Below are 72,089 nucleotides of genomic sequence, written 5' to 3'. Positions count from 1 at the left end.
TTATCTTGGTATCAAAGTAAAAATAAGTATATGCATTTTTTACATCTATAATGATTCAACACATACATGGGGAGTTTATATATATATAAAATTAATGTTACAATGGAAATTTTGTCCAAGTCTCATTTTATTGCATAGACAAAGACAAGTTGGTTTTTATGGCATGTATGATCAATAGTTCAAGAAGAATATAACACCCATTATTAGTCACAAGCAAAATAGTCAATTTACACAATTACACCTTTTTTGAACTTGTTTTGCATTTTCTACTTCTAGTTCCTAAGAAGACCATGGACACAGAAAAATACTCAATAAATAGCCAAAACTGATTTGGTTCAGTGGATAGAGCATAGACCTACGGACTGAAAGGTCCTGGGTTCGATTCCAGTCAAGGGCATGTACCTTGGTTGCAGGCACATCCCCAGTAGGGTGTGTGTAAGAGGCAGCTGATCGATGATTCTCTCTCATTGATGTTTCTAACTCTCTATCCCTCTCTCTTCTTCTCTCTAAGAAATCAATAAAAATATATTAAAAAAAGAAAAATACTCAATAAATAAATATGTCCTTCCTATCCAATTAAGACCAGATGCCTCACCAAAAGCGATTTCTCCCCAATAGTGTGATTGCTTCATGGAGGACACTGTCAGGGATTAAAGTTATGGGCACAGATGTAGGAAATTGTCAAAGGGATAAGACTGATTTCATTCATAGCTGGAGGTGGCTGAAATTTGTTTCCTCTACAATAATAGTAAGGTCATAAGTCTGATTAATATATTCTTCTGACACTAGACTAGATGTTCCACATACATTGCTTTATTAAATCCTTGCAGAAGCAATGTGAAATTTCAGTATCCCCATTGCACTGATGAGGAGACTGAGGTTCAGAAAAGTTGAAGGATTTGCTAATGGCCACCCTTCTTGGAAGTACTGGCTTTGCTATTAGAATTCAGGTGTGCCTTAGTCTTGTTCAGCTCTGATAAATAAAGCTTTGCAAGACAGTGGGAGGTTGGAAAAAATGGGCTAGTCAGTTTGGCACCGGAATGAACAATGGTAGCTAAAGGATAGGAAACTATTGACAGTTAACCCCCCCCATTAACCATTAATTTATTAATAAAATTATAGTGGACTACTTGATGATCTCTAGAACGGGCATGCTCATTTCCCCAATATGCTATTCTCATAACCAGTTACCTCAAATAATTTCCACAATTTCTAATAATATGTATGCCATTTGATATATTCATCTCCCTGTTGTTGTTTGACCTTAAATATCTATAAAGAGTTAGTAGCATCACTCTCTCAAATATGTTAGGCTCATTTATAGCAGCTTGTTCTATAAATTTTATAATCCAGAAGGAAAGAATAAAGAACTAAAAATATGTGGTATCATACACATTGCAAGCCATCTGTTATTGCAGATGCTGGGACATACAGCCACCAACCCAGGTATCCTCTTTAGAACAGTAATCATCCGGGAGTTAAATCCTGGAGGCAGAACAGCAACTTCATGTTAAAATATTTCAATTCAATGAAGCTCACACCACGTATGAGTGAGTGGGAGAATTTCTTGAATAATTCAAATGTCATTGCTTTTCTTTGTGTTCTCCATTACTACAGTGCCAGCTGCCTGCCGCCTTTTAATTTTTATAATATTTGTAAGACATATTTGCAAAAATCTGCTTTAACATTTTACCTTTAACAGAAGCAGTATGGTTATATATGGTAGGGTCCAAATTGTCTCCATTATGGAAGAAATATGTGGACTTCAAAATAATTATTTTCTTTAGGATAAACCATGAAGGACTTTTCAAGGATGCAGAATTTCTCCTGTAAACAGTTTCAGCTTTCATTTATCTGACTGTCAGGAACTAGGCTACTTCAGTGAATTGAATGGAAGTTTACTTTTCAAAATTAACTCTTTGGGACTATAGCTTATTACCTTATTGCCATGATAGGATCAATATTCAACAAATATAAATTTGTTGACTAGCCTTACATCATGTATTACTTAGAATCAAAGATTTTCAGAGGGCAGTTCTTCTAAAGAATTATCATATCTGATCATTTCAATCTGTGAATGCAGGATTCAAATCCCATAAAACAAAAGAAAAGAAAATAAAACAAATAAAAACTGCAGTGTGTTTTGTCCTAAAATTGCAAAGCAGGGAAGTGGCAGGACAAGGACTTGAACCAGCATCCTTTGTACTGAGTCCATTTTTCCAGGCGATTTCTTTAGGGTTACGACTGGTTTACAGAGGAAGAGCTGAGACTTGAAAATACAAACATGCAAAATGTTTACAGGTAAACTATAACATCAAATGAGGCTTCTGTTCCCATTTTCTACTCTTCAGAAAAAGCCAAATGACATTGGTCCTTTTTAATTCATTTAAGAATTTAAGTTTATTATGAGAACATAAGGTTCAGTCTATGATTTTTTCACTAAAGGCCCCTTATCTAAAATGGCATTTTCATAACTTACTTGTAGGTTACTTTTGAATGTGTCCTAAGAACAAGCAAAATATGCATGTTATCGTAAATGTATTCTATGATCAGATGCCAGGAAAAGAAAACTCTTGTACATTTAGCCCTTATGTCTTACACTTGAGTCTATCACTTGTTTTGTTTTGCTTTTTTTTTTTTCTCGGGAGTTAGATAAAGCTAGGGGGCTACTCAGTTCTGACATGAGAGTCACATTCCATGGTGAGAAATGAAGTGGTGAGAGGGGAGCCTGGTTCTCACTGCTTGCTCAGCTCTTTTCCTCCTCCTCCTCCTCCTCCTCCTCCTCCTCCTCCTCCTCCTCCTCCTCCTCCTTCTTCTATTGATCTCAGAGAGGAAGTAAGAGGAAGAGAGAGATAGAAACATCAATGATGAGAGAGTATCATTGATTGGCTGCCTCCTGCATGCCACACACTGGGGATCCAGCCCACAGCCTGGACATGTGGCTAACCAGGAATCAAACCATGACTCTTGGTTCATAGGTGAATGCTCAACCACTGAGCAATGCCAGCAGGGCCTCAGCTCTTCTTGAGTGTCCACGATCTGCTTGTTCCCCAATCTTCTTGGTTTTCTTACACTTTCCCAGGGGCCTTCCTAATTATTTCAGTCCATGAAATGGACCTATCTTGTCTCTGAATTCCTGCAAATTGACAAGGACATTAAAATTTCATTACAGTAAGCTAGTTTTATATTGATGCTAAAACATATTTTTATGTATTAGAACATATTTATATATAAAGAATTATATATTTCAGAAATTTTTTAAAGTGATAAAAATATACTATGTCCTCCATCATGAAATGCTTGGTCAACCATTCAATGGAATTTATACAACTGTTTAAAAAGTATGTGAGGATTGCAATAAATAAAAAAGTTTGTGTTATATGAAGTAAAAGAAGCAGGACACGTAATTTTATATCAGTATGATAATTATAGAATGAAAAACCTTTGCATAAAAATGCTGGAAGCATTTACACAAATATGTTTATAGTATTTTCACATGGGTAGTGGTATTTTGGGTGACTTAAAAGAGCTTCCTACTTTTAGATATTTCTCAGATTTGATTTAATTTATTTGTTTAACAAATATTTATAGAACCCAAAATATGTATCAGGTTTCCTGCTAAGTGTTTCAGGCAAAATTGTGATTAGACAGGCAAGGGAAGTTAGCTCACTTTGTGCAACGACTAATTAAAAAAGCAAGCAATTCAAAAGCAACTAGAGCAAAATGGATTAGATTCAATGAGGGGGGATGCCAAATTGTGTGAACATAAGGAAGACCACCCTGAATTTGGAAGGTAAGGAGGGTGTATAGACTAGTATTCAGTAGACAATAATAGAAGTTACAATGTAAAGTTGTTGTTTTTTCTCTCTCAAAAAATAAGAATCTGATGGTTCATATGTGTTGGATTGCGTCCCTGAAGAATATACTTTGAAGTCCTAACCCCTATATATGAACCTTACATGAAAATGGTTTTGTGACAGATGTAATTAAGTTAAAACGAGGTCATTCTGGATTAGGGTGAGCCTTAAATTCAATGAAGGAAGAGCTTTGCAGACAGAGAGGCAGAGGAGACACACGCGGAGGGAGGAAAGTCATGTGAAAATGGAGGCAGACTTTAGAATGGTGCAGCTACCAGCTAAGGAACACCAATGATTGTTAGGTATTCTCTGTTAGGACCTTTAAAAGGAACCAATCCAGCCATCACCTTGATTTTGGACTTCTGGCCACCTGAACTATGAAAGGATGCATTTCTGTTGTTTTGAACCATGCAGTTTAGGATACTTCTTTACAGCAGCCCTGGGGAATCTCATACAGAGCATGAACTTGGAAGTCCAAAATGTGGATGGAATTCAGAGTTAGTGTCACTCAGTGGCTGCTATTCCATTTCTTATCTCAGGAACAACCGTCTATAGCAGAATATAAAGAAGATAAAAAAGGTGCCTATTTTAGTGTCAATTTCTTTAGAATGAAGAAACAATTTCCCAGAGACTCTCAAAAATTTTTTTTCATAGTGTTTCATTAGCCCAAATTAAATAATACGCCTGTCTCCAAACCAATACTTTTGGCTAGGGGAATGCTGTGAATAACTGGTATAAGCCTGCCTTTCCTTATCATATGCTGGAAAGACTGACATCATGGCTGCTTTAAAATCAGGGCATCCCGAAGCATGTCAGGGTCCTCTACTGAGGTACCTGGACTCTGGGGGCAAAGTGGACCCTTGAAGAAAAAGCAGTGCTTGGCTGGGAAGGGGTACTGGGTGGAGGTGAAAAGAATGTGTGCTTGGGAGGAAGCAAATAATGTCACTTTCCAGCTGTGATCAAGGCCCAGCTGAGATGGGAAGATGGACAGGATTAAATGGCGAAATAGGGAACAGCAAGTGAGAAAGCTTACGAAGGTCTAGGGGCATCTAGGAAAACCCACTGGGTGCTGTGTGAAAAAACTGGAATGACACAGGGTGGATGCTGGGTGATGAGCAGGGCCTTACAGACTCCCAAAGTCATTTAGACATAATCTTAAGAGCCATGAGAAAGTTTTGAAGAGAATTATGTAGGCAGGCGATAATATCAGATACGTGTTTTCAATAGAGCTTCTAGTTTCAATATGAGTATATTTTATATTTTAAATCTATAAATAATCCTATTGAGGGGGGAAGTTATTGCTAAGTAAGAGGCAATTATGGCCTAGAGCGCTCCCCTTCAAGATGGAAAGAAAGGGATGAATTTGGATCCATTCGACATGAGCTGTGTGCTTATTATTAAATATTACAACATGGACATGTGATGTAATCAAACAGGTGTTTTGTTTTATTTGTTCATTTATTTGTTTTATTTGTTCATTTTCTCCAAAACATATAAAAGATAAACATTTATAGATATTAGTTTGAGACATTCAGTGACGTTATCCCAGATTCAAGAATGTCACTTCTGTGTTGTTTACTATGTTGGTGTCACTCTCTTGCATATGACAACATTGTTACAACCTCAGACATTATGTTCCTATTCAAAGTAAATATAAAAGGTGAGGTAGGTACTAGTTATGCCTTAACATTTTCATTAGAAAAGGAAAATATTTTCCAGGAAGCTTCAATTCATCTCATTGAATGCCTAATGGTATCCCTAACTGTAAGAGAAATTGGGGCAGAGTAAATTGCTCTCATAAATAAAATCAGGACTATGCTAGTATTAGTGAGGAATCTGGGGGAATGGTTATGGGCTATGCAACTGACAGTGTTTCCAATTCACTAATTGAGAAATCAGAAGGGGAAAAAAAGTATTTCCTAATTGTTTCCTATTACTTGTCAACAATCTCCCTTGCTTACAAGCCCAGAGGTGACTTGAACACTGCTAAGACAGAACAATAAAATGAGTAACATAATATGACTGCACATTGATGATGGCTTTTACATCCATTACTTGATTGTTTTCCCTGCCATCTCTGTTTATCAAACACTGATTGGCATCAGAGCTTTAAGCCTCAAATTTACAATAAAAAAAAAATCAACCTTGGCTCTTCTGTTTATTTTCTATTTATACTCAGAATGAAAATAAACTTCAGCTATGGGTATAGCCATATCCTGTCAGGGTTGGTGAGTTTTGATAACACTGGACAAATTCTAAATTGAGAATGTACACTTGAGTGCTGATTGTGAAGCTCAAAGGCATAGCAGCTTAAATCTCTCTATAGTCATTCCCATATGTGAGGGGAGGGAGCAGTGATGGTGGGGATTGGGGACAGTCCTTTAGGTAACTTATTTAGCACCTGTCATTGATGATGTTGTGATTAGCCAAATAAAATCTATCATATCTTAGCCAAAATGTCTTAAAGAGTGCAAAGTACAGGTAGGTAGGAGGAAAGAGGGAAGAGATGGTGTGATTTGTACAGTTCCTCTTCCTAAACCACGTAAAAGCAGTGATGCATGTCAGCCCTCAAGTTAGAATTGAGAAAGCATTGAGTCTCTATATTTGACTTCTTTGGGATAAGGGCAGAAAAGGACAGTAAAATCTAAGTAATACTCTGATTTACTTTGGCATCTACCACCTACCGTGTTTCCCCGAAAATAAGACATCCTCCGAAAATAAGACCTACTTACAGGTTTCCTTCTGAGTGAAATATAAGGCATCCTCCCTGAAAATAAGCCCCCCCCCCCCCCCAGGCTAAACATGAGAGATTTGGTCCACTGATTCTGAAAGAAATGGAATCACAAGAAATTCACCAGGAAATTCAGGAATTGGATTGTTATGATGATATTCCAGAAGATGATGACATGATTATCATTGAATAAATGAGTAAATTCTTGATACTGTAGGATTCACAGTTTGTCTGGTTTGTGTTGCCAACTACCGTACTACCGTACCGTATACAGGTAATAAATTTTCTTTATTTTCATTTTACAATAAATGTGTACTGTATTCTTCTTCATGGAAAAATAAGACATCCCCTGAAAATAAGACCGAGCGCAACTTTGGGAGCAAAAATTAATATAAGACACTGTGTTATTTTTGGGGAAACAGGGTAGCTGAGGTCACATTTGTCTAATAAATACCAGGGCCTTTTGTGGAAGTGTAGACTATCTTATTATAAACAAAATATGCTATATCACTTATAATGTAGTGTTTATTGATTGGTTTGTTCAGATTTAATCCATCTAAAAAGATATTGTCATTTTAAGTTGTGTGTGCGTGTGTTTGCGTGTGTTGTTTGGTGTGGAATACTTAGTAATATACATTCATTCACCCGTTCTTTCATTCAATCATCAAATATTTGCATCCTCTGATTTTAAGAAAGTCACAAAAACCAGGCTACTTACTTCTGAGTCAGTCTTGCTGAGAGGCTTGCCTTGACGTAATCTAATTACCTTAATCTCACTGAATAGTCAGAGAGATTCAGCCCAAAATCCCCAGTTCTCCCTTCTACATGCTTGCCCTCCAGTCCTGTGTCCCTTTGCCTGAGTGACGGGCACCACTGAACTGTCCTTTATCACCTGAGGTTGAACTGGTATTTCTGCTTCTGACCATCAACCTTGAAAGCATCATGAGGATCCTGAGCCAGCCCTGGAAGAGTGTGCCCTTTCTGGTCCAGCACCTGCCTGTTGGCTCAGCCCCATACACTGTTACCCACACAGGGCAAGTACTGCAATGACTGAAGCTTTGCTGGCTGGCTTAGCTCACAGCAGTCCCTGCACAGAGGCGTTGGAAAGGAAGGGGCCAGCGAGGGGGAGAGCAAGTCAACAACTTTGGAGCTACCAGCATCGCAGTGCAGAAAGACTGATTAAATTGCTTTTGTCTTTTCAATCAGAGCTTTCACATAAACAGCGAAGAGCATCTCTACTCGCTGCAAATCTGGTGTCTTGACAGCCCGATTTCATTTGGCCTCGCTTTCTGCCTGATGCGGGGTGACAAGCAATCCGGGCTGGACTGGCATATCAGATGAATGGAATCGCAGGTGGGCTTTTCTCAGCTCCACCGCCTCCCTTTTTTCTGATCTCAGACAAGAGTGGAGGTGCAAGGTGCTGCATCCGGGTGCCAGGGATGGCGATGGCACCTTCTCTTGAGAGGCAACTTCTAAAAGCAGAGAGTGGAATTGCATTGACAGGTGACATTACTTTTCTGCTTTATTCTGCAGCTCAGCGTAGTGGTGAAAAGCCCAGCTGTGAATTGGATTCTGCCACTTCCCAGGGGTTCCCCCTTACTAATGTTATTTCATACCTGTTAGCCTCAGTTTTCTCATATCTAGTGGGGAAAATTAGTTCGTACTTCACAGGGTTGCAGTGAGAATAATTCCTAGTATGTTCTTAGAAAAATATCGCACACAGACTATGGACCATTAATTAGTGTTAGCAATCAGCACATCGTGTTGTAATTTAATGTTAGTAATATCGCCAATAGGGTGCACTAGTCCAATGTTCATAGATTAAAACGATTTAGGCATTTGGGCGATGCCATCCTATAGTTTAAGTCTGCTGAGTGGAAACTGTGACTTTGACTTCTAAGAAGCCTTCAGATCATCATGCTTTATTCAACATCAATGAGATTCATATTTTGCGGCAGCCTCTGTGGAATCTCTGACTACTAGCCTATAAAGAATTGGAAATCTCAGGGAACCTGGCATGTTGGGTGCTGCTGTGAGGGCCCAATTGGCAATCTGGTCAAGGGTAGAACCTATGAGCGTTCACTGATTCTGCCCTTCAGGAAACAGATAGGAGGGGGAATGATAGGCCTGATCACCTGGGTGATCCCTCTCATAGTGCCACTTGCTCTTCAAATGTCACATCATGCAGATTTAGAGATAGGTTTGCATAGTAGCAAAGGAGAGTAATATAAAGTCTAGGAATCGGTGTGAATTTCTAGCCATTGTGTTTCTTTAAATGCAAAGGGAACAAGCAACTTTGGGAAACATGTACATTTTCTGCCACTGAATGTTTCTGCTTATTTAAATTGGAGTAGCAGAGGCTTTATAAATTGTGCAAACTAGGAAAAATAGACATAAAAGATACATTTGTATATAAATAGCTACATGTATGATATGCTTGTTTCAATGTGTGTGAGGTTCTGCACACGCAAGCATGTGCACCTTACATGTGTGTAACCCAATGTCTCCACCTCCTCTGTCCTCTGATGTCATTATTTCCTGTAATTTCTGCATCCCTGTACACTGGACAGTCGGGTTTGCTCAGATGGGTGTACATGCTTGTGGCTGCTGCCCCATGAATTTCTGTCCTTGGGTGTTAAGATGCCTCCAGTGCCACTGCCTTCCTTCCCCAAACCCCAATGCTTACCCCACAGGCATTTTTGCATAAAACATCACTCACCCATGATCAATTCATGAAACAGACTTTTACTGAGACTTACAAACAATCCTAAAAAGGCAACAGTCTCAAAACTCAGTGCCCTAAAATATCTCAGTCTTTCCTAATATGGTAACTTTTACTAAGCCTTGTTTTATTTAACCTCCTACCTCCCAACAAGTTATTATACTAGAAATTTTCTCCAGCTGTCTAATTGAACAACTTTCTTACATTTCTCTTATTTCCTCCTCCACCACGACCACCCATCTCCTCTTTCATGTTTAAACATTTTCTTTTTAAAAATACCTTTTTATTAATTTCAGAGAACAAGTCTAGAATCTTGGATTCTCTTTGCAGACTTTACTTTCTGGAATAAATTTCAAAGCAGACTCATTGTCAAACATCTGCCAGAGTCACTTTGAGTGTGCCATGGATATTAGCATTAAATCAACATTGAAAAATCAAAGATATATGCCCCCTTTTTACTTGAAAAAGAAATGGATTTTAATTTTTATAGCACTTAATTTTATTTATCTTAACCAATCAATGTGTCTATTTTTACTGTTTGGAAGCAGAGAGAAAACCCCCAAACTCAACCTCCATAATCAGAGCCATTTCAATAGTATTTCTATTAAATACACTGCCCCTTGTTTCTAGGGGTTGCATGTCCTGAGTATGTATCTTCTTTCTTGACCTGTGTGGGTACTTACCATTCCATATGCCTAATAAATAGAAGCACTATAGCACCAGTATTTTGGGGTGCCTAACATCGGTGTCACTTTTAGTAGCTGGAATTACAGAGTGGCTTAGAGAGAAGGTGGGAAGGATGACAAAGCACCTCTATCACTTAGTGACATGAAAGGCCTAACTTGTGCCCGAGAGCCAAAGAGCAGGACAATAAGGAAACAACCAAGGTTATCAGTTTAACAATACTTTGCCATCTCTGTACTTTGCCAGGTGCTGAGCAAAAAACTTCACTGAACAGAGCATCACACAAAGTGAATGTAATAAAACAATGAGTAAACGAATAAATGATTGATTAATATGAAGGGCAATTTGATCCTTAGTTTAACATTTCCCTCTCAAACTGCATCCTCCCATCCTTTAATTTCTTTTCTCTTTTGCTTCCCTTCCTGAAGAATTTTGTAGTTCACGTCAAGCAGGAAGAGATTGTACACACACACACACACACACACACACACACACTTTGGCTAATCAGGTGGACAAAATGCGTACTAAAGTTTGTCCAATAGCATTTATGCTCTTAAGAATGACCTTGGCTTTCCCCAACTTAATTCAGCAACTGCTTTCCCTGTTCAGTCTTACATAAAGCAACCCTGATTGAAGAGTAACTATTCGTATTTTCTCAGAAGGAAAATGTTCACTTGTCCCTGGCTAAAGGCAGGGGGTTGTCTTCAGCTAAAGCCTTCTTTACTAAAGACAATAATAGGGATAATGAAGATAAAAGTTTAAACACAGAGAACATGGCCTTGACTTCCCTGGCTTTCAGACATACTATCTTAAGTAAGAAGTGCATACACAGGTCATCCTCTCCATTACAATTTATTCTCAGCCAAAGGGCTATAAGAGAAGAAAATGTTCTTTAATGAGATTTTCTAGAAGTACTCAAAGACACAGAACCCTGAGTTGGTAACTTATTTCAGAAGATGGCAGAGTGGTTAGAAATGGCAAGTATCTGTAAACTTTTTTTGTGTGTTGTTTTTTCTTTTTTCTTCTTTGAAAATGCCTTAGGGATTTTAATTATAAGTATGTTATATTTAAGTGGGGAAAATATATATAAGAATATATAGAAGAATGCATGCATATTACATATAGTACTAGGGGCCCAGTGCATGAATTGGTGCACCTTGAAAGAAACTGTGGGCCACAAGGCTTCTATGGGCACAGGGGTGGGTCTTGGCTCATCCTCCGAGCCCCTGCCCAGCCTTTCCTGCCATGCCACAGCCCCCAGTCTCCTCTCAGCCAGCAGTCCCACTCCCACTAGCGCTGCTGACAGTGTGGAGCAATTGGAGCTGGTGTCAGCAGCATGTATGAGCAGCGGCTGCTGCCCTGATCACCCCTCAGGAGCAGGGGGAGGTGGAGAAGCCCTTAGGGGTGATCTGGGCTGGTAGCCACCACTTGCCCCTGTTGATGGCATCAAGCAATTGAGACCTGCAGAGGGTGTGAACAGGGCCAATGATAGTAATGGGTGTAAGTGGCGACTCTGATGCTGGCAACAGGTGTGAACAGGACTGTCGCTGGCAGGGGGTGTGAGAGGTCACTGCCAGTTTAGATGGTAGCTTTTTTCATTGGGAGGAGATGCTCTTAGAAGACAAAAGTACATAATCCCTATATCTGGGCTGATAGCCAGCCATATGCACGAAACTGCCAAACCAGTCATTAAAAAATAAAACCGCTTTCTTGTACCTTACACCAAATAGCTGTTGCCCTTAAAACTCATCCTCAGTCCCCACCTTAAGTTCTGCCTTCGCAGTTCATCCAGATTAGGTCCTGATTGGTCAGTTTCTATGCCAGTCAGTGTCAAAAGCTCCGCCTCCTAGATAGCCATTGTCTCCTTGCACTTTACCCAGATTTGGTTCTGATTGATCAGTTTCTATGCCAGATAGCATCAAAAGCAGCCATTGGCTCCTCACAGTTCAACCATTTTTGGTTCTGATTGGACGGTTTCTATGTCAGTCAGCATCTCTGGGCCTATCAACGGGCCTGATCAGAGAGGCTGGGCTGATCAGCAGCCCCAGCAGAGGCCAGAGGGAAAGAAAGGCACAGCTGCTTTCCAGGCCCCTAGAGAAAGAGACAGGCCAGGGCTGATCAACAGCTGCTACAGATGCTATGATCAAACCCTGCTTCTCTCTCCAGGCCTCTCTTCAGGCCTGATCTGCAGCCCTCTCAGCAGTAAGTGCTGGGTTGAGGAGGCCAGAGTGGCAGGCAATCAGTGCTGGGTCACTACGGCGACCCAACATTGACTTCTGGTCAGTCAAATCTTTGGTGATTTTGAATGATACAACGCTGGGTTTTTATATATTAGGATTATTGACACTATTACATATGTTCCCCATTTCACCCTTTCCCCTCCCTCCCCCTCCCCCTCCCCCAGCCTTCACCACACTGTTGTCTGTGTCCATTTGGCTATGAATAGATATCTTTTGGTTAATATCAACAATAGAAGACTAGCTTGGTAAGAGACCATTTGATCTAATAATTCTTATCACCCATTTCCCATTAGCTCTTCCATACTCTGTAACCCTCTTTTTCTCTCATTTGCTCATCCTGAATTGGATATTGAACTCCTCAGAACAATTGCCATGTCCACATAGACACTGAGCCCTCATAATTTATCATTTTAGTTAAAATCTACCTGCCCCAGGAGCTTTTCAGCTATCTCTTCCACTCTCTGTATTATCTGTCAGATGTTCTCTCTAACTTTATTATTCCTCTAGAGGTCTGGTGCACAGATTGTGCATGGGTGGGGTCCCTTAGCTTGGCTGGTGATCGGGGCTGATAGGAGCCATCTTGCCCAGTCCCATTTGGGGCCAATCAGGGCCAGCCAGCGAGGGTTGTTGGGGGAGAGGAGCTTGGTCTGTAGTGGGAGGTTGGCTGTGGGAGTTCACTGATCACCAGGAGGCAGCTCCTGATTTGATGAGCATCTACCTTTGGTGGTCAGTACACATCATAGCAGCTGGTTGAGCAGTTGTTTGGTCATAATAGTTGCTTAGGCTTTTATATATATAAATTTAATAATTATACCAGCTACTTAAATTGTCTCACCTGTCATTTCAGCTTTAGTTCACTCCAAACAGGTTTTTATCCCCCACCCTCCTACCACCACCAACTTCACTCAAAACTACTCTATATGATCTGTTTAGTTCTTGGTTCTTTTCTTACTCAATCTCTCCATGCCATTAGAAAAGGTTGAAAAACCTCAAATATATACTGAGAACTATTACTAGTGTTACTGCTCACACATATAATACTAGCTGTTGCCACAGGATTAAGGACCAAATGAGGCAGGAAATGTAAAGGTGCTTTGTAAAAAACTAAGCAATATGTACAAATAAATTTATTGAGAATGCTAGCTATGTAAAATATAGTCTACTATATTATTTTAAAATTAGCAGAACTGAAGAAACACAAATGACCCTTCTTCTTCATCATCTCTAATTTGTTGCATGAGATTTTATTTACATTTAAAAAGGAGCCTTAATTTTATACAGCTTATTATTGGTCCTTTGCCTCACTCTTTCTTTGGAAAGCAGTGCCATAATTAAAATCATAGAAGAATATGAAGATGAAAATAGGTGTGATCTAGTTCTAGAAAAGTCTGTGCTAAGTTGAGTGGGAATTTTATATTTGGATCTCCATTTCTATTTCAAGGGCCCCAACATTAATCATCTAACTCTTACAGATTGAAAAATAAAAGAGAATGTTCCAGTTGGAAGTCACTCAAGAACAATCAGTCTGTTTCTTGTTTTATAGATATAGAGACAAGGTCTCATAACAACCTGCGAGTGAGTTGGAACTACCATAACTCATGGATGTTGTTGCTTGAGCCTATCTTTCCTTTAAGTCAGGCTGCCCCTCTTTGTGCTTAGATTTCAGAAGTTGTAAAGTATAATAAGGAACTGTGGCAGTACATTGAATAAGAATAATTTTCAAAGTGGATTCTGTACTAGATTCCTCAGCCCCTTTTAATATGCTGTATTGCTTAAATGAAAGTGACCATTCCTTCTACCAAATTTTTCACGAAGATAAAATCTGTGAGTTTGGATGTTCTAAAATAAAGGAGCAGAAGTGGGAGGAAAGAATGCCTCTTATTCCACTTATACTTCCAAGTAGGCCACTCTCAAGAACCGTCCAGTTTCTTCTTCAGAATAGATGCAGCTGAGATTAAGTGTGATGCCAATGGACTCTGTAGGTTGGGACTTAGTTGCATATATACTTGGTTGCCTTCCTTGTTGTCATGTGAAAAAATTACTGTTAAGTCAGTTTCCAGTTATAAACTGGAGGCAGTCTTAACCCAATTTTCTACCTTCCCCCTGCTCCTGAATGTATCTGACTCATCCTAAAACTTTCTACTAAATCAGAGGGTTATTAAACATTGGCTTACTTGTCCCTAAGATCTAGTTGGGGAGGTATCTACAAATTGTTATTTACTCAACTTTGTTCTCTCACCTTGGAAAATAGTGTTTGATATTCAAACAACATGTTTTTCTAATCAGTTCATGGTAACCACTAAGTTAGTTATCTTTGATCAACATTAAATTTGAAAACAGATGTATACAATATCTAGCCTTAGCATAACTAAGGTTTCATTTCTATTTATTTTTTTAAAAGAGGAACAATAATAACAGTATTTGATAAGAAAATTCCCATTCACAGGCAGAATCCTACTTCTTCTTTGTACTAATCTGCAGATGAGACTTTTAAGAAACTGCCTCATTGTGACAGCTATGGTGGATATAGAGGTTATTGTTGTTAAAGGTTTTCCAACAAAAACAAAACCAAATACTATTGTAGTAAAGGTAGAAAGACGAATAGTGTTTAGTGAAAACCACTGCAATAGGGCCAAGAGTCCAGATTAAAATGAGCTCAATTTTGCCAAAACAATAGGCAGAAGACTTTTGGCATGCTTGGGTTTGCCCAAGGGAAGGAAGGCACTGAAGGGTATTAAGGGGAACTGGGTCCATGTGACTTAGCTTTCTGGGTTTATTATTGGTGCTTATCCAGAGGAGAAGCAGACTTCTCTTGTCTAACAGGAGGTAATTGTTCCAGTTAGAACAAGGCACCCACAGTAGGTAGGCCCTTACCTTCCCACAGGGATGCTGTGTGAGAGCTATTCCCTTGAATGCTTCAATTCCCTGGGAAGGTAAATGATTTATGTTTCAAAGAGGCAGAGAAATGGTATATAATTGCAAGCTTTCTAAACTAACTTCTCTAAGAGGGAGTTCAGAAGCTTGCCTATCACCACGTTTTGGCTGAAACAAACAATAAATTCTAGCTATGTTGAATTTTCTCAGGCAGGCATTTTAAGGGAGTCTGGGATAATTCTAGAATATAGCCCAAGCTTCAAAAGCCACACTAAAGTTTGATCATGTCTCTTAGTGTAGGAATTTGAACCATTTGGTGCCAAAGTTTTTTTTGTTTTGTTTTGTTTTTTGGGTTTTTTTTTTTTTTTTCTTCTGTCTTTAGACTACTCTTGGTCAGGTATAGACCTTGCTAGACCATTACATGTAATATTAAAAAATCAGCCCCAAACCATGAGAGATACTATTTTCTATCTCTTTCAACATCTAAGGTAATACAGGTTTATACGAAGATCACATGGTTATTAATTGATAGGCCTAGGATTTGAAGCCAGTTCTGTCTTCAAAGGCAGAACATTATTGATTCTCTAAAATATAAAATCTATAAAGTTGGTAACTTTTTCAGGTTCTTGTTTGAAGAAAAATTGTTTGATGTAGTCTTTTTCTAACTTATAGCTACTTTTTTGATAGTTGTTTAAATGTTACATCCTTGTACCATCTCTCTTTTATTTATTTACTTTTTCATCTCTTAAATTGAATTAGAATGATATTCTCAAGAGCAATCCAGGCTTTCACAAATGGCAGTATTTCATCTTTTCTTATGGCTGAATAGTATTCCATTCTCTATATGTACCACATATTCTTTATACAATAATATTGAAAAGCATCCACTGTTTTCTGCCTGTTTGAGTCGTTTTCATGTCTTGGCCACCATGAATAATGCTGCAATGAACACAAGGGTACATTTATATTTGCAATAAATGTTTTCCAATGTTGGAGGTAGAGACTCAGAAGAGAGGTTGCTCAGTCATGTGGTAACTCTATTCTTAATTTTTTGAAGAAGTTTCATACTGTTTTCAATAGTGGCTGTATAATTTATATTTCCACAAGCAGTGAATGAGGGTTCTTTTTCCTCTACACCCTCTCTGACACATGCCCTTACCTGTCTTTATAATAGCCATCTAATAGGTATGAGGTAGAACCATAAAATGTCATTCATATGTGGGATATAAAATTGAAAGCAACAAATCAACACACAAGACAAACAAACAAAAAATCATAGACACAGACAACGTATGGTGGTTGTCAGAGAAAATGCTGGGAAAAGGAGGTAGGGATTCAAAAAGATTCAAATGTATGGTGACAGGAGAAGACTTGATTTTGGGTAGTAAATACACAATGCAATATACAGATAATGTATTATAGAATTGTACACTTGAAACCTGCATAATTTTAATAACAAATTTAATTTAAAATGTTATCCAAATAAATTTAATTTAAATTTAAAAATAAAAGAATAAATAGAATTAAACCATTGAGTGAAGGAAAATGAAGAGAAAATGAAGTCATTCTTTAATATTTTAATTCTCTCTATGCTCCTTAGCTTAATTTTCTCTATGTATTCATGTTTTACTCTTTTCGTTGTTGTTGTTAGGAGGAAAATTGGTAAATAGAAGAGGCAAAGAAATATTAAAACATAATTGGATGAAAGCATTTTAAGCATTATTCAAGGTTTGGCAAAATTTAAGGATTCTCAGTCTTAGCACTGTTAACATTTTGTGCAGGATAATTTTTTGTTATGGGATAGTATCCTGTACATTATAAGATGTTTAGCAGCATCTTTGGCCTCAACCCACTAGATGCCAATATTAACTTCCCCTATATTGTGATAATTAAAACTATCTCTAGATATTGTCAAATGTCCCATTAGAGGAAAAAAAAAATTCAAGGTGAAAATCACTGGATAAAAGGTCAAAAATATTAAAATCACTGTACTAATGCCTGGCCAGTGTAGCTCAGTGGTTGATTGTCAACTTATGAACCAGGAGGTCACAGTTCAATTCCTGGTCAGGGAACATGCCTGTCTTGCAGGCTCAATCCCCAGTGTGGGACATGCAGGAGGTAGCCAATCAATGATTCTATCTCATCATTTATGTTTCTACATTTCTCTCCCTCTTCCTCTCTGAAATCAATAAAAATATATTTAAACAAAAAACACTCCATTTATAATCTGTGTCCCAACTGCTGCCCCCTTTTGATGAATCCTGTTCTAAATTCCACCTCAGTGCTTTGGATGCTGTCCCCTCCCTGTTTCAAGTTCTGGCCAATTAGCTCACAAACACATTAGCCTGGCCCTTCTGTGTACTCACTGCTCTGCCCAGGTGACAGCTCATTGCTCAGTCTTTGCTTTGTTGGGTTCTTTGTCTCTTAATTCCATTTCATGTCTTTTTAAAAATTCTTTTTAGCCCTAACAGGTCCCAGGTTCAATTCCAGTCAAGGGCATGTACCTTGGTTGCAGGCACATCCCAACTAGGAGGTGTGCAAGAGGCAGCTGATTGATGTTTTTCTTTCATAGATGTTTCTAACTCTCTCTCTCTATCCCTTTCTCTCTGTAAAAAAATCAATAAAATATATTTTTTAAAAATAAAATTATTTTTACATTGAAACACCACTATTTCCAGGCACCCAAATTCTGTCCTGCCTGCTTCTCTAGCCTCCTTGCCTGGGATCTTCATGTCCCCTTCTTGGCCCAGTATAGTGCTGGCTGCCCAGCTGCTAGGTCATCCTGTACCTTCTCTGCTGCCCCTCTTTCTGCCTAAGGCTCTCACTCTTGAAGAATGCCACTTAGAAAGAAAAGCCCCTCTCAGATATGCTTCAAAAATGAAAGTGTAAGAGTCAACACCTAAAAACAGCCAAAATTATGAGGACTGGAAAAAAAAAGAACTCCACAGAATGGATTTTCAGAAGGGAGTATGACAAATTAGCCTCACTGAGGATAACACACAATTTTGCAGGGAAAAAAAAATCCTCATATGATGCAGCAACCAAAGAAACAGAATTGAATTATCAAAAAATATTCCCCATTAGTTAATTTCTAGTTCAGTCACTTTTCTTCTTCCCTTTTCATGTTTTTACAGGCTCTTTATTATTAATTGCTTTCCTGGTTTTATTAGGTGCATTATACATGTTCTGTGGTGGTGAGGATGTGTTAAGTACTGGTAGGTCCTGAATTGTGTTTCATTTCCTTTGATAGGGTTGCATGGGCCACATTAATAAAGGGCAGCTGAATAGATCCCCAAGTTTTAGTTCTCTAGTGGATTATGGATAAACCAAAGACATCTCATTGTTTTCTGCCTGCTTTGGTTTTGAATGAGAAGAAAAGGATAATTCTGTTTTTAATTCAGAATGCAAAGTAAGAAGAAAACCCTAGGCATTGAATCAACAGCCACAGGAATTAAACCAATAAATAAGCAAATCTTTCACATGCAAGAACTTTGTTTTAAAGCTCTATTCCATTTATAGCCACGTTTACCTGGTAACCATTTATTTAACTAGCAAGCACTTAGGAAAATTTATGCCATTTAGTGGGAGTCTCATTCATTGCAAAGTCTCTCTTGATTTAAAGTTAGGCAGGAGTAATTTAATAGAGACTTCGTCTTCTAAGGGAAGACAAATGGTATATCATTTCTTTTGTACTTTTATCTGAAAAGTACATGGAGATACTTACCATTCCACATGCTTATTTCATCTTTATCAGAAGGTCCTGTTCTGTAACAAATTTAAAGCAGAATAACTTCTAGACACTTACTGCACTTGAAATAAAATATATTCACCAAGGACTCACAGCAGTTTGCAGCAATTGTGTATTTTCTAAAAGAAATATTTTTAACACTTAGGAAAAATCTGTTTTTTATTAGTGATAGAATTTTATTGCAAATAGGAGACATCTTGAACTGGTGGTGTATTTCTTTCTGACCTTTTCATTATTGATTACATTAGAGTATTAAATACATTTCTTGTTCAGAAAAGGCCATTGCTGTACTTAGTCTGGAATAGGTTTCTGGAGAACTAATTGGATCTAATTCTTCCTAAAATGATTAGAAATCATTTACTGATGTCACAAACCACTACTTAACACCCAATATACATATCATGTTAACTTATTAATTAGAATATGTAAACCTTTTCCTGATTTTTTTTTTTTTTTGTTAACTGGGAGTTTGGTGGTGTATGTAATTTTTGCTTGTTTATCCACATATATTGCTTATAAGACTATCATAAGAGAGGACAAATAATTTAAGAAGAGATTCTTGAACACATTTAGAAGGAGAGCAATATTTCCACTACTGGTTAAGCAAATAAGAGGTAGTAGCAAGATAGAATTTTTAATGCACAATTATATGTTTGAAATATAATCAGTGTTTTTAAGTGAAAGCCATCGATTTGGACTTTTAGAGTAAGTATGATAATCCCTTATTTAAGAAACTAAATAATAGCTAATTTAAAAATTCAACAATATCAACAATGAGGTCTATTCTGCAGAAAGTTGAAGATGTAGCTGTGAGGTTACCGTATAATCATAAAGAGAATGAAAAATCCATGACCAAGTCACAGGTTTAGAATGGAAAAATCATAAAGAGAATGAAAAATCCATGACCAAGTCACAGGTTTAGAATGGAAAAATCTCAACACCATAAATCAGTAATTGATTATCACTGTCACCCATTGTAATAATTTCTAGCCTCCTAATAGAGCAATAAGCCAAGGTATGGGATATAATCATCAAACATTTTTTTAAAAATCCCCCACTTCTTTTTATTTATTTTTTAAATAAAAAAAATAGAAACAGCACATCTTCACCAGTAGGAATTAGATGAATAAAGTATGGTATAGCCATGAAATAAAGTTCTGTTTAGAATGAAAAGATATCTGGACTATGAAAGATGTCTAGATTGTTATGTGAAAAAAAGGCCAATTACAGAACAGAGAATATTGTATAAGCCACTTGGTAGAAAGATCAATTCAGTATATAGAATAGATGAACCATAAAAGCTATGTATTAGATACTATATACCAAGATTATATTATTATATTATATGAGTAGTATAACATATAATAGATAATGTTATCACTTTCAGTACAGTTCTTTTATAGCTATTGTGGGTTGGGATTATAAGAGATGTTTATTTCTTTATTCAGTTTTGAATATGAATTGTTTACAGTAAGCATGCTAATATATAATATATTATAATACAATACATGCAATTTATAATACAAAATACAAAAAAAGCAGAGAATAAAGACTGGAAGGAAATACAATAACATGATTCCAATAGTTATTTATAGTTGATAGAACTATAATTTTAAAAAATCGTATGTGCTCTAATAAATTTTATTACATGTCCATATGCCACATATTTCATTTATTTTTTTAAATTCAATTTATTTAAACAGAACAAAAACAGTACATCCATTTATCCAACCCCTACTCTCTGACTCTGACAAGCACCAACTGTTTGCTGCAGCTATAGCCTTTTTAAAAATAGTAGTATTTTTAGGTATTAAATATAAGAAAATTATGTAGTATTTGTCTTTCTCTGTCTTATTTCCTTTAGCATAATGATCTTGAGGTCCATCTCAGTTCTTTGCAAATGGCAATATTTCATTTATCTTTATGGCTGAACACTATATACATATATCACAACATCTTTACCCATTCATTCCACATAGGCTGTTTCCATATCTTGGCTATCTATAATTATTAAAGCATAATATGCTAGTTAGATTGTATATCCTTCTGGATGAATCTGGGGCTGTCAGGGCTAAGGCAGCCAACATGGTAGGTGGGGGCTGAGGCAGAGAGGCGGCCTCAGTGGGGGCCTGAGTTCCTTGCATGAATTTCATACATCGGGCCTCTAGTTGCAAATATTGCTACAATGAACAAAGGGTTGCATATATCTTTTCAAATTAGTGACTTTGTTTTCTTCTGATAAATACCCAGAAGTGAAATTGCTGGATCATATGGTAGTTATGTCTTTTTTAATATTTTAAGGAACATCCATACTGTTTTCTCCCACTTCATTTAAATGCCTGCAGAGTACACATTTTTCCTGACCTTTGATAAAACTTGGGAATCCCTCCACTGCCCCCCTCCCCCCAAAAAAAACACCCATCAATGATAGGTTAAATTATGTCTTAGAACAGTTTCACAGTTTCAATCAAGTAATTAAAATATCTATTCTCATGAAATAATTAAGGTGTAAATTTTATTTAAAATTGAGTGAGGCTTTTTTACTTCCTAACCTGAATATATAAGGCTTCTTGAAATTGGCAAAGAGAGCAATATTTTATATTTCCTTTTTTTTGCCCATCCCTCTTTTTAAGCTCACTGACCTCTCCCATTTCCTTCTACATTACTCCTATTCCTTGCTATCAGCATCTGGAACAGAGGCAAGAACAAGAGTAAAGGAAAAGGGAACTTCTTTGTGAGCATTAAGGGGGATTCACTGGTGCTCTCTGGATGTGCAGGTACTCAACACTGACCCTTCCTAGGCTCTTCAGTGACCCTTCTCATCCATTTTGAGGAATCAATCACCTGCAGGAATTAAATATATCTCTCCTTCTGGTGAGATATTTAATTCCTGCAGGTGAATTCATCTTTTCTCATCACTGAGAATCCATGTTGCTTCTGGTTTTTCCTTCCTGAAGCCTATTTGTCTTTTTAGACTGACTTTTGGATAAGACTCGAGAATACCCATGGAAGTCACCTCTCCCAGGGAAGTTCCATCCTCATGATTGACCCACATATGATTCACTTTTATACTGACAGTATCTTGGGAGAACATATTATATGCAGCTGAATAATATCTCCTTTACTCTGACTTTAAAACAGCTAGATAGAAATCTTTTGCTGCCAGAAGCCAGTTCTAGCATAATTGCAAGAGTTTCATTGAAAGGTTAATGGAACTTGGGGACTCAACAAGGGCTGAGTCACATATGTTATTGCCTGTTGGGAATGGCTTAAAGGCATTTCCCCAAACCTGAAAAGGATGCATTAAATTGATTGTTTGTGGCCTGACAGCTATGGTCATCTTAATCTACATGTTATTGCCTCCTACTGGCCAAACACCTGAATAGCCATAGGCTATTTCCCAATCTGACAATGGAATTTGTAGAGGAAACCCTAACCATTGAAGTGTATATCTCCACCTTGCCTTAAGACAATTCCTGTTAATAAAAAGCAAGGGGTCTTGAGACAAGGAGAACGTGGCTTCTTCAGCCAGGCTCCTCTGATCTCCAATGCCTTTCAAAATTATCTTTCATCTCTGGATTCTTACTTCAAATACATGCAGCCTTTCTCCAGATTGCTGAACCCTTCTTAATGCTGGAACAAGAAGAACCCTGGCATCTTGCCCTTAGATCTTCCTAGTACTAGTCAGACCCCAGCCTTTGTGGTCCTCAAAATTTAATAATATACATTAATATTTAAAGAATCTTCTTGATGCCTCTTAATTTTGTTAAAGGGGAATTACCTCCAATTCAGCACTGCTTTTTGAATAGAGGATCCTCTTTGTACACTGCACATGGTCTCTATAGATAGTCTATAAATAATTTCCTGGAAGTCCTTCTAATTGATTTTGGAATTTGGAGGCAAAAGCCAATTCCCTTGCTGCTCCTTGGTGGAGCAGGACAGGGAGAGAGATTTACAGAATAGTCCATTACTAATAAATCTTGTAAAATCCTCGCTCAAGTTCAAAGTCCTATCATCTGTTATACCCTTGTCATATGAGAGAAGGGTTCAAAGGTTATCTAATGTATTTCAACAATTATTTTAAACCTTCTCATTGTTTATAGCAGGCTCGTTAGACTATACTTCACCCATTTTGATTTTTTTTCTCTCTCTGTACTCTCCTTGAATAAATTGTAGAAATTCTTGGTAGTTTGAGAATCATACCATAAAAACCCTCTTATTTATTTGTATGAATTATTACAGTAGCACAATTTCCTTCATTCATCTTTTATTATAATTGTCAGTCCTTTTAAATTTTCTAGATTTTTTTTCCATACATGGCCTCTAACTCTCTTAATCTTCATCAATATAATATCATGTCTCATTACCAAAATCAGTCATTTTCTTCTAAAGTCTTTTATTATTCTCTTTTATTCATTAAAATACCATCAATCTCATCCCTAATGCTAAATCATCATGAGTGAAGGAAAAGAACATCCAACTTCTGTAGGCAAGTTAAAAATTAATTACAACTTCATCGAAGGAAGATTGATATAAATTGGGATGAATATAAAAAATGAAAAAATATTGAAATGATAGATGCAAACTGTTGAGTAATATTTGAGCCTACTAATTTCCTGGGAACTCTTATTCTCTCAATATTTAAATTTAAAGCAATGACAATTTAGAAAAAAAGCATATTTTATCATTGTAGGTGCCTCATTGCATATTTGTCCTCTAATCAAAGGACACATATACTAACATTTTAGACTTTTCTAATATTTCAGGCCATTAAACTTAGCTGTTTTATTTGTATAAAACTTTGGACAGCTTTTGTGAATGTAAAGATGAGTAAGGAAGATTATCTCACTAAGTTCTGAAGTTCTGTGTGGGGGTGGAAAAGCATGTTCTCTTTCTTGTCATTTTTTCCCTCCCACTCTTCTTCATTCCTTACAGGAAATATTTGTTTAAAGAGGAAAATTGATTTATAAATCTATGTCTTCTAAATCATTTCCATTAGCCATGTACCCAAAGGTTTGTGCAAATCAAGTGTCCCCATTTACTATAGAAAGTTTAATTTTTAGAAACCAGAGAAGGCAGTGACACCTAATCCATGCCAAACCCCTCAATTTCCTTCCTTCCACATAGAGAAAAGACATAGGAAAGAGTTTGTTCCCAAGTGCTTCAAACTGCTTAGTGTTTAGCAAAACAAACAAACAAACAAACAAGTAAATAAATATAAAAAATAGGTAACTGGGAAGTGCTTTTAAGAGAAATTAGTTTCTCTTGTCATCTGTCATCAAGATAGATTACACTCAGCTGCATCCCAGAAGTAGAAATGAAATCTAACATATTTGCAGCTGAGACAGTAGTGTGGATATTTTTAAATTACATCAGGATCTATTATTTAGGATTTGTTGCTACTGTCATTGTCACAATATCCTGCATTATTCAAATCAAGCATCAATTCCATTAGTCAGACTTTCCTTTGCTGTCAAAGATGCAAATACAGGCTTGTGTTGTTTAGAGTAAATGCATCATCTGAACAGAAATGTGTCAGGAAATATTAAATGATACAAGGTATGATTCATAAAATAAAATAAAAATAGATCAGTCCCTATCTTAAAAAGAGAAAAATTCTTATAAAAATTGTAAGATTATGAGAAGTTCTCTATAGTCAAGAAGAGTAAAATAAGCATACCTGCATTCCTAGTTAAAAAGGAATAATCACTGCTCAATAGTCTCATACTTAATAGGTACTCAGTACATATTTTTAAAAATAAATTATTGAATGAAGGTAGGAAGGGAGAAAGAAGAAAAGGAGGAAAGAAGGAAGAAAGGAAAAACCAAAGAATAGAATTGTTTAGTGTATTAACAGTACACTTGTTTAGTGTATTAACAATACACTAAGAAAATAAATTGGCCTAATAACACTTTCCTGTATGTTTAGGAAATATGAAATAAATATACACCATTCCAAATTCTCAAGCATTCTATAATGACTCATATTTATGTCAACTAGTATGCTTGAGAATTGGCAAAACTTTGTCCTGTTAAACAAGAGTGAAGTGATGCCATAATTAACTATATTTGAATAGATTTTCTCACATGCCTTCTGTTTGCATGCTTTCAACACATATATCCAGGAATTGAAAACACTAGGGGCAATCACATTTTTTTTGTCACTGAGAAATATTAGTTCAAGATTCATTTTATGAGTTGAGAATGAAACTTAACAGTTTATCTAGAGCTAATCATGAGGCTAGGCATCAAAAATGCGTATTTGTCATCTGCTTTAAAAGATCTTTAACTCCACAGCCACAAAAGTGATTCCATTAAAACATCAAGACTTAGTAGTTAAATTTAATCAAATTAATAAAATAGACTACCTACTTTCTTTAACATTTAAAAATGAATGCTATAAATATTTTATTTATTTTGTGATAATAATTCTTTCACCAACTAATATCTAGGTAGTTGATAAACAATCTGCTTATTATACTTCAATATCATAATTTATTATGTATTTTATTTTGAAATTTGCATATATACTTCATGATAATTTGAACTAATTTGAAAAAACAATTTGTTTATAAGTAAAAAACTATTACTTATTAAGGAACTATTATGTTGTATGTTTTATTTTAACTTCATTTCAACTCAGTGATTTTGGTATTATGATTTTTATTTCAAAATTTAAGGGGCACAAAAAATTAGAGTGACTTTTGCATATCAAGACAACTAATAAGTTATATTCAAACCTTAGCGCATCTTTCACTATACCAAACCTCCATTTATAATAAAATGAATTGAAAATTCTCTTATTCATGGACATTACTGCCAGTCTAGTCCTGTATTGCATCTAAAGCTATCACCTTATCTTCTCATTAAGGTCTCTATTCAAGTGACACAAACAAAATACAAATTCATAAATAGATATGTAGAATGTTATGGGGAAAATATATTTTCCACTCCTAATATTTTCATCCATTTGAAAAAAGCTCAATAGCGTAGCATTCCTGGCCTTTCTGCCTTTATTTATTTATCCAGGGCTAGGAGAGGAGGAGTCACTTATCAAACCAATGCATTTGGAAGAATAGATTTAGAAAAATAAAGTTTGGCTCAGAAATATTCTTCTTTCTCTTAGGAGCAAGCTACCTACTAGGATCAGGAGTTCCTTTGTGTTTTTTTTTATGTCTTAAACTAGTGGCCCAGTGCCTGGATTGATGCACATTGAAAGGAAAGTAGTTAGAATAAATATTTCAATATTGCTATTTTCCTTTCTCTATAATAGAACTGTCAACCAAATTCATGATCAGCAATGACAGATCAAAACGCACACGTGTGTGCCATTGGCACCAGCTACACCTTTATATGTATCATGAATGCACAAGTCAACTTACCCTTTTATAGATATAGAATAAACTTGCTTAATTAGCCCTGCTTTCTGATTTAGCTAAACTTTTTCCAGCCTAATGAAGCACCCCAACTTCTCTTTAAGGTAATTGTCAGCAACACAGCAGTAAATATCATCTGTTATTTGTAGATCACACAAGGAGAACAAAGGATAAAATATTCGACTGCAGCAGTGTTTTACTATATTCTGCACAGTGAGAAAACCTGAAGTCATTTTCAAGGTCCACCATTTCTTACTTCTTTTTAGTCTGGCCAAGTTCCTAAACTTTCTAATTTCTTTTTTCCGGCTAACGAAAACAGGATTCTACTGAGTCTCCTATCTACCTGCTTCAGGACTTCTGTGAGCATCAAATGAGATGTGGCACAGGAAAATGCTTCACAGACATTTGGTTAAAGTGTAAAATGTTTACACCTGGTTATAAAGCAAGGTGTGTTTCTGGGCTGAAGAAACTCCAAGGAGGCTAGTGATTAGGGAGAGGAGGCTGAGCGTTGCTACGTGACATCATTACCTGGCTCCCACAGCAACTGTTTGGGGGCTGGGCTGTGGGCCACATTTTATGAGACGGAGTCTTGCCAGCATTGGCTGCAATTTGCTGGGCTGTTGCTCCAGGATGGTGGCAGAGCCTGTGTCCCACTTGGGGGAAGCTGAGTATTGCTTTGTTGGTGCCAGGTGCAAGGTGCCATTTCTTTGTAAATGGCCAATGCGCGTCATGGCAGCTCCTGCATTGAGTGTCTTCCCCTGGTGGTCAGTGCACATCATTGCAGTTGGTTGGATGGTTGGAGGGACACTTAGCATATTAGACTTTTGTATATATAGAAACTACCTGGGCAAGCCTCTCCTATGGAAAAGCCTGTCCTACTGTGGTGTTCCCACAGACATAAATATTAGGTCCATTTATTTCCCATATTAAGCTACATATTTCTTAGCTTTTGTCAGAAATAACACTGAAGTTTGGCCAGCATTTAATATCCCATTTGTCTTATTTCTGAATTTCCATACAATTAGATAAAATAAAACCTACTTATTAGGTCCCCTTAGGTCCTCAGAGACCTCAGTAAATAATAAGAGAACATGAAGATTTCCATATACGCATGCATATACCAGCGTACAAAGTAGGAAATCAGAAAAAAAATACGTTAACACTTTACTGATAGTTGTTTTTAGATAGTACTTTGCTATAAGTGGTCAATGATAGGTCTAATTTTACTGGTCTAGTCTTATTCTCAAGCGAAGAGTAAGTATGAGTGAATGTATGAGTAATATGAGAAGTACTTTTCTTTCTATTTTTTATCAATAACACACATGTACTGTTTTTATTAAAATCAAACTAAATGTTTTTTCTTATACCACTTTCATGTTTTACGTAAGCAGCCACCTGCTTTGCTATAAATTTGTGAAGGAAAAATTGATGCATGCTATTTTTTTCTTTTGGAACATATGGAAAACATATATTTAACTACAAATAACATAAATATTGACATACAAGTGCCTATGTCTGGGCATGCAATGTTTACTTTTGATATCCAAAATGTTTTCCATTAGTATCTAAATTTACAAGCATATGCTTATAAGTTACTCTGGCATTTTGAATAGATTATCTTCCTAAAAAGCAGAGGTTACATAATTCACGTCATCCAAATAAATAAGTATTGTGTTTATTTTAGAGATGTCACATATTTTTCTCAGTATTTCCATAGAGCTACTATAATTTGTTAACTTTGTAGTAACAATACGAGTATAACACCTTTAGAATATACATGTCTGTATAGCTAGAATTTTAACACTAGAATAATTATGCCAACAAATTACTCCAGACTACTCTGGAATTTGCAGATAATCTGATAAAGGGCGCCTTTACAAATAACTGCAGTTAATAACAGGTGAAAAATTGAACATTACCTCTAGTATTTAAAACAGAGCTGGTATGTGTTAAAATGCTTTATTGAGCTATTGTGGGGGGGAAAAGAAAAAAAGAGGAGGACATGAAGTTTAGAAGGAGAAAAAGAGGATAAAATGAAGTCATAGCATCAGGTGGTTATACCACTCAGTCGATTTGCATATTATAGAGGATTCTATTCTTATAATTATGCTAATTATGATTAATTGATTATCTAATATGAACAGGTTTTGATGGTAAACACTTTATTTTACTTTATTCCTCAGAAAGCCCTTTAAACTAGGCATTGTTCAAGTTTAACTAATAGACAAAATTAGGTTTAGAGAGCTCAATCAACATTACTTTCAGGAGCTGAGATTGAAACTCAAATTTGCCTGATTTTAAAATCATTCTTTCTTTTGTTAAGATTAATAATTTATCATATATTTCCTCTTTTGACCCTCTAATCCCATAAATTCCTGGATAGGAAATAAAAAGTTACTGGTAAATCTTTGAAAATGAGCAAGTAAACTGGAAGTAGTGTGTGGTTTTTTTCTTGCTCCTTTGTCTACACTATATAAAATTCTGCCAATATATTAGTAATAGTTTAATTAGCAGTAGTTGGTGTCTCAATTATGGTTAGGTAAGTCACTTTTTTAGAAAAATAGAAAAGCTACACTAAACACAATATTGATTTTTTTGGTTAAAAGAAAGTTGTTTATTTAAAAACATTGAAAGGATATCAGTATTTGAAAACAAAATAAAGTAAAACTAAATTACTCATACTTTGCTGAGACATCTAATACAAAAGCCAAGTTCACACATGTTTTACCTCATAGCTCCCTCTTTGCACACATCCCTCTGCTGATAATTCAAAGATGAAGGCTGACCTTTCCACTTATCCTCCCTTGGAAGTTCCTATTTTCCATTCATAATTAGTATAATTAAATCATAAAAATGAATAAAGCACCTATATTCCAAGATTTCACACCAAACCATAGATGAGTTACAGCTCTGCTTAAACTCAAGAAGTCCTGACATTTTAAAAAATTGAGCTTTTTAAGACATATGCATAAATCTCTAATGTTGGAATTTTGGAGGAAATATTTTTGAGCTAAAGTTTCCTCCTGGAGCCAATAAAAGTGTTGCATTTGGGTGAGAACAGTCATGATTCTTTTTAAAGATAACCTGGAGTTTCAGTGGACAGTTTCTCACATGCAGTTCTTCGCTTAATGACACCATTACTTGCCATTGAACATCATCAGCCTAGCTTTTGCCAGGTCTTTCTTGCAGTGCCATCTTTTAGCAGAACAATAGAAACTCTCTTTATTGTTTTTTTTTTTTTTTCTATTTGTTCAAAATTCCGTTCTTCAAAAATATATGCAGCGTCTTCTTCACAAAGGCTATGAGTGGGTACCGTTACCTCTCCCTGAAATGCTTCTTTTCTCCAATCTTCCTACAGCCTGGCTAACCCTGGGAGGGCCTGGCGCAAAAGCATTTCCCAAATGCTAGATACTGGGGTGCCTTATGTTTTCCTAAACTTTAGCTGTAGAAGTGCTTTCTTCTTATCATTATAAAATGTATTGCCTTTTATTAATGCACGTTAATTCTTATTATTTTGAATTACAATTTCCTTGTATAAATGTAAAGGCAGAAAAAACCCCTTCAGTCTTATTTCAGGAATAAAATTACAAAATCAGAGATGAAGAATAATCATCAGCTTAGAAAAGTGAATTTATTTCCATATAAAGGGAAAAAATGTTAAACGGTATCCATCTTTACCATAGCCAGCGATTTTTTCCCCCTAAATATAATAAAAGTCTTAGTCCTGGAGATGAAAAGTCATTGCTTTTCTTGTGTTCCTGTAAAATATGTGCTAAGACTCATTCATTTATTTAACAAAACAATTGTTTTGAACAAGCAGAGAGACCAGGGTTAGCAGCCGGGGTTTTATTCCAGCTTCTTAGTTTAAGGAGAGCTCAAAAAAAAAAAAAAAAAAAAAAAAAAAAAAAAAAAAAAAGTTAAAGATCTCAGTTCACCAAACGGAGTCTACCTGACTCAGTATAGCTCCAATCCTGGCCAGAGCAAAAGAAGTTAAGAGCAGCAGGCTGAGAGCTCAGAGAAGCACCACCTCCTCCTAATCAATGTCACTATTACACTCAGTTAAAAGGGTGAGGAATTTGAGTCACAGGCAAAAGCGAAAAGGAGATAGGAGTTATTTTGTGAACCTCTGTCAGTGCTGAGCTGTGGCCTCAGCCATGTAACAAGCGGAGAAGATAAATGGAACCCCGCGGCTCACCGTTTAGATTTCCGTCCTGGAACATTAGTTCAGGTCTGGCATTGATCTGAGGGATGCCTGGAAACAGGAAGCCTCCAGGAAGTGCGGGTAATGACAGAGCTTTGTCTCCCCCACCCACGTAGGCAGTGTGAGCAGGGCTGCTGACAAAGGAGGATCTGGATCCGTTGGGTTTCTCCTGATGGACACATGTGGTTAATTGTGTGTCACATTGTGTTCATGTTAGCTGTGTTCTGAAGTACACAACAAGAGATCGCCCCTGACAAGTGATATCTCAGAGCCAGCATAAGTACAGCATCTCATTGATCTGGTGATGGCTGTAGGTAGAACTCACAGCCTGTCTGCCTGCCAGCCATTGCACATCCTAAGAGCATTGTAATTTCTTTCCTTCTCCCTTCCTTTTCCAATAGGATTTAAGGGCATGGACATGTAGATTGATTTAGTGGCCACTTTTTCTACAGCAGGATTATAAGGCTCACCTCTCTAGTACCACCCACCGTAACCCTGCTTGTGCCTCTCCTTTATTAAAACATTGCTTTTCAGCCTAAACTCCTTTGGCTCAGTGGATAGAGCTTTGGCCTGCGAACTGAAAGGTCCCAGGTTTGATTCCTGTCAAGGACATGTACCTTGGTTGTGGGCACATCCCCAGCGGGGGGCTGTAGGAGGCAGCTGATTGATATTTCTCTCTCATTGATGTTTCTAACTCTCTATCCCTCTCTCTTCCTCTCTGTAAAAAATCAATAAAAACAAACAAAAAGTTGCTTTTCAGAAATACATGCAATAAGTACATCCCCAAAGCTATTGGATGGAGTCACACACAAGTGAGCAGTAGTCCTTTTAAGGGCATCCAATTCTAAGCAGGTTGGAAAGTGAGGAGGAGAGGGTGGTAGGGGGAAAGGAAGGAGCAGAGGTATCCTTTGAGGCATAATCATTTGTAAGCTTGGAGTTTGCAGAAATTGAGAAGGCAAGTGGAAGAGATAATTGTGAAATACACTCAGTGTATATGGGGATGGAAGAAGATTTGACATTGGGTGGTGGGCACACAATGCAATATACAGATGGTGTATCATGGAACTATACAATTGAAATGTGTATAATTTCATTGACCAATGTCACTCTGATAAATTTAATTAAAAAGAATAAAAAAGAGGTAGCAGTGATGGTAGACTATTCTGGAACCAGAGGATAAAGTTTTAATAATGACATTGTGTGCCAATAAAATAACAATATTAAAAATAATGAGCTAGATATGTAACATTAATGCTGAGGGACAATTGATAAATTATAAAAGTTTGCAAAAGTGGGTTTTCACAATTATCTCTTCCACTTGCCTTCTCAATTTCTGCAAACTCCAAGCTTACAAGTGATTATGCCTCAAAGCAATACCCAGCCATCCTCAACACCCTCATTCAATGACTTCTTTTCACCTCCCCTTTTTGCCCATGGACTGGCACTTACAGAATCTTGTCTTTCCAGCCAATCCTGGCTGAGCCAAAATTTTCAGAAAAATAAAAATGGTCCTTTTATCAAGAGTTGGGAAATATAGAAAGATCCAGTGCTTATTTCGAAGACTAAATATTTTATATATATATATATATATATGTATATATATATATATATATATGTGTGTGTGTGTGTGTGTGTGTGTGTGTGTGTATACATATATATACATATATATACATATATATATATATATAATTTTTTTTTTACCTGGAAGCCTACAGATTGCAGCTGTCAATCTTGGCTCTCTGATACTTTCTCAATCTAGTTCCAATTAAATAAGAATGTGATTGCCAATACTCTTAATAGCAGAATCACATGGCCTCCTACAGCTAAGTAATACTTAAAAAGGAAAGAGAAAATCAGAAATCCCCTCCCAAGGACACAGGAGCTAAACCTATCAAATTGACTTTCAATAATTAAGGCCTTTGATGCCTGAAATCATTTCGATAATAAGATTGCTTTGAAGTCAATAAATATCAAATTAGGGTTTGTGGCAGTCACAGGTGTTTGGCAGGGCTGGCCTATCATCACAGAGAAAACGAATACATTTTATTCAGCATAATTAGGAAAAGAAATGAAGTTCACATGCAAATTGTACAACACGTTAGTCAAAGATAACCAGTCAGACTGCTTTTGGTGATTTAAACTTTCATTTAGATGAGAATTTGCAACATCTCAGTACACATGTATTGAATAGGTTCCATTTATTTTTCAAAAGGTGATGCTTTTTCTTACAACAGGAATACAGTGGATCTTACTTATTGTCTTCCTTTATTCAATTCATCCTCACTCTAAAGGAAGCACACCCTTCAACTGCTGGAAGCACAGTTGTTATCAGAAGTTGCCACTCTGGCCCCTCTAGTAATCAGGGCTATTGTTTCTTATTGGGATTTCATCATTGTAAGATAAATCCCTTTCCATATTTAATTGGCCAATGATAGTCAATTGGCTTCAACAAAAATCAGGCTGTTAAAGAAAATATGGCAGCTGCCATGTTGCTGAGAGATACTGGTAATTATAATAAAAAGAAATTAAATAAATTATGTGACACAAGAAACACCAAGATAGCACTTTTCTTTCTTTCTTTTTCTCCCTTCCTTCCTTCCTTCCTTCCTTCCTTCCTTCCCTCTTTCTTTCTTTCTTTCTTTCTTTCTTTCTTTCTTTCTTTCTTTCTTTCTTTCTTTCTTTCTTTCTTTCTTTCTTTCTTTCTTTCTTTCGTGTTACTTTGGTTCACAATCTGAAGGCTGATATTCAACCTTAGAATGATTCTCTTATTTTAATATTTTCCTTCACACATGTTCACTTTGTCCTTTTTCTACAAAATCAGCTACTAGACAGTCTTTAACTTAAGATGAATGGGTTTCTAAGCTGCAGGATATTTGAGCTGGAAAGTCCGAGTTAGTCAGAGAACTTCAGCGGCTGTCAGGATGTGTGGAGCAGCTAAGCAGCAGGTGCACCAGGATATTCTGAGCATGGTTGAGAATGCCTCTGCTCAGAAACCAGTCTGGAAGCAGATGCCCTGAGAGAAATATTGTTCAGTAAAATCCCTTCAAAACAGGAAGTGCTGTCCTGTAGCACCATTATCTCCTCTTTTAATCTAACTTTACTGTGGTTTTACTTCTGTAAGCATCTCCTTGTAACTAAAGTTGCTGATCTTAACTTTCAGTCTAGAATGCATTTTTTTTGCAACAAATGCTGAAACACATAGCCTTCAGAGAGTCCTTTGTTTGCTGTTTCCCAGAAGATTATGCCAAATCCAGAAGCTTCCATAATTAATTTTAGCAAATGTTTCTAACCTAATAACCTTGCTTATTAAATTACACTTATATCCTAAGTTGTAATCTTTGCATAATTAATATATGCAAATATAAAACACAGACTAATTAAAGGATGATTCATAATACAAAAGGAAAAGTGATTCAGCAACTCTGAAGAATTTGTCATTAAACCTTATTTGCAAATTAACTCCTTAGTGAGGTCTCCTGAGTAATGTCTAACTTGTCTGAGTGTTTATTGTAGAAAAATAAAAGTTTGACTTGGTGTTTAACACATTTGGCTTTCATAGGTTTTTAAACTACGCCTAAATCTTTGGTACTTCCCTCTGGTTTCAAGTGTCTCTCGTTAAAATAACATAGTGGGAATTTCTCCATAATCAAATGCTACGAAGCACCTACATTTTAAAGATTAATGAAAATAATAGCTGATTTTTATAGAGTGCTTACTATGTGTCTGGCTCTATAGAAAACGTTTCATTTTATCTAGCAAATGTTATCCTTACAGCAACTCCAAGAGGAAATAATATTACAGTATCAGTTTACCTCTGAGGAAATCAATAGTGACTTAACCAAAGACACCTGGTTATTTACTTGTGTAGCTTGGACTTGGCCCCGTCTATCAAATAACATATTCCAAATACTTACCCACTACTCTGCTCTACCAATCATACACATTACTAAGTAGAGATTGTGTTTTAAGCAAGCTATGAATATTGTTTTTAGACTTTAGGTTTGGCAGAAAATGTTAAATTAATATTTGAGGAATGTTTGTTGTAAACATGAACTGATACTGAGCACTTTGAACTAACCAGTTTCTTTTACCCCATGATTTGGTCTCAGAAAATGGTACCAATGAATGTTTCCTGGAAAACCATGTACATCAAAGTGAATTCAACTCTAGGAAGGCATTTTGATTATTTGGGGGGTTATAATAGATTGCTAAGGAGATCAGACATTTGATTCTAGTGAACCCTTCTCTCTGGATCATGATCATGTAACATGAAATAAGAGAAAGAGCAAGGCCATTAGATCATGTAGTGATGTCAACTCAAAGTAGTCTCATATTACCCATTGAAATCAACAGACACATTACTTTTTTAATGTTAAACCAATCACCGTCTGCAATCAAAGAGAGAAGCAGAGCCCTGACCAGTGGGGCTCAGTTGGTTGGAGTATCATTCTGTATTCCAAGAGGTGGTGGGTCTCAGTCCTGGTAATGGCACATTCCTGAGTTGTGGGTTGAGGTAGATGCAAAGTAAACTAATGTCTCTCACTCTTCCCCCCCCCCTCAAATAAATTCTTTAAAAATAATAATCACAGACACATAATCTTTACATTATATATACATACAGGGTTGGGCAAAAGTAAATGTTTAGCTATTTATTCAGAAAATAATATAATAATCCAAATATATAAAAACCCTGGGTCATAATGACCAAGGCTCACCAACTGGAAGTCAGTCCTGCAGTCAGCATTGGGTTGCCAAGTAACCCAGTGCTGTCTGTTTCCACTGTAGGCTGGTGCCCCAGCACTGACTGCTGAGGGGGCTGCAAATCAGGGCCAGAGAGAGGCCTGAAGAGAAAAAAAGGGACTGATATGTTGCCTCTGTGGCAGCTTTTGATCAGCACTTGCCTCTCTCTTTCTCTCACAGTCTGGCCAGCAGCTGCACCTTCATTTCTCTCTAGGCCTCCACCTAGACTGCTGATCAGCCCAGCCTTTCTTATCAGCCCCTATTGATAGGTGCAGAGATGCTGACTGCCATAGGAACCGACTAATCAGAACCAAATGTGGGTGCTGTGAAGAACCAATGGCTGCCTAGCAGGTGGAGCTCCTGATGCTGACGGGCATAGGAACCAACCAATCAGAACCAAATGTGGGTGCTGTGAAGAGCCAATGGTTGCCTAGTAGGTGAAGTTTCTGACTCTGACTCGCATAGACACTGACCAATCAGAACCAAATAGGGATGCTATGGGGAGCCAATGGCTGCATAGGAGGCAAAGCTTTTGACACTGACTGGCATAGAAACCAACCAAACAGAGCCAAATTGACAAGCAGAGGAGGGCAATTAGAGGAGAGATCAGGCCTGCAGGGGGGAGCAGTTGGGATTGAGATCAGGACAGCAAGGGAGGGCAATCAGGGGCAACAGGGCTGGCAGGGGAGGGCTGTTAGGGGCTATAAGGCTGGCAGGCAGAGGCAGTTAGGGGGAATCAGGCAGGCAGGCAGGTGAGCAGTTAGAAGCCAGAAGTCCCAGTTTGCAAAGGGTGTGTCCCTCAAGGGATCCCCAATTGGAGAGAGCGCCTGCTGGGCTGAGGGAATCACCCTTTGAGCACAAATTTTGTGAACCGGGCCTCTAGTTAATAAATAATAATACAAGAATAAACCTTGTGTTTCATGTACTCACAACTATAAAGCTACTTTTGTCACACCCTATACATGTGTGTGTGTGTGTGTGTGTGAGAGAGAGAGAGAGAGAGAGACTGACTTTGGTATGGAATGTAGATACACTGCCTTGACCCATAGCCAACTACTTATGAGTTCTTACTAATGCAAGCAAATCTGAGAAAGAAAGCTAAGTAGATTTTCTACATTTTCCATCTTTTGGACTCCTGAGGGAGTCAAACAGGGCACAAGACGGTCATCTTGAAGGGGCTATCTGGTGAGTTGGAAATTGAATCAGAGAAGGCTTCCTGGAGTGAGCAGCCTTAAGTCCAACCAGACCCTTTAGGAGTCCTGAAAGGCCATATGTGTCTGGGTCTGACTATAGGACAGAGGCTGACAGGAGTCCTATATGAAGTGTCAGATAATTGGCAGAACCACATGGCAGTGCCCATCCATTTGAAGGTCTTGATCCTGGAATCAGCAGGTAGGCAAATCAAACACTGTGCCTACATAATGCCCAAGCACCAACGAATTAGACAGAGCCACTTGAGTGCTTCCTAGGCATAATGGAAAAAAGATGTATGAGTTTCTAATACAATTTTGAAGTGGGCAGCACCAAGAAGATGCTAATGCAATGATGGGAGAGAAGACTCCAGGACATGAACTGCAAAATATGATCTGAAGCTTTAGATTAGGATAATCAGAATCCACCTTCCCTCCAGTAGATGTAGCATTAGAATTTATATGAACAATGCAATCTGAAAAAAATATATATAATGCAAGAATTAAGGAGAAAAAATTCAAGAAATTATTAATGTTGTAAAAAAACATTAAAAATATAACTGCAATAAATACACAATTCAAAAGATGATAAAATAACAAATGGCATGGTAATGAGTTAGACCGTGGCTCCCCAAAATATCTTCACCCAGATCCTCAGAATGTAATCTTATTTGGAATAAGAATATGTGAGGATATAATGAGGGTGAGGACCTTAGATAAGATAACTCTGGGGTAGGGTGGACCCTCAATCTAATGAGGAATCAGACCAAAAATAAGCCATAGACACACAAAGGAGAAGCAGATGTAGGTAAACTGAAGAGAAGGCATCTGAATATGAAGGCAGTGGTTGGACGTGTGAAACTACAAGCCAAGGGAAGCCAAGGTTTGCCAGTCGCCGGCAGAAGTTAGGAGACAGGAGAGGAAAGGATTCTCTCTCAGAGCCTATAGAAAGAGCCAACTTTGCTAACAACTTCAGTCCAGACTTCTGGCCTCTGGAACTGGAGAGAATACATTTCTGTTATTTTAAACCACCAATTTTATAGTAATTTGTTTCAGCAGGCCTAGGAAACTGAAACATAGATGAAAAGTGAGATTGCAGAGCTAAGAAAGCAAATCAAAGATGAAACAAGATTATTGTAGAACTAATCATTAAATTAGAAACAGTGAGGATAGACAAGCTAAACATTGAACTGATGATTGAACATGTAGCAAACGTTCTTAATTTTGCCCAAATACCTCTGTCCCCTTTTCCTTGCAGAGGAAAGCCTCTCAAAACACATTTCCTGGTCTCCCTACTACCATATGTAAGAGAATTGCTGAAGTTTTGGTTATGGGGTGAAAATGAAAGTACATGTGTAATTTCTGAAATGTCTTTGAAGAAACAATACATATTTTAGTTTTTCCACTCGCCTGCTGACTGACATGTAAGAGTTATGAATGGGAGCTGAATAGCCATGTTGAACCTAATGGTGTCCCTAGCCAGCCAGGCTAGCAGAGTAACAGTACTAAAGCCAACCAGGTACATGATGGGGCAGGATTTTCATATCAGTCATGCCAAGTTTTCTGCATGAAAAATAAACGATCTTGTTTTAACCATTTAATATAGCACAGAGGCCTTTGATACAGAAGCCAGAACTTTTGTTATAAGTAATGTATGCACTCATGAACAAAGATATATCTGAAATCATATTCAAAACACATGACATATATTTGCTTAACTTTGCTTAAAATCTATTTTTATTTATGGAAAATGGAAACAGGCTTGAGATTATCTGGCATTCACATTATTACACTAATGTGTCAAATGACTTATCATGAATGAATCATTCCATTTGAACTCTCCTTTTTCATTTATGAGAGAGAAACTTCTTATTTAGCCTTTCTATACCTCAGTTTTCTAAACTGTAAAATGGGAACACTGATATTTGCTATTTCATAAGGTTGTTTTCAAGGATTTATCTGAAGTTCTTGGAATTAAACATGGGAAATGTTAAGCATTATATTATTTTTTAGTTATGATCATTATCATTATTGTCATTATTATCATTATTGCCTGGTAAGATGTGAGATTAATAGTAATACAGTATATGAAGTGCTCAGCCTAAAACCTAACAAAAAGAAGCTAAGTGACAGTCACATTACTTCAACTATCATTTAGCAAGTATATTAAGTAAGCTATATTTTCCCATTAGTTTTCTCTGCTCTCCTGTCATGCTAATATTTCATATTCTAATATTTTACCTCTAGTATCCCCTCCACTCCAATTCATTCTAGTCATTTCTGTAAGATTCATTCCTTTAAAGCTCGGCTTGGTAAAATCACTATCTACTATGGACTGCCTGCTGTGTCCTTCTAAAATTAACATAATATTATATGTTTATTATATCTCAATTTTAATAAAGCTTTCTAATACTTACTTGGATATAAAATAAAGGACCACATGAGCAGTTATGACCCAGTTTACCCAAACAGAGCCAATGACAATTGAACCCTTACTACCAGCTGGCCAATAAAAATGACAGGATGCTACTGACGGTAAGGCAGCCAATGTTTAGAGACCTTAGGGTGTGGCAAAAATAAATGTGCATCTTAAAAGTCAGCAAAATGGACTAGCACAGATTTTCTAAGTAAGACCATGAGGTGTTTGGTGGCCAGTGTGGTATGTGTGTGGGTGAGTGAATATTGCTTGGAGGAAAAGTCACGAGGTCATGGCAGAAAAGTCTTGGGGAAGAACGTGTAGAGAAAGATGTAACACAGCCATGGCAGTTCCAAAGCTAGTCTAGTAAAATGTATACGTGTACCAGTTTAAAAATTCCCAATGACTTTTTTCTAATCAGTATCCCACACCTTGCTGCAATAGAGCTTGCCCACTGTGAAAGCTGTGTTCTGAAAGACTCTAAACTAAATAATCCCTCCAGTTACAACTGAATATCAAGTGACCCAGATTTATACAAAAGTAATATTTAAATATTAGTCATATGCTTTCAACCTGGTTCTAAGGGACAGAAATAAAGGACTTTATTTTTTAAAACACCCACTGGTTCACAACATGCAGGCAAAAGAAAAATTATATATGTAAGATATTTCCCCTTGTTTTCTCACTCAAAAAGCTATGAGTCATTTTGAATTTCAGTCAAATAATCCAGTACAAGTCATTCCTTTGCCAAATCTCCTCCAGAAAACTGCCAAATGCCTGCAAGTACAAAAAAGAGAACAAGTCCACAAGACTCTAGCCCCTCCAGCGATGAGCAATGTGTAAGATTCTGATTTCCCACCATCGTTACTAGACTGCTCTGCAGCGGTGACTGGGGAGTGGCTTTCATTACAAACCCAAGGTCACAGGTGGTTCCGCACTGAAGCATAATTAAATTGTGCAGGAGGAATTAAAATGATTTAGCAAATAAGGCCTCTTTATTCAGGCTGAATAGGACGGATAGAATGCAGTGCCATGTTCAGGCTGCAGCCAGGCAGCGCCGGGGCCCAGGGAGATTAATCTGGAGAGCAATCACTTGATGATCCCTGACTATGAATACTTAGTTGAAATTATTCCTCAGTCACTCTGGGATGGGAAAAGCAATCACTCATAATTAGCAGGTCACTTTTCTTTGTGGGAATATTTATGCAGGGCACGGAGAGGAAGGCATATGAGAAAGCCCCACTTGTTTAGAGCAAAAATTGGTATGTGCTCTCAGGATGAGCATGGTGATCAAAAACTATTAAAGAGAAAGGGAGCTTATTAAGAATGAAGAGATCTACTTAATGGTATGTTTCTACATGTGCATTTTGGGGTGGATATGAAGGTATCCATAGCAGTGTGCTGAGTAAACCTTTTCTTCGTACTTTGAGAGAAATCAGTTCTCTTCAGCTAGGTTTTGGGGAAAGACACAAAGAAGTACATTGGCTACTGACTTCATGACCTGTTTTCTAAAGAAAAAATGAATTTTTTTTGGCTTTTAGGAAATCAAACTATAGACAGAACCCTATGTCCTCAAATTTTAGAAAGCAACAATAACAACAGCACAAAACTATAATTATGTCTCCAGTTCAGTCATGATGTGTCATTTAGATAATTTCTACATGATCCTAGTTACATACTTGTCCATTCAAGGAATTTAAATTTCAGAAGTTTGCACCTGAAGCAGGACAGGGTTTTGGACAATGGCTTCAGGACATTTTATGCACTATTAACTTACAGTAAATTCTTAAGTGTGTTGTGTATACATGTGGAGCGTGTGTGTCTTTGCATGGTATTGTTAACCACTGAAGTGAGGGGTCTTTTTCCCCACTGGCTGCTGGGGAAGAAGTCCTTAAGATATCTCCAGAAAAAGAATTTTCTGAGACTTGAACGAGTGATTTTTATTTGCATGGGATTACACCTCTGGGTTTCCAAAGTCCCATTTCCCTTAGTCCAGCCATAGCAGTGTAGCTAGAATTTCAGTAAAGCTAGAAGCAAAGCCAATGTCCCGAGTTTCCCTTCCGTGTTGGATCCTGGTCTAGGTCCAGTTCCATAATAAGCTAATTGCAGTCCATTAGTCCATTGTATGGGAGGGTTTACATGGCCATGGATAATGTGAGTTAATGCAAGGGGAGCCCTGCAAACCCAGTCAAACGATCCTAAAAGTCTCAAGAGCAGTAAGAGTACCAGTAAACACAATATCATGAGAGTGAGCTTCTTTGTTCAGGAAATTAAGTGTCCCAATAATAACAATGGTATCAGCACTAGAACTATAATAGCCAAATAAGTCCCTGAGCAAGTGGGAGAGACCAATGGTTAACGTACTTTATAGGAAAATATAACACTTTTTTAAAAGAATTATGCCAGAAGTATTAGCATGTGATGATTTCCATTACTATTCACCAAGCAAGCTTTTAAGAAAAACATTTAGGCCACCAATTAAATTAATCAGATTCTCAAATTCTAAATTCGTTGGTAGACCTACAAATTATACCTTAGCTTTACTGCCATTCGGAAGCAAAGGTAAAAATAAGTAGATTTTTAAAATATATATTTTTTTTATTGATTTCAGGAAGGAAGATAAGTTAGAGAGAGAGAAACATCAATAATGAGAGAGAATCATTGATCGGCTATCTCATGCATGTCCACACTGGGGATTGAGCCTGCAACCCAGATATGTACCCTAACCAGGTATAGAACTGTGACCTCCTAGTTCAGTGGTGGGCAATCTGCAGCTCATGACCCACATGGTTGACTAATGAGTTGGCTGACCACTGTCATATACTACCCTTTACCTTTTGCACACAATATGCCACAATTGCCTAATCATCACAGCTTCCAACTACATGGTAAGATTTAGTCTAGTTCATAGGTTGATGCTTAACCACTGAGCCACACCAGCTGGGCACTAGCTTTTTTATTAAAAAAATGTTTTGGTATAGTAAAAAAGCTACAGAGTAGCTTTTAATATTTTTTTTCATTTTCTCCCTCCTAATTCAAAACATCTTATATCACATCCTCATCTAGCAGGTGATATAAGATAGGTTTAAGACAATGCAATCAGATTAAACTAATTCATGTTCATTCATATGAATAGCTGATAATACACTACGCAAGAAGTATATAAACTTTAGGATGGATTTGAATTAGTCTAAATAAATGTGTTAAATAAATTTAAGAAAATCAATAACTAATTTTAAAATAGTTTTTGAAAATATTCAAGATGCTTGGATATATTTTGGCATTGAAAACTTCAATGAAAAACTAATAAAGAAAGACCTCATTTAAAATGGACTTGGAGGCTAAAAGAGAGAGCTTCCTCTCATGCACATGTCACTCAACACAAACTACTGACCCCAACAGAAAAAGAGGTACCTTGTATCTCCAGCAGGAGGCTTTCTTACTTTGCTACATTAGCAGGCAAAACAGCCAGAGCTCAACCTGTAGGATCAGATATACCCAAGATATGAGCACTGAACACACTGCAGGTCCTGTGGGAGCTCTGAGAATTCAGGCAGAGCTGACCAAGGGATCCTAAATCCCAATACCAATCATGGTTTTCCTTGCTCAATAACCAGTTTGATGTTCTAAATTCTCCTTGATGCATCATTGTTTTGATTTCCAATTATTAAGTTAAATATATACATTTTATTCCCAATTCAGGATTTATTGATGATACCTTTAAAACTGGGAGAATAATTTTATTCCAATGTATCATTGCCCATTAGTAATAATGGAGAAATTCATTGATAATTTTTTTGGGGGAAAAGTGTATTTCTGCCATTTTAATTAACCCATTTGTCTCTTTATATACTAGTATTCCTTATTTCTCTTATTTGTGCATTCCTTTTCTTCCCTCTTTCCTTTCTTTCTTCCTTCCTTCCTTCCTTCCTTCCTTCCTTCCTTCCTTCCTTCCTTCCTCCCTCCCTCCCTCCTTCCCTCTCTCCTTCCCTTCCTTCCTTCCTTCCTTCCTTCCTTCCTTCCTTCCTTCCTTCCTTCCTTCCTTCCTTCCTTCTGTCCGTCTTTCTTTCTGTCTTTCATTAGGTTTTATTTTATGAGCAGTTTTAGGTTCACAGCAAACTTGCATGGAAGGTATGGACAGTTCCCATATACCCCCTATCCCATACATGTGAAGCCTCCTCTATTATCAACATCCTCTCACCAGTATGAAAACAACTATTTTCACCTGTGCTTTAAGATACATTTAGGCTAACTGTGTGTTAAGAGGACAACTATTGTACTTATTTTTCTTTTTCCTTTAAAATCTTAGTTGACTTTCTCCTCACTCTCCCTTAGAGTTTAGCTAGTGAGTTGTTTTAAAGTAAAAGGTTTGATAACCAAGGCTTATTCTAGTTCCCTTTGATGGCATAGTATTTACACTGCTGAAGGCATCTCAGCCTCTGATAAGTATTGATTTTAATGGATTTTGTTGGCCATTCTCAGGCCATCTGTCTGCAATAAAGCAAAGATCCCTTCAAACCCTATAGGAATTTCAGAGCTATGAAAACTCAGAAATGCCACCTGGGAGATTACTTTACTTCCGTTGTTGGCACAGATTAAACTGTGCTTCTGGGATTGATTTGTACTCATCCAAGCTTTTGAATAGCTACCTTTCTCACACTTTTTAAAAATTTCCTTCCCAGGGATATCTCCTCTCTTAAACCCAATGATTCTGGGATGACAATCGTCAAAAATATGGACTAATGGTCATTGTTATAAAAGAAAAATATTATAATAGAACATAAATTACCCTTGAACACCCTGTGCCCCATCCTTGAATCTCTTAATATGCTCTCAAAGGGCATCTTCCATTTCCATCCTGCATTTATTTAACCATTTCCCAGTAAGTACATATTTGTTGTGTTGTGTTACTTCTCTATGTCATTTCGCTAGGAAACCAAAAGAAAGTAGGATGTTAACTATGAATTCTTAGGCAAAAGTCAAGTCTTGTTTCTCATTCCCTACCCAAGGTTATAACTCCACAATATTTCTGCCATCAAATTCTGGAAGATAGAAGGGAAATACTTCATTCTGAATTACCATGGAAACCTCCAAAAATCTTGAGGCAGATTATCCAGGGCAGATTTCGTGGCAGCCTGGATGTTTAGAAACGGGTGTGACTAGATTTTAATTCTTCTATAGAGATGGAGACTTTGAAAACAACTCCAGGTTCTCTTCTCATTTTCATCTTTAATCCTTACCCTCTTCCAACTCAGCGGGAGCAAGGTTCACTTGAGACTTCAGAGCTGCGAGCTTTCAGTTTCTGGCAAACTTGTGAATTTAAGCTTAAGGAAAACAAATGCCAAGATGTTGTAGCCACCATGAGTTATGTGCCCATTCATTATCATTAATGTTTTTCTTTTCTATCATAAATGCCTAGAAACTGCCACATGAAATCTAAGGAATGTTATTGCTCCAACAGCAAAAGGAATCGAACAACTTTATCATTTTATGGGAGGCAAACTAAAGTGAATAAGTACCATACATCATAAAAAGAACCATAATTTTTAAAAACCAAATAGAGAGGTGCTAATAAAAATGAAAGCTTTCCTATTTTACTCCATCCCCTGCAGAGCAAGAAATGTAAGCTTTGGAACCGAGGCACTTGGCACTCCAAGCCCAGGAACCCTTCACAGATGTCTAGGTGCTGCTTTTCAGCCTGCCCTTTTGAGGTCAAGTGGGAAACATGCCCACATGGGACAGCTGATGTTCCAGGAGGCTGGGAGGATTGTGTCAACCTGTCAGAGGATGTGTCAGAGAGCTGCTTGGGGCCAGATATGAGCATTGCCAAAGGTCTAGTGCTTCTTGCCAAAGGTCTATTGCTTCTGCTGGCAGAGTTTATCCCCAGCCTGGTAATCTAGCAGCTAGCTTTACCAAAACCACTGTCTGACTACTGCCATTAGAAACACTTGCAGCCCTAGCCGGTTTGACTCAGTGAGTAGAGCGTCAGCCTGCTAAATAAAAGGTCTCCAGTTCCTGCTAAATAAAAGGTCTCCAGTTCGATTCTGGTCAAGGGCACATAGCTTGGTTGCAGGCTCCTCCCAGGCCCAGATCCTGGCAGGGTTCATGCAAGAGGCAGCCAATCAATGTGTTTCTCTCACATTGATATTTCTCTCTGTCTTTCCCTCTCTATTCCACTTCTCTAAAATATCCTTGGATAAGGATTTAAAACTAAAGAAGGAAGGAAGAAAGGAAGGAAGAAAGAGAGGGAGGGAGGGAGGGAGGGAGGCAGGGAGGGAGGGAGGGAGGCAGGGAGGGAGGGAGGGAAGTGGGGGGAGAGAAGGAGGGAAGGAAGGAAGGAAGGAAGGAAGGAAGGAAGGAAGGAAGGAAGGAAGGAAGGAAGGAAGGCAGGCAAGGGAAGACTTCCATAGTCCACAGTCCATTACCTCTCTAGCTGTGGATCAGGGATGGAATAATTAGGCATGCATAGTTCACTGACAGTGGCCAAGGAGAACACACTGGTGTCCTTCTGCAGGGAATTTCCATTTGCACTCACATTACAACACAAGATGCTCTGCCCACCATATGGAGTGAAGCAAAGACCATCAAACTCATCTGATTTAGGACCGTGAACTTGATTCCTATGGAGATTTCAAAAACACAAGGTCAGGACTTGTAGTTTGAAGCAAATCAGCACTCCTTTTTTTTCAGCTGCAGAGTTTTTTTGGAAGCTTTCATGTTAGGGCATCTACAGGATTATGTTCATCAAAGAAAAAGACACAGATGTTTTTTTAATGCCCTGGATGCAGGGTCGACTGGTCAGCTCATCATATTCCACGTATTTTAAGACATCGTGTAGATATTCATTTATTAAAAAAAAAATTCTATAGCAGGTCACTGAATATTTTATATTAATGATTTTCATGGAAGACTTGTCTGATTGAATAGTGAAATAAATTATAGTGTGTGTTGCTGCTGATCCAGAACCCAAGAGGAACTTAAGGGAAAAATAGACAATGGAAAGAAGCTAAGGACAGGAAATATGTCTAAAGAGGGAAGCTCTGGGATGCCATATTTGTGATGAAATCAAAGGGCGTTCATTTGGATTTCATATTAAAAAGATTTTTTTTAAAAAAATCTATAAGAAAATGCAGTAATACATTTTTCATTAAAAAAAAATGAAAGACCTTCTCAGCTATTGAATTGGACTGTGCATATAATTGTAGCATTGAGAAGGAAAGAGGTTATGTCTGAATAACATTTAGTAAGTCCTTTTTATTGCAATAAGTGATACATTTTTTTTGGGGGGGGGGAAGAGGGGGAATAGTTTTTGAATGAATGAGCTGAATTCCCAGCTTTAATAATGCAGTTTCTTATTTGGCCAGCAGACGGTAGCCTGTGCAAAGGCCTGACTTACACACTAGCCTGGTACAGTGGGCCCATAAATCAGTTTGGGTAGCAGGTTGAATTATGTTCTTCATCATGGAAGGATACTTTCACTTGAAACTATTCTTTCTCATATTTCTAGTAGGCTCTCTTATTCCTGGGCATGCTGGAATGTGGCCAGAGCGTTCCCCCAAGGCAAAATGACAACATCTTAGTTAGGAATGTTTGTTCTGTGGCCTGAGTCGCTGGAGAGCGGTCTCATTGTTCTAATGCACAGACATCCATCATCGGCCTGCTCCCATGCCCGCAGCCTCATGGAAGAGGCCCAGGCTGAAAAGCTCAGACTCCTCTTTCGGAGTCCAGAACTTTCGGAGTCCAGTTTTATACAACTGTCTAGTTGTATAAAAAAAGGCAAATCATATTCTCTCCGGAGCTCAGCCATGTCATCTTTCCAGTGGCTCTCCCAATTCCTATTAGAATTCTTTAAATTTAAGTGAAAAATAAATTTAAATCAAATGAATCACATCCCCCTAAAAGAAGGTATGGGATAATCAAGTGTAAAATAATGTAAATATTATTCTTAGTATATGGAGCAATCTATTGTAATGCACTTGGAGCAAAATGGATGTTAAGATTTTTATCTACTAAGGTTTTAACGATTAATTTCAGAGCAGTACCACTTAAAAAATCTGAATTTCTTGTAGCATGGGGCAGGACTGAGGACTACTGATCTCAGATGCCGCAGGAAATTCATGTTACCTGTGCAAGAACTATTTGTGAATGCAAAATATATATATATATAAATTAATTAATTAATTAAAAGCTAACTAGAAATCTAAGAAAACTAGAAAATGTCCCTCAGACATGCATGGGGATAAAAGGTTTAACTTTGAATGTCTGAAAATAATATTGTAGGTGATAAAATGGCCAAGGACCTAAGGAAATCTCAATGTGTTATTGCAAACATCCCAAATATAAGGGACCAGATCATTGTATCTCATTTGTTATATGCCTTCCAATCTAAAAATGTATTCGGATTTTCAAGAAAACTTAAAATGTGTGTGTTTGCATGTGTGCCATATGTGTAGGATTGTCTTTTTGTTTTTATGGGGGTGGGAAGAGCTCATGATTCAGGGTACATTTGAGAAAGCGCTGGTCAGTATCAAGCTGTCATTATTTCAGAAATAAGGCAAATTCTCACTTTCTGAAACACGCACTAAGCTACACGCCTCATGACAAAATATTTTGGTGTGGCAAAGATTGGCAGTTGTCAAACTTCTTTCAAAAGCATTTTTATCTTCAAGCCTGCCACCTTAGTCTAATCCCTTAGAAGTGCAAAGCAAGTGCTCTTAAGAGAGACCTTGGCAAATGTGCAGACCTGCTCTGCTGCCACTGTGTAAGAATGTTGAATTCTTAGATAGCTGTCAAATCACGCCCTGAGTTACATTAAAAAATGACACAAAGATCAAAAACATTAAGGTATGTTTTAGATTAAGAAGTTCAATTCCTTAGTAGTAGTTGTTTTCAAATCTGGCACCGCTTCCTGGAATGGCAATAGCTAATAAACTTAAAGTGCTATTTTATTGAATCTAAAACATTGAAATATGTTTTAAAACTAAAGGGATGCCACTTCTGCTTTTCATCACTAATTTCTATTACTCATTGTTTTTTTTAAAGGTTAATTGACCACTCTTACCTTCTTTGAGAATCATTTGTTAAATTAGTAACTTAAGTGTTTGTTATTTTTTAGTGCTTGAGATTTTGAAATAGGCTGACTCACAAGAAGGTAGTTGCTCAAACATTTCAGAAAATTCCTATGTACAAGTCACTCTATGTATGTTGCTTTCCACAATGATAACATCTTACATAAACATAATACTTTGTCAAAACCAGGAAATTGATATTGGTATAATGACATCAACTCAAAAACAGACCTTAATTCAGATATCGCTGACTTTTCCATGGACTTTTTTTCCTCCCTCTTTTGGAAATATTTGAGTTACCTGCATCTCTAACTGGTTATCAAAAATAAATATTACATAACGCAGAAACAAATCATTGACCAGCAATGACACTTAAAATGAGCAAGGCTAAACCAGAAGTCCATCTGTTTTCACTTACTTCAGAAGGTTCCTGCCTTTACTGTACTTAATCATTCTTACCCTCTTTCCTCTTCAACCGTCTCTCCCCCAACAGCAAAATTCAGATAGCAACTGCTTAAAACAAAGTTTGACATTTTTGAGTGTTTTATCTTTGATAAGCTCTGGTGGTCATTTCTATAAATTCTGCAGATGCTTTCTAACATCAATGCTGACAAATTAGAGAAATGAACACAATTTGTAAGTCAAAGAGCTTGTCAAGGATAGAGTACATTTGTTTATTTCTACCTGGTGAACACCTGGTTTCAGCTTGCTGAGGAACAGTGAGCGCCATTGTTTGCAACAGAAAGCTCAGTCTAAAGGAGACTCTCCTACTGCTGAATAGACAGCAAGGCAATACTGTGGCTCACTTGGGAATGATATATTCTAAGTGTGCCATATTTTAAATAAATATGTATAGAGAGAGAAAAAGAGGGAGAGATCATGGCCATTCATGACCATTAAATACATCATTCTTATTCTTGTGGTTGAATAGTTAAGCATCATTGCAATTCAGTATCCCAGCACAAGGATTGAAAAAGATATACATAATGAGATAATGGGCCACACAGAGGCCAGTGGATAGGTGATAAAATCATCACCATTTTGCACAAATGGAGGAAAAATTGGACCTAGTCAACTAAAATTATGTGAACTAGATTGATAGTCTATTAAACAAAAGATGGCCATTTTATAGCCATTTTTCTCCAATACTTCAATGAAAAAGCATGAAACCAAGGCCACTTTTTATAAGCCATCAGCTGAATGACTTAAAGGAAAGAAACTAAGACTTCCATTAATGAATACCTAAATGTTTTAAAAACTCCTAGAACACTAAAGCACCTTATTGGGAGCCATATAATCTCCTTTAACTGCTGCTTATGCATTCAACGAATAAAAGAAAATTAAAAGAAATTGTAAGAAATCACTCTGCTTTCTCACCCTTTCTCAAAGTTCTCAAGTTCAAATTAGACTAGTGAATAGCATTTATTGTCACATCATTCTTTTCGCCATAAATGAAGGCAAATGCTACTGGGCTATGGCAAGTGTGGGTAGGTAATACTTGCTGGAGAAGGGTAAAATGAAGTTGGTGGATACATAGAGGTTAGATTTATGACTATGGGACACTTAAGTTGTTTTTCGAGTATACTGGCAGGAGCCTCCAAAGTAGGTAACCAAAGGGAATGGTTAGCTTCTTAGAGAGATTTTTGCCTACGTACATTATAGTTTACTTTTTCTTCTTGCTCTAAATCGGATTTTTTAATACATATTTTATTGAATTTTTTTACAGAGAGGAAGGAAGAGGGATAGAGAGATAGAAACATCGATGAGAGAGAAACATCGATCAGCTGCCTCCTGCACACCCCCCACAGGGGATGTGCTTGCAACCAAGGTACATGCCCTTAACCAGAATTGAACCTGGGACCCTTCAGTCCACAGGCAGGCACTCTATCCACTGAGCCAAACTAATTTCGGCTAATTTGTATTCTTGATGAGGGTGCAGGCATCCAGGACAATGAAATAATAGAACAATTGGGCATCTTAACAGAGAAAAGAAATTTACAGAGCCTCTGTCCTTCGTGGGAACTTTGGAGTGTACAAATATAAAATGTTAGGGCTCTCATTATCTCACACATTTTCCCAGAAATTTATCCAGCTAGTTTTATTAGACTGGAAATAGAAGGTGGTGAATTACTTACTAGGATGAAGAGGTTTTCTATTTCAGATTCTAGTATTCGCTTATGAAATGGAAAGTCTTGTAGACTATTATTGGAAATCTAATGATTAGCTATAGGCAGTCATGATTGGTGGGTAGGCCAGTATGGTCATCTTGGCCTTTAGATTTGTGCTTGTCTAAATTAATGCATGCATGTTCCTTTTATGAGGATACATTTATAACTTTAATTATTAAGTGGATTATAACTAACATATGTACTATGGAACATAAAAATCAAATATTAAAAATAAAGAAACACATTTTCATATGGCAGAGTTTACTGTCTGGGCTTAGCTAGGCAAGAGAACCCACAAGTACCACACAAAGTTCAGTATAATGATACTGCAGGAAGTCTTGGGAACACAGGGACAGGTTGTCAAATTACAGAGAGAAGAGGAAACAGGGGTTCCTAAATTTCTGATATTCTAATGTCCATCTTATGCAGCATGAAAATCAAACTCACCCTCAAATATTTCTTTATAGTTAACTTTCTTCTCCCCTTCCACATCAATTGTTATCTCTAGCTTTCCTAGAGCATTTGCATGATGTTATCTTTTCACTTATATCACTCTGTCATCCCTGTTACCTGGAGAGCCCTTTGAAGGCAGAGATCTGCTTCCTGAGGCCTCAGCAGCTGTGAGTACAAATGAGTTCACGCTAGCAACAAATTTCACAGTGCCCAGCTGTGTAGGAGCATTCCAATTCTCGAAGGGTGATTCCTGAGTATTCTGGGAGATTTTGGATAAAAGCTGACAATCAATTCTCTCATAAATTCCCTGCACTCTGCCTCCTTCTGTACTTACTCTTTGTACTTGCTCTGTGACATCCCTCACCACAGCTGTTACCACCTGCCAATGACACACTGATGCCAAGGGTGCTGTCTCTTGCCTTTGCCCCCACTGTTTCCTTTGCTCCTTGGGCACTGATGCTGCTTGGTTGTGGTCCTTGTGTCTCCGAGTCTCAAATGAAAGCAACTACACATCTTTGCTTCCAGTACCCATGTGCTTGTTCCTTGAGGCAGGGCTTGGAGACTTATACCATACTTTCTTCTTCTACACCTTGCCTGTCCCCCAAATCATAACCACTGAATCTAGCCACTTTCCTCCCTCTTGTAAATCAATTTCTGCAAATTCACATCTGAGGATCATTCAATGCACTATTTTATTAAGCACACTCCTTAGGGTCAGCCTGGATGTCTGCTATATTAGCAGCCCTGCTAATGGTCGTTTATATATAATTTACTCTCAATAAAAGATAAATGTTTAGTAATTGATTCATAACAACATCCAATATGAAAAAGCAACACCTAATATCATGCAGTTGGAGGAAAAAAACATAACTTTTTTCTTATACTTGGAAACCAAAGCAAATATATGTGAATGAATGGTGTGAAGAATAAAATGCAACCCACTGTGCCGCAAGACTAACAATACGGCAGTAATATGTGTCTGCCAACCTGCCATCTCCACAGATTAATTTTTCATTTCATCTCTGGATTTACTGCCACCTTTCTGCTGAGAGTACAGTTATGACTGAACTGAGATTCTTTTATACTCATTCCTCATGCAGCAACATAATAAATATTTTTATTCTCAAAGTTTTCTGGACTCATATATTATTAGAAATCACAGAATTTGTCTCACATGATTGACTATATGGAATCAAAAGACTTAACGTTGTTTAAAGTAGAGGGTACCTGAAGGAGGTTCACATAAAATTCATATGAATATATGTATTAAATGTCATAACGCACACACACACACACACACACACACACACACACACAGATACACGGAGTGAGTGGGTCAGTTTCTAGTACTTTGCATATGAGAATGGTTCCATTGCCTGTTTTAGATCCTATCTCAAATTTTCCCTAAAATAACTTATTTATTTTTCATTAAAAAGTTTTCATTAGTAGTTGATATTGACTAAAACGAAGAGCAGAATTTTAGTCCCCATGTACTGAGGGATTTGGCATTTGTACATGAGTATTAAATATAATATCATATTACAATGCATAATGTAAAATTAATATAGGCCAATATATCAATCAATCAATCGATCAATCACATCATAATTTTGTTTCTACTTCTAGTCTGCTTTTCTGATGAACAAACATGATTAGAAAAGTTATCCAAAGTCTTAATGTCTTAATAGTGAGGAAAAATACCTACTTGAACAACTCCCCAAGGAGCTATATGGAGCCTCTTGAAAAACTGCAAATACAACCACAATCCCAAGTTCTTCTTCTTCTTTTTTTTATAGTTTTTATTGCAGTGTGACCACAACTCTGTAGACTTTAATTTTGAATAACATTAAGAGAGGAGGTATTGGTAAGTAAGCCATCAAGTGGGTTATAAAAGTTTACTGAGAGCTGGTCTTCCAAAAAAAGGGGGCCGATTTTACCAAGAGTTTAAGTTCAATATTATTATGAGAAGTCTGCCTGTTGTAACATATCAGACAAACTCCTGAAGATAAGGTAAAAATGGCAAATTTTATGATAGAATGACTTTTGTGTTAGAAAATAGGAATAGGTTGATGAGAACAGTTGACATAGAATTGTCTGTGCAGACAACTGGGGTATGGATTGAGAGATGTTATTCTAGACCAAATCACATCTCAGTAGGGCTAACTCAGGTTGTAGAAGAAGCTCAATATCTACCAGTACCTTCAATTTTCTCAACAAAGTGGTGCTAATTTGACTTCTCTAGTCTCAAAGTTAGGGAAATGGTGACAGGAAACCGACAAAGATTTAAAAAGAGAAATTGAGATCTATAAAGTTTTTTGAAAAGGCAAGGAATTATGCTAACAGTACATAGTATTTTGGATATTTATTTACCTCTACATTTTATTACTAGACTAGAGACATGAAATTCATGCCCGTGGAGGGGGGTCCCTCAGCCAGACCTGTGCCCTCTCGCTATCCGGGAGCCTCCAGGGGGTGTCCAACTGATGGTTTAGGCGTGATCCGGGCCTAAGCTGGGAGTTGGACATCCTTAGCCCTATTGTGGAGTTGGAAGAGGCTCCTGCCACCACCGCAGCGCTTGCCAGAAATGAGCCCTGCTTCTGGCTGAGCAGCATTCTCCCTGTGGGAGCACACTGAGCACCAGGGGGCAGCTCCTGTGTTGAGCGTCTGTCCCCTGGTGGTCAGTGCATGTTATAGTGAGCAGTTGTTCTGCTAAATGGTCGATTTGTGTATTAGCCTTTTATTATTACTAGATACTTTGAACTGACTTGGAAAAGAATTATTTTAAGTTTCTACTTCTAAAATTTGTTTAGACATAAACTACAAGCATAAGATTTCCTATGTTGGAGTCTCAAGGCATTAAGTCATGTATTAGGAAAAGTGAGAACAATGGGGGGGGGGGGGGCGGGCGGGGAAGCCCAGATTTTGGAGTTAGAGAGAAAAGTTTCAAGTACATATCAGTTTAAGGATTATATAATGTGGGAAAGTCACTTAGATTTGGTAAAGCTTTGCTTTCTCACAAATGACCTGGGAAAATGCCGACCTTATAACATGGTTGTAAAGATTCATAGTGGCATATGAACTATTGGTTTATTAAAAATAGCTTTAAATTAATTAATTTTACTTTCTTAAGTTGATAAATGACTAGATGTTGTATTGGAAGACCCCATGTGGGTTCCATGATTAGAAAAAATGAATGAATTATCGTTTTAGAATGACTACTCATGTTTGCTCCTCTGTGGCTTTCAGATCTCAATCTTGTAACAGTCTAGAAAATGTCATGGTGATGGCAGCTGGATTGTATGAAAGAGAAAGACAATGATAGGGGGAGAAGGGAATGAAATAGAGTATGTAAGCAATTAGTCATGAGCGGAAGGGGAGGTTGTGAGGTTATCCATAGTAAAATCAATGAAGTCTAGTAACTATCCTTTTTTTCTTTTTATTCCCAGGAAAGAATAAGCTAAATGTTTACCTTTTATGGATAGGGGCTCACCAATACTGAAAAAACTATTTCTTTTTCTTTTTCACAGATGTGCTGAATTACTAGTAAGACTAGTTTGCAACTGCAGGGAATTTAAACAAAAAGCTAACACCAAAGACTATTTTTTTCAATAGACTTTTTTTCCTACAAAAAAAGATGAATTGATGTTCATATTCAGCTTCTTTTAAATGTGATCCTGAGTGGAAAAATACTGTACAATGGTTCATCAGAGATAAGTTATGGTGGGTGTGTCAGTGTTTCTGAATTTTGTTTTCTCTAATTAATGCTAAAACTAAAAGTAAAAACAAGTCTGATTTTATTTTAAAGGGTACTGGGATCCGTAGTCATGGACACCAGATCATTATAATTGATGAAAGTGATTTGAATCAACTGATAGACTAATAACTGGTTACTAATGAGTTTATGAAGTTAATTAGGTATGGACACAGCTGCAGATTTTGTTTTGGAAACTATTGCCAGGTAACAAAGTTCACTCAATTGTGCATTGGTACAAATTAAAGGCCCCCAAAATCAGTGCTATAAAATAGCATCATTCAATATACTCACAATTCTGTAATCTAGGATAGGCCCAGCTGGACAGTTCTGATGTTCTTGTCAATGTCAGTTTGCATAGTTGCCTTCAGCTCTCAGGTCTCCTGGAGTCAGGGCTTAACTAAAATGTAGGATGGTTCATCTCTGCTTCTCCATATGTCCTTTCCACATGATCTCTTCATTTGCTCTCTCTAGCAGGGTAGCCATTTTGCATACATGGAGACACAATGACTCATCATCTAAGAGTACTAAATTGGAAGGTCCAGGCAAACAAGTCCACTGACCAGTTTATATTGGGAAGGAATATGAACCCTAAGGGGCAAGCTTCATTATACACCAGCCATGTGAGGGAATGTCACACGTCTAAAACAAAAACATTCTGCCTAACCAGTGTGCCGCAGTGTTTGAAACCATGAACCAGGAGATCATGGTTTGATTCCCACATCAGGCCCATGCCTCGGTTGTGGGGTCAATCCCCAGTAGGGGGTGTGCAGGAGGCAGCCAATTGATTCTCTCTCATCTTTGATGTTTCTATCCCTTTCTCCCTCTCTCTGAAATCAATAAAAACAAAATCTTACCTAATAATAGACAAACATGTAAATTGACCATACCTCCACTATGCCTACAGCCAATCAGAATGAGAATACAAATTAAAAGGCCAAAGATGGTGGCTGTGTAGCTGTTCCAGGCATGGTGTGGCCGGGTGGGGCAGGATGCCTGCTATGATAAGGAGGGTAGGGGGCGAAGGGATCTATAGGAGTTGAGTGCCACAGCAAACAGAAGACTGCACACTCCGAAATCTGTAGCAAAGACAAAGAAGTCAGACTCTGGCTGGAGCAAAGCCGTGGGTCCTGGTTGCTGGAGGAAAGTCGGTGCTGGAAACCAAGGGAAGGAAGGCCTATTGCAGGAACCTCTTTATGCAATGGCCTCTAGTAAATAAATAAAAGTTATGGAATTGGTGCAGAAGAAGGGACAGCTGTATACTTAAAGGTTCAGGAAAGTAAGCCTTTATTCAAAGCAGCGCTGCTGGTTCAGGGGACTCAAAGACCCAGATCCTGAACAACTTAGACAATGATATTTTCTCCTTATATATTTCTGAGTTTCTTTGTTTCCTAACTACCAGGCTTCTGTGGTGGACTCTCACAGACCACCTTGAGTCAGTTAGAATGGTTGATTTAGATGGTATCTAATGTCCATCCTGGATAGCGCCAATGACCTCCCTCTAGTTAAGCTGTTACATTCTTGCTTTATGGCCCTTGTAAATTAGAGGTATTTAGGTAAATAGGTCTTGCAAGAGCAGATAATTAAGAAAGGGGCAATGACTTCATTATAGGCTATCAGGAATGTGCATTAGTGATACTGATTAACTAGGTACAGAGTCTGGTTGCTGGTCTCCTACATTCTTTCACAAATGGAGTTAATTAGTGGCTAACAAAAGTGTGCAGTAGAAGGCAGGTTACTCAAACAAATTCAGATTGCTAGCCCCCCGCCCCCCCAAAAAATGTCTTATGCTCCCCATCAAAACAAAAGCCTTAGATTTCCTCAAAGTTAGACTTAGTCTTCTAAAATCCTTTTCCTAGGTGTTTTCTTAGCTGAAGAGAAATCTGTTTGATTTTATTTTTTTTAATTATCTTTAGAGAACTAGAGGTGTTGGAAAGCCCACAGTCCAACCAGAGAAGTGTCATGTGAGATGCCTTTTAAATTGTCAGAAAGGAGCCATCAAAGTCTAATTTACATGACAGTAGAGTCTTTTTGGGGCAATGACCAAGGGCTAGAAAGATTAATTATCCTCTTAGTATTCATAGAGCTGAGAACAACAGCTGTTCACACATCCCTCCTGAATAAATATTGTTCATTTCACCTAGATGTAAGTAGGGGGAAAGGTAATTAATATTGATTAGGAGATAGAAGAGCAGAGTAGAAATGAAAAGCATAGAAGAGCAGCTCAAGAAGTCCACAGTCAAAAGAACCTGAAACCACATTCCTTGGACAACTCTATTTATATACATATTCTAATTTTGAGACACTAGATACTCTTTAAATAATATCATTCATTTTTAAGGATGATGGCTAATGGAAATGAAAGAAACAGTTTGAAAATATTAGCAATAAAATAAATAAATATAAGTAAAACAACAACATCAACAGAAAGAAATAGACTTTCATAAATACTCTGGGTGGTGAAATGTTCCAACTCATAATTTTATTTAGAAATATTTACATATATTATAGAGGCATGGCTTTAAAACTGCTAATGCTCAACTACATTGGAAAATTAAGAAACATAATTAAAAATCTGGGTTAAAACCTAATTTATTTTTTATTTTTCACTGTTACAAAAGAGTGTTAAAGCAGATTTGCCCATTTAATATTATTTTTCTTTAATACCAGCTTAAGTAGATATTAATTGGTAAACACTACTTGCTAAATTAGTTGACTATACACATGAATAAATAGTCTTATACTGATTTATGCTGTTTCTCAATCTGGTTTATTATTGAAGTATATAAATACTAAATTTGCAGAGATAAATAGTACATTTAGTTGATAAAATATTTTATAATATATAGATAAATACCTATATATGAATATGTTATGTGGTAATTATAAATGTATACAAATAGCAAATGTATTACATGTGTAACTATTACATGAACTGCTTTTCCAAGCACTGTCCAAGGTCCTAGAAATACAAACCACCATCCAGAAGTAGTGGATCTTACATTCATGTGGTGGGGAAAAAAAATTATTTTAATATATCAAATAAATATTTAATATTGTTATTAAATATGCAAAAATATTTGTTGTAATACCTTTATATAGCTATATTTTTATGTATTATTCATTATACTTGATATAAATTAGGACGGCCTGTAACAATTTTATTAATGCATAACATATCTGCAGTCTTAATAACAACATATACAGTTTAACAGTAATATTTTAAATAAGTCAATTTATATACTTCCTATAAAACCCATGTTCAGAATATACTGTAGTTGTACCTTTATGCAAAATCATATCGACTTTGTCAAAGTAAATAATATCTGTTGCAGATAAATTTTAAATAAAATTCTTTTAAATTGAGAAAGGGATATATCTGTATAATGATTCGATAGGTAAAAAAGGGCTTGAATAGTTCTCTGTCCTTTCAGTCTTCTCACATAACAAATATTTGTGGATTTATCAAGGATAAGAGAGCCTACATTAATTTTGTTTCGAAATGACATCCACATTTTCTTCATACTGATCCCCAGTATAGGATACAAGCCCCTACATAAACTCTAATCTCTTCTGTCAAGTTTTTCTTAATGACCTCCCTCTTTTGAATTTTCAAGTTAAACTATTTCTCCAGTGGAACTGATTATTTAAAACCAAGTTAAAATAAAAAAGGGGGGGGTGGAATTTTTCAGTTGAATAGATAAAAATCTCGTTATCTCACTTATATATTTAAAACAATAAATGTAAAGTGCTATTTACTACTATATTTCTTTCATCAAATTAAATAATTTAAAATACATATCTTTAGGAAAATTATTGAGAAATAAAAGTTCTCATAAATTGCTTGAAATGGTTCAGAAAATTTCTAGTAGGTTACATAAGAAAATTTTGGTAATGGTTGCATTTTGAGAAATATTTGTTCTCTTCATGAACTTTTTGTTCTGATTATTTTTATTATGTGCCGTATACATTTTTTAATCCAGTATTTTGATTTTAATTTAATTAATAGTAAAAATGATGTGTGTTAACTTACTGTTGCTACAAAATAAATTACCACAAATGTAGTAACACAAAACAACACATTTATTATATAAAAACATTTTTGTTTGAAACACGATTCCAGTCACAGCTTAAGTGGATTTTCTGCTCTGAGTCTCATAAGTATATAATCAAAGACATGACTGGGCTGTGTTCTCACAGGGAAGCTCAGCCAGAGAAAAATCTACTTCCAAGCTAACTCAGGTTCTTTGCAGAATTTTGGAGGATAGATTAGAAGTCCCACTTCCTGCTGGCTGATGATTGGAAGCCAGCTATTAGAGGCTGTTCACATTTCCATGCCAGTTGGGTTTTTCCAACATAGTTTCTTACTTCATCAAGCCATGCAGGAGAATCTATAGATTGAGTTTGAGAGTCTTTAGATAGAGATTGCTAGCAAGATGAAATTGTGTATAATGTAATCATCGAAGTGACATCCAATCATATTGCTATGTTTCATTGGTTAGAAGTAAGTCACAGGTCTCACCTACATTCAATGGAAGGGGAATATTACCAGCATTAATACCAATTATTTGGAGATATTCATAAAAATCTGAATAAATAAATTGTTGCTTCCCCTTTAATTAACTATGCAACTCTGATGTTACAAAAAGGCAAATTTAGATTTTTGAATTTAAGTTATGCTGAAATAAATTTCAAGTCATCAGGAGATATAACTCAGAGAGGTTATATAAATAATTAAATTTTGCAAATAATACTTGCTATGCAAACATACATATCGATAAAAATAATTACCAGATGCTATTGAACTTTAGACAAAGATTACAGTGGGTTATCTCAGAAAACATTTGAAATATTAGTATACCATTCAGAGTATTTTCTTTTTTCCTGGTTCTCACTGTTAATAGGCCAAGCTAGCAAAGGTTCTGTATCAGTGTGTAAAAAGGGGCAAAATGATAACTTGATTGACAAGTAGTAACAGTCCTCTCACCAGAGAAACAATATTGGGCTTTACAGTGGTGCCTCACACAACGAACTTAATTCGTTCCAGGAGCAAGTTTGTTATCCGAAAAGTTCATTATGTGAAATGCGTTTTCCCATAACAATACATGTTAAAAAAAATAATTCGTTCTGTAGCATAAAATATGCTAAGATGACATAAAAAAAGATAATTTTTTTGTTATTATTTTTATTTAGATACATCTAAAAACATAATTTTTTTTTAAAAAAAAAACACACACATTTTTTTAATTTTAAGACAGACTAAGTAGAGTCTACCGAATCTTGCACATCTTCATCCATTTTCTGCTTTTTGGCCGATGGTTTCATGAAAAACCTGTCCAAAGTCGTTTGTTTTTCTCTTTTCTCCAACATCTGCCGGAAATAACGGACAAGAGTATCGGAGTAAAGATCGTTGATCCTGTTTGCTTCAGCTGAATCCGGATACAGTGTATTGAGTTTAACTTAAAAGGACGACTGCCGTGATACGTGCGTGATTTAATTCGTAATGAAGAACGATTGCCGTGATACGTGCTTAAGTTAAGCGCAGTGACTAACGACTGCCTGCAGTGCCTGTGCGGAAGGATGCAATATATCGGCAGCGATCGTGGAAGCTCGGGTGACTTCGTTGTGTGAAACGAAGTTCGTTGTATGAATCATGAAATGAAGTTCGTTGTGTGCAGCGTTCGCTGTGCGGGGCGTTCTTTATGCGAGGCACCACTGTATTTGTAAAAGGCTTAAGACAATAAGGTGATTTCATAAGGTTTCAGGGTTAGTCCTTTAATAATAAAGGAATGGGAATGAGTTGCTTATCGCTGTGAAGAGGTAAAGTGTGAATTCCGTGTCATAAGGTCTCTCCTGCTGGGTAGACTGGAGAAGGAAGAACTAGCTATGTGACAATAAGACTGTGACCTAATTTTGTGTTTCCTCAAATAGAACTGGAGCCAATAATGTGATTCTCTATATTTGAATGTTAGAAAGACTTAGATAATGCATATTACACCAAATAAGTTAAACAAGCTAGGAAGATTTTTTTTTAGACTATTGCTATAGGAAAGAGAGAGATTGAGCTTAATGGAGTTCAGGACATGCTACCCCCCAGAATGGCATCTTAATGATACAGAAATTTTGGACTGGAACCCAAATTCTTTGTCCATTGGAGTAAAAGAATGAATTCCTGAACAGGCAGTATAGCAAAGGTGGAAACATATTAAAAAACAAGTACAGATTCCCACGTGGGGAGGGAGGAAGGGTCCCTCTGAGTTCCTTTTCCCTATGGCTTATAAAGGCTGCACATCCTGGGGCCTTGATATCCCCCTCTGATTGGTCACTATTCCCTTAGACTAGTTACTATAGTAACTCCTGAGCTCAAGTCCCATAGGAATTTCACCCCCTTCCTTACTGTTTTCCTTTTCCCTTTGGGCTTTCTTCCTCTCCTTCTGGATGAAGGGCTTCCTTCTATTTATTTTGAAAATATAGACCTTTTGCTATTCCCAGCTCCCTCATGCTATGGAAATGTACCTGTTGCAGCTTTTTAGCTTCCCCATTCTATGGAAATATACCTTCTGCTGCTCTGCAGCCCCAAGCTTCGGCCATGGTCTCCTTAATTTCCAAAATTTCTAAAATTTTCTAAAGCTGTCTTATTTCACCTCTAAAATTCCTATTTTATTAACATACTAAGTATTATAAGATAAAGGAGTTTTTTAAATGGCAGAAGCAGGAAGATCAGTGCTCTCTTCCCCAACTCACCCTTACTCTCTGAAACAGCTCATAGAATCCTCCTCAGAGAGGTGCCCTTCCATCCTTCTTTCCAGAGACAAAGAGGGATGAAGAAGAATCCAAACAAATAAGTCATGCCAGGCTCCCCATTTTACTCTATTTCCCTCATACTCCTTCACCTGCCATATTGGAAAACAAGATGTCAAATGCTCCCAAGAACAGTTTTACAGCTTCTCTTAGGCATTTGAAATTAAGGAGAGGATTTAAAGATTACATAGAAGTAGGAGAAAGCAAATCAGGACTCTGATTACAGGTTGGTTGCATGCCTTAGAAGGAGGAGTGTGAAAGGATGGTTAGGTATTTAGGTGAAGGGGTTTAAAAGGAAATATTTCAAAGGTGTATTAACCTAGATGCACAGAAACAATGAGCAGGGCTTACCTGAGGTAAAGCAAGCCTTTTACTAAAGAAGTTACTGCCTGGGGGCATGATTACCCACCATGACCTGCCCAGTCAGAAATTAATGATCAGATTACTTTCCATAGAACCTTCTCCCCCCCCCCCCCCCCCCCCACACACACACACAAAAGCAAGTGGAATAAATGGACTTGCAGAGTCATGTTGAAAAGGAAAAAAAACATATTTTGTAAAAAACTGCTGTTTGGAATTTTCTGCTGATTCTAAAAATGTTTGCATTCTAGTCAGCTTTAGCCTGTTTGAAGAATGATGAAGATAAATTTAGCTGTCAGACCTTGTAGGCCAGAGACTAGATATGCCCATAATCTCAATGCCATGCCAGGTGCATTTTTTCATTGGATAGAACTGTATTGTTTTCAAGGCCAGCATCCAGATAACCACTAAGTGCACATAGGGCTGGCTCTCTAATAAAAAGGGAAGTTCTGCTTGTAGCCTTGCTTAGAATTTGAATTCATTTTCTCTAAGCCCATCGCGTGATGAATAAAGTAAATTTATCCAAATTCTCCTCCTGCATGTTTGATTGTTCGGGAACTCTGTAACAATGTGGTGATGTCATGTTTAAAAATAGTTATGAATCTCAGAGGGTAGGCAGGGGGTAGGGGTGGGAGAGTGGGATGTGGGAAGAGATTAACCAAAAAATATATATGCATATATGCATAACCCGTGGGCTTAGACAGCAGTGTAGTGAAAGGGGAGGAGTCAAAGGGGAAAAAAAGGACAACATCTATCATACTTCTAACAATGAAGATACATTTTAAAAGATCAGGTTAGTATGACTAGTTGGTTATCCTCCTATATCCACATCCAGAGGCCTTTCAGATTAGTGGAAACTGATGCTTTATGGGGAACAGAGGTCCTTGCTCTCACATCTCTTATTATTCCTATCGGTGGCCACTGTTTAGAAAAGGTGAGGAGGGAAAACTATAACAATAAATGGCCAACTTCCCTAAGTTCATTTAACTTCTTTGTAGAGAATAAAATTTCACAATGTCATTTTTTTTCTACCAACGACCAGAAAACAGAGGATTTCAGGAGTAGCTTTCACTAAATAAATAACAATAACTTCTGAGCCAAGAAAACGACAATATTGTAAATATGCAGAGTCCTTGCAATTTGAGATATTAATATTTGAATGCTTTTGCCATGCAACATTATTTCACTGTGAATAGACTTTCTGTCCCCTCTTATTCTCTAGTTGTACTTATCTTTTATTCTCTCCCGAAATACTTCTTTTTTAGCCATTATTCAGGTAAACGGAATAGGAAGAAGAACATCAGTTGGAGTTTCACGGGAAATTGTGCAAATGGCTTTACATTTGTTAATTCAGTTTATCCTCAAAAATATCAAGTTAACCCCAGTAGAAAGTGGAACATTAGCATTGTTATTTTTTTGTATTTGAGGAAAGTGAATTTCAGAGATATAAATAATATGTCTCTGACCTCATACACCATTCTCTCCTATGAAATTCCCTCCCTACTACTATTTTATCTTTTCATCCTTTTTTTATAGCTTTTAGAGCAGCATTGGGTAAGGGTGGTTATAACTGATACATTGTGATTTCTTCTGGCATGAATAGAGAAAATCCTATCTTCTATGAAACAAAATTCCCTATAGAAGGGGGGAAAAAAATTTTTTTTGAAATTTTATTCATTAGTTGTTTCTTGTATGTGGCCTGACTTGTATTGAACTCACAATCTCAATGTACTGAGAGGATGCCTAACCAGCTGAGCTACCAGCCAGGGCAATAAATATTTTCTTAGGTAAATATTTTAATTAGCTACTTTGGATGAAAGATAAGGCCTCCAAGAAATTTCTTAAATAAAAGAAGATAGTCAATGAGCTAATTTGAAAAATAAAATGTGGCTACTTTCTTTACATAATGAGGTACTCAGGAAATCAAATTAAATTGTTTTCAATATTAGAATCTGTGATGAGAAAGAGGGAGGACAGGTGAGATGGCTGACATCCACAGAGGGCATTTGGAAGAATAGCAGTCAATGTGATGGGAAACATAATACATTGGTGGGACGGAGGGGATTGCAATCTGAATCTGTGCCAGTAAGCTGCCTTCTAATGCACATTCTCCCTAGTCAATAATTAACTCACTGCCCCTTCCTTAATAGTCTAGTCTTGCAAGACCTATTTACCTAAATACTCCCAATTAACAGAGGCCATAAACCATGAACCATACACAATCCTCAAAGGGGGGTTATCAGCTGTGGTGCCAGGCCAGGCCTTTAGGTGTGGTCTCATGGCCCCTATACCAATACCCAGGGCTTTTTGCAAAGCCTGCAAAACGTCCAGAAGTCTGATCCATACTTAGGGGACAAAGAAATCAAAGGGTATAAAGGGGAAGCTTCCTCCATATTCAGGGCTCAGAATTTGGAAACAGGCTCCCCTGAATTACTGTACTACCGTGTTTTCCCGAAAATAAGACATCCTCCGAAAATAAGACCTACTTACAGGTTTCCTTCTGAGTGAAATATAAGGCATCCTTCCAAAAATAAGCCCCCCCCCCCCAGGCTAAACATGAGAGATTTGGTCCACTGATTCTGAAAGAAATTCACCAGGAAATTCAGGAATTGGATTGTTATGATGAAAGAAATTCACCAGGAAATTCAGGAATTGGATTGTTATGATGATGCTCCAGAAGATGATGACATGACTCTCATTGAATAAACGAGTAAATTCTTGATACTATAGGATTCAGTTTGTCTGATTTGTGTTGACAACTACCGTACTACGTACCGTATACAGGTAATAAATTTCCTTTATTTTCATTTAACAATAAATGTGTATCGTATTCTTCTTCATGGAAAAATAAGACATCCCCTGAAAATAAGACCTAGCGCATTTTTGGGAGCAAAAATTAATATAAGACACTGTCTTATTTTCGGGGAAACAGGGTAGTACATGTGAAACATCTAAAAATAAACATATTTATCCTGAATCTCCAAGTATTCCTGTATATTTTTTGGTCACCTGGTATATTCTGTAACAAATGCTTAAGTGGAGATTTGTTTTAAGTTTATTCTGTGCATCAAATCATTGACTTCCTTTACCTATTTCCCTATGAAATTCTCAAAAACATCTATTGTTCTTGCTAACATCTTGAGAAAATGGATGTGTTGTTTTTTGGCATAGGAGAAAGTACTGAATGTGTCCCAAAGCTCTCTAAAGGAAGTCTTCCAACATCTGTCCAAAACTCAAGAGGTATTCTTTGGATTCTATCATGTATGTTTTATCTGCCACTTTTCTCAGTAGTAAATAAAGGAGTAAATGTGTTTTAAGAGAAAATCTAACCATGTTGAGAGGCATAAAAGCATAATTTTGGTCTTTTGGTGAACTGTGCTACTTGGCAAATATGTATGGATTCAAAGACTATCTTCAAGGAAGCCAGACATAGAACTTCTAGAAACTCACATGCCTTTAAGTTCCCAATGGCATGTTTCCTGTGAGATATCTCATATGAGTGACTCAGTTGAGATGGGAGTTGGTCTCCTGTAAGACCCAGTAGCTCTTATTTATTAAATTAGAGACTCAGTGTATAAATTCCTTCATGGGTGGGGTCACTCGGCCTGGCCAGCAATGGGAGCCAATCAGGGCTGGTCTGCTGGGAGGGGTGGGGGGAGAGACTGTGGAAGATTGGCTGGTCATGTAAGGTTGGCTGTGGGAACACAGTGAGCACCAGGAGTCAGCTCCTGCTTTGAGCGTCTGCCCCCTGGTGGTCAGTTCGCATCATAGCAACTGGTCAACCTGTCATTTGGTCAACTAGTCCTAATGGTCACTTAGGCTTTTGTATACATAAATAGCGGCCTGATGCATGAAAATTGTGCAAGAATAGGCCTTCCTTTCCCCTGCTGCTGGGATCCTGGTTTCCCTAGCAGCCCTGGCTTCATCCAAAAGGTTGTCTGGAAGGAAGTTGGGTCTAATTAGCATATTATACTTTTATAATTATAGAATTTCACAGATGAATATGAAATTAAGAGCTTGTCAAAATATTTCCTTGCCTCTTCACAAATACTAAGGAGAATCAGAATCTGTATTACTTGTTAGATTAGCAACAATGACATTCTGGGACAACTAGTTGTACAGTCTTCAAATCATCAAGTTTTAATTCAAAATAATATGTACTTATCAAATACCTACTATGTGCCAGAAAAATTGATTGAAGCTATGGAATACAATAAGTATAGGGGTGATTTTCTTTTTCTTACTGTGATATACTTGTTCTACCTACTAGTATATCACTGTCTCAACCCATGAGGTCTCTTTTTCTAGTTTGTTTACCTATGGTTCTAACTTCCTTATCCTTAGTTATCTTGAGTTATTATTACTTGCACGTCCTTTGCTAGATCAGATCCCCTCCCCCTTGTCCTGATAACTGATATAATATTTTTTTTTATTCCTAGTTGTTTACACAGACTCAAATCTATCTTTGTCCTACTATCCTGACCACTGTGTATCCTCATGTTACTGGTGCTGGCTCTTTACTGGGCCTTAATATAATGCTGCTATCCTGGTTCATTAGTCAATATTTACCATCAGGCTCTTCCCATTAGTTCTTCCAGAAGTACACTTCTCTCTGAGAATTCCCTTCCCTCCCCCTGAGCACAGTCAGCAGACAGGTAAGCGGAGCAGCTTGCATTCCTACTGAAGCACATGAAAATCCTTTTGGCAAGTGTTGTTGATGGAATGCAAAAGAAAACGTTAGCTTGAAAAAGTCGATAACAATGTGTAAAAATAAGCCTCAATTTTTATTTCTTCATTTAAGGTAGTAAGGATAAATTGAACACAAATGTATTCCTGTTGTCCAGTTTATTTTATGTCCAGTTTATTTAGGGCAACTTAAGAAATAATTCTTCACTGTAAGGCTCATGTTCAACTTTGAAATCATCAGTTTAGCAAGGGTGAGCTGTTTTCTGCAAGTTAATTCAGATTCAATTTGAGTGGTTAAAGGTACAATGTAACTAAATTGCCATCTTCCTGGTTCACAGTTAATTATAGGAAAATTGGAGTCTAGATGATAGGAGAGCACTTTCCCTAAAGTTAATTTAAATTAACAGATTCAATTTCCTATGTGTGATGAGCTACCTGAATTTCCCAATAGAGACTGTCACATTTAAACAGAAATCCCACCCAGAAGTTATTCCCTTCAGTGGCACACAATTTTGGTAAAATGATCTTGAAGAAACATGTCAACATGGGTGCAGTAGGATATATCAGCATGATTTTTCATGACACATGTCTTTGTTAGGAGTGCAGAGAGGGGGAAAAAAAGTATTACTGAAAGTTTCACAGAGATATCATAATTCAAGCAGACTTATTTCAAATGAGAGAAAAATTTGCTAATATTACTAATGAACAAAATTAAAAAATTCTATTACTAGACAAGACGAAAGCCAAAAGTCCAATATATAATAAAGAATATTAAAAATTTCTGAAATATATATAAGTAGTACTTAAAATATATCTTCTAAAGAGAGTCCTCTACCTCACTTTATAACTGATACCATTGTAATTATCTAGTCCTATCTAATAAAGAGGAAATATGCTAATTGACCCTCATGGCATCATAAAATGGAGGCACCCATAGCCAATAAGGAAGGAATATACTAATTGACTGCCATGCCATCAAAGATGGCAGTGCCCACAGCCACAGGATGGCAGTGCCCAGTCTCCCCAGCTCCACTGCGTATCTGCTTCCAGAGTCCCCCCGAGTTCCCTCAGCCCCCAGCCACCCAGGGCCAGTCTGAGGTGTAGGTAAGCCTTGTACGGAGGCTGCCCAGCCACCCATGGCCAGCCTGAGGCACAGGCAAGCCTCTGATGACAACTGCCAAACCCCCCAGGGTCTGCCCAAGGTGTAGGAAAGCCTCAGATGGCAGCTGCCCAGCTTCCCAGCTGCCCAGGGCCACCTGAGGCTCAGTTACCAGGGCCAGCCAAGGCTTGCACTGCTGGCAGTGGCAGCAGCACATGTGTGATGAGGCATCACCTTCCCTGATCACTGGGGCACCACCCGCCCCTGAGGTCTCCTGGACTGTGAGAGGAGGCAGGCTGGGCTGAGGGACCACCCCTCCAGTGCATGAATTTTCATGCACAAGGCCTCTAGTTATTAATAATAGAAAAGGAGCCTGGCTGGTGTGGCTCAATGCTTGAGTGTCAATCTGTGAACCAGGAGGTCACCTGTTTGATTCTCAGTCAGGGCACATGTCCAGCTTGTGGGCTTGATCCCTGGTTGGGGGCATGCAGAAGACAGCCAAGCAATGATTTTATCTCATCATTGATGTTTATCTCTATCTCCCTCTTCCTTTCTCTCTGCAATCAATAAAAATATATAATAAAAAATAATAATAGAAAAGTGGCAAGGGAGGAAGCCATATATTATGGCCATGTCATTTAGCCAGCTTCACCAGGAAGCTTCAATTTCATACTGCTCAGGGAACCACCAGCATCCCCTGCAGGTCACTCAGGGAAGGGATCCAACAAAGAGGAAATGGTCACATGTACAGTGAAGTTGGGTTGACTAGGAAAAGTGCCTATTAGTCAAACTTAGAACACAGATCATTGCCAGAATGAGCAGGGCCACTGCAAGGCCATGCAAATTTGGGAATACATAATCCCATAAATATGAATCAATATAATAAATACTCAGTAGTCGTAATGCTGTAATGACCAAAGACCAGTAACTAGGAGGTGCATTTATGGGTCCCAGGGTGCTGGTGGGACTTGAGCTGGGTTCTGTGGTGCACCAGGTCTGAGTCTCATGTGATGTCCTGCACTAGGCCTCTAGTCTTTTACATAAAATTTAAACTGTGAAGATTGTATATGTGGTAAGACAGATGCATCCAATCACAAATATAATTATAGTTCTCTATATATTATATTTATTATGATATGAACTGCTTTGTTTTTAAGATAAATCAGATTACAAATTAATATGATAGATAAGATCAAACATTGGAAATTGTGTTACTTCCACATATGCTTTCAAGTCAAATTTCAAAGTGATATTTAGTCATTGACATCTTTGAAACAACAAATAATATGTAATATCTGTACTTAATCTTACCAATAATCTATAATTTATTTTCCAAAGCCATTTCTTCAGTATAAACATGTTCATGTAGAATATCCATTTTATTCAGGCTCTTTCTTATCTTTATACATTTAATCAGTCTTCCTTTTTAATAGTTCAATAGAAAATCAATAAATTAAGCAGGTTGTTTACTGCTGAACACTTTCTGATCTATACTGTCTAATAACTAATCTCCTACCACCAGACACCTATTTTATCACTTTAACTGGCAACATGCTTTGTACTACTCTCAGACACCTGTGGTGAACAAGCCAACAGAACCAACACTCACTGCAACTCTCACAAGTGGTTTCTATCTATGAATTTCCTACAGAATCTTTTAGCATCTACATATAATGCATGGGTAGAAGACCATGTATAGTAGCTGGTTTCTAAAGAAGACCTTTCAGAGAATTTTTATTTGCTGTATTCCTACCCCACTATGCTTTCTTCTAATTGCATCTGGGTTGCCTCTTTAATTCTGAACCTATAAATTAGATTGTTGGGATGTTTAAATATTTCCAAAGCCAAGTCAGAAGATCCCTTGAGATCTCCAACCAGATCCCCTTTCAACTCTTTTCCTTGGGATGATCTCTCTTGAAAGCCAGCCTCCTTGTTGTGAGCAGCAGCCCAACCCACATAGAGAATCCAAGTGCAGGAGCTCTGTTTAATACTCCTATGAATTCCCAGGTGGCACTCCCTGTTTTCTGGGATAAGCTGCATCCAGCCACGGGGCTGAGCTATCTTGCAAATGCAGCTCAGCCCAGCATCAGACTGTAACCACACGAGAGACTGACTTCACATGAAAATTGCCCACTTGAGCCCAGTCAAGCCGCAGATCTGTAAGAGATGAAAAATAATTTGTTCTGTTAAAACAGTAAAGTACCAATCAAAGTGGTTTGCTAACAAATAAACAGGACAGACACTATGTACGAAAAAAAAAAACTTTTAAAAATATGTATACTGTTTAAATTAACCAAATATCTAACAAAAGAGTAAACTAAACATATACATACATTTATCTACTAAGACTGAAAGGTAGTCATTTTACTAAAAAAGGTATACAGCTAATTTAAAAAAAGGTGTCAATTATTTTTGCAGGTTTCTTGTGACATGACAATGAAACCAACAGATTTCTAATAATGGAAAATCAGGCATGATGAACTAAGTAAATAATTATTGAGAGCAAGATATGCCATAACTTATTGAATACATTAAATATATCTGGACAGTTGTTCTTTGATATTCCTCAGGAATTGATTCCAGGATGCTAAAGTTCTTTATTACAATGGCTTTGCATATAGTATTTATTACAATAGTATTTGCATATAATCTAGACATACCCTCCCATATACCTTCAATATTTTCAAGATAACTCATAATATTTAATGCAGTTTAAATGCTATGTAAGTAGTTGTTATACTGCAGTGCTTAGGGAGTAATGGCAAGAAAAAAAGGTCCTATAACTGTTTTGTATAGAGGCAACCATGACATGCCTTTAACATTGGAACAATGTAACATTTAAAAATATTTGTGATCTGTGTTTGCTTGAACCCTTGGCTGCAGAACCATCAGATACAGAGACCCAATTGTATGTAACAATGTCAAAATTGTGCAGAAGTCAGAAAAATTAAATTAAATTGACAACCACATTTAATTCAAATAATTGGTTTATTGATTTCATTAACCTACTTGAGTTATTTCTCATTAATCTTAGGTAAAATAAGTATAGTTAAATGTTATTTAAACAATCTGCTTAAATATATGTCCTCATTATGGTTCAAGTGTTATCCCCCCAGGACCATGTATGATGACACTATTTAAAGTTTGAGGGAACACACACATATATACCATCTACACAGTTTCTATTTTGTTTCTTTCATAGTACTTATCATTTTTAGAATTATTTTATTTTTATTTTGTTATAACACTTTGGAATGTAAGGAAGGGTTTGGTCTCTCTTCTTCTCCTCAAAATAAATATCCTATCTTACCCTTCATCACTTGAATGCTGCTTGGGAATGTTTAGGTCCTCAAAAATCCTTATTAATAAATTAATGAACTTAATTTTCATATGCTTTACATTTGGGCCTTTATTTTGCAGCAAGATAAAACAAAACAAAATTCGTGCTGTAAATAAATGCTTTCTCCCTCTTACCCCCGGTTCTGCTAATTTTTAAATTTATACCCTTAACATATTCTTCTCTTTAATATTACCCAACAAGTTTAATTTCTTTATGGTAAGGAAGATTAAAGAATCATGAGACATAGGTCTTGGTTGAAGTTTTCTGACATAAGTCTGTGGTCAAACAAAGTGGCACAAGTTTGCTTTACCTAGTGTTTTCATCCTTAGAATATGCAAAACTATCTGTCTTTGTTGCCCCCAGTGTTGTTCTGAATACCTAAAAAATAGTTAATATCAGATACTTTGAAAAGTGTTATAGAAAAATAAAGTAAAATTATTGCTAACTTTTAATATCTCCTTATGTCAAACTTAAATCAGTTTTATTACCATTCTCTTCAATGATTGTGGTCCTTTCAAATAATTTATGTAGCCTAATCAATTTTTCACATGCGGCGACAGCTATGTTTTTCAAAAAGAAATAGCTCCATTTTCCAAAGCACCAGCATCTTAAATTTACACTCTCAAACACACACAAACACACACACACACACACACACACAGAGGTATTATATATATATATATATATATATATATATATATATATATATATATATACACATACACACACATGTAAATGATTGTTTACTTAAAACAAATATGTCAGGAAGTCCAACTGACAAGCTATTTTCATTTAGGTAAATTAATTAATTTATTTGTATTTTCAAGTTCTACACAGTGTTTGCTATGCATTGTTTTAGTTGTATGAAATAACCCCCCAAACAAAACAGTCTGACTTGAAAAATCTCTCCAGGTAATGAAATATGCACATTATTTTCATTTTATCAGCAAATAATTTAGATGCTGTTATAAGAGTCAATTCTGAGAAAGGTCCTATTCAACTACTCATGCATTCACTTATCATGCTTGTATTATCATGCTATGTGTTTGAGAAACAGATGAATAGGACACTGCCTGAAATTGTAAGATTCTCACATTCTACTGGGCATGGGATGACGTAGCAGAGAGAACAACACAATATTGTAATGAATTGATTTCCTCTCCAGACTATTCCAGGTAGTATTGGAACAAACAACTATGATAACCAACAGGAAAGATGGTCTGATTTTGTCATAGACTGCTAAGATATGATGAATAATCCTGTTATTACTCATATTTGGCAGGTAGAGACATAGCTGACTGCCAAGACAAGGGAGGAAGCTGTACCTTTGAGACACCGTCAATGACTTTTTGGAAATAGGAGTAAATTCTTTTTTTTTCCCTTCCAGGTTTGAAATGCCTTGTGGGCCTTCAGAAGCAGGGTAAATTGTTATTTAAAATCAAATTGGAAAATATTCTCCAAAGGGGAGCAAAACCTACAAGCGGTATCGATATTGAGGGACATGGTTTAATAATGTCTTTCTGAGGTTTAGACTTGGATTCTTATAAGTAGTTTAACTTAAAATGACAAAAAGAAATGACAAAG

This window comes from Pipistrellus hanaki, assembly GCF_964339955.1.
Source record: "Pipistrellus hanaki genome assembly, chromosome: 1".
NCBI classification, from domain to species: domain Eukaryota; kingdom Metazoa; phylum Chordata; class Mammalia; order Chiroptera; family Vespertilionidae; genus Pipistrellus; species Pipistrellus hanaki.
This window is presented reverse-complemented; position numbering follows the sequence as displayed.